The 62,866-nt window shown below is 41.2% G+C and overlaps 1 protein-coding gene across 1 annotated transcript; it reads right to left on the bottom strand.

Annotated features, from left to right (window-relative positions):
- Positions 1–29,178: 29,178 nt before the first annotated feature.
- Positions 29,179–39,664, bottom strand: fgfbp3 (fibroblast growth factor binding protein 3). Its single transcript, XM_033612707.2, has 3 exons — positions 39,552–39,664; positions 32,772–33,051; positions 29,179–30,420 (listed from the first exon to the last, which is right to left on the bottom strand). The coding sequence occupies exons 2-3, from the start codon at positions 33,044–33,046 to the stop codon at positions 29,961–29,963; spliced, it is 735 nt and encodes a 244-aa protein (XP_033468598.1). The 5' UTR covers positions 33,047–33,051; positions 39,552–39,664; the 3' UTR covers positions 29,179–29,960.
- Positions 39,665–62,866: the final 23,202 nt, after the last annotated feature.

Genomic DNA, 62,866 nt, shown 5'->3' with positions numbered 1-62,866 from the left:
ATGTCAAAAAGCAGTAAAATTCTGGTCACTATTTCACCGAGGTAACATCTTGAATTTCGTCTGACAAACAGTACAAATGAAAAAATAAATTCAAAATCTTTGTATCTGAGAAGCTGGAGCCAGATCATTTTTTGGTATTTTGCCTTTATAAATATAAAACTTGTCGTTAGTTAATTTCCAGATTAATTTAGTAATCACGTCTAATTGTTTTGCCATTATTCTAACCCATTTTATTTTGCCAGACATCACAGGGAGCCTGAGTCACAGTGGGCAAAAGGCAGATAAACAGCCGTCATAAACTGCCGTGAGACTGTCATCACAGATGTCACTGATATTCATAACAAAAACAAATCTAAAATAAACAATGATATGTTAAATAAAAGCCAGTAAGATACCATAAATGTTTAACTCTGTTTTTTGCATTCTGTTGGAGCTTTTCACATTTCATTTAATCTCTATTTTTCTCTTGCAATTCAAATCCAGTGACCTTTGTTGGCAGACCTGTGCTGCTTGTGTACATATTGCCAAACCAAAAATACGACTGTGAAACAGGGGGCGATAAACTGTTAAAAGCAGGATGAGCAATAAGATCAGCAAGTAATTATTTACACTGCTCTTTACGCTTTTGCATCAGCTAGCTGTGCACGTAGCCAGCAACATTAGAGGTCATCAGAGTTTTGAAATACTTTTAATTAACTTGATGAGTTTTCATTTGTGCTATACTGCATATTTTGACTAATTTCAGAGGGGATTTTTTTTTTGTTACATAATATTTGTTTTTAATATTTAATATTCTAATATTTCTTCCACTTTTTAAAGCTAGGTATAGTTACTCCGCAGAGTTAGAGGTATTCTTATAATAATAATAACAATATTAATAATAATGCATTTTATTTATAGGCGCCTTTCAGGACACTCAAGGACACCTTACAAGAGTAGACAAAAAAAAAAACAGTAGCAATGTATCCATAGGTCATAAAATCAAATAATTCAGTAATATACAATAGAAGTTAATAAAATGACTAGACAAAATTATAATTATAAACACTACGTATAAACTAATCATAATAATATCATCATCAATATGTGTATCTCTATTAAATCAGACTGAATATGTCAGCTTGAAAAGGTATGTTTTCAGACGGGATTTGAAAGCAGAAAGGTATTCAATATTGCGAATGTCGTGGGGGTGAGAGTCCCAAAGGCGGGGGTAGAGCGGCTGAAGGCTCTGGAAGCCATGGTAGTCAAGTGGGCAGATGGTGATGTGAGCTGGAATGCAGGAGAGGATCGAAGAGTACGGGAGGACGTGTAGATATGAAGGAGTTCAGACAGGTACGAAGATGTAATATTGATTTTACCATTTAAACCAGGGATACTTAACTTGCTTTGCCCGAGGGCAAAATTACTCGGACCTCTGTCTGGGGTCATGGGATCCTCCTTTGGCACTTTTTTTTGCTCTATTTTGATGCTTGTTTGTGCACTTTGGCACTTTATTTACAATCAGAGCACGATAAAAATTCAGTGTGAATCAATTTCGTTACATGGTGAATTAGAAAAGGATCGGTAGGCCACCTGGCACCCTGCCGTCAGTTGAGTATCAGTGAGCTAGCCTATCTGCTAAATCAAAAAAGTGTTTTCATAATATGTAATACTAAAAACACCATCAGGTATACAGGCTCAACTTTGCATTACTATTGTCTTGTTACTCTACATTTACAGATTATACTTCAACTTAAGTAATATTTTTAATGCTGTATTATTTGAAATGGTGTTTATTTACATTATGGTATTGCTACACTTCACTCCCTCACAGAAGCTTCATGTTTCAGTTCTTGCTCTTACGAGTAAACGTTCTTCTTCTCAGTCTGTTTGGAAACATCAACGTTACAACACAAACCTGACAGAGCTGAAGACGACAGGAAGGTTGTGACACTTTTGGTAACGCAGAGAGCCACACAGAGAGGCCGACCTTGTAGCACTGTTGGCTCCTGTGTGATTCTGCGGCTGCCAATTGGCATGGTTACTACGCACGTAGCAACCAGTTGATGGCCTGCAGACAAAAGGGGATCAGGAGAGGGGCTGTCAGGGGGAGGTGATTGGCTGACAGCTGTCACAAGACTTGGGTTTATCTTAGCAGCTTAGAGGAAATAACTCCGTTTCCCACAAACACTTGAGTCCTGCAGAGTAGTGTGTAATATCAAGCATACCTGTATGACAGCCAGCATAAAAATACTCCCTGCCATGTGTTATTTAATTTGACCGCAATATATTCAGGTCATTACGATGAGAGAAATAGTATCGAGTTAATGGTCAAGGTTGCACACATCAGTTAAGTTGTTGACAGGGTCAAAAAGGTCATATTTAAAATGCTTTGCAGTCTGCTAAGTTTTAAATAGCAGCTGCAAACTTCAAACTGCAAACTTAGATCTAACAGGAAAATGCAAGTTCACACAAAAGCAGAGGTGGTATTTGATAAAGATGAAGCAGTGGAGAAACTTGGGCTTTATTCTCCCTTTTTGAGTCTTTAAAGTTTCAAAAGTTTTAAGTTGAGTGATCTTTGGATGCAGTCAGAGCTGTGCTGCAAAGTATTTTGTGCATATTCAATTGTGTCTTCAGTATTCACACTGTAATGAATGAACTCTGTAGACAAACTGCAGCTGAGAGACATGCTGATTACAGTCGACCAGGTGTGGAAAAAGACACTATTAATATATATATTTTCTACTCACTGTGAGGTCAGTTGGTCAGAGATGCCTTGGTGCATTTCAACACTGTGGTGCATTCTCACATCACACTTCACAGATAGAGAAAGAGAGCTCAGGCAGTGCGGGCAGATCAAAGAGGTCAGACTGCAACATGCAACATCAGTGAGAGGAGGTGTTTATTGTTGGATTTAGATGATGGATTTATTACAGGAGGAAGTAACAAGCTCTTTAGAGGAAAAAGAAAATTTCACATTTTAATAGCAGCCACCATACAACCCAAACACACTGATGTGCACCAGTGTCTAATTAACCAAACACCAAACACCTGTGGAGAGTGGAATCCTCAGCCAGAAATTAATCAGTTCTGGTGGCAGCTGACACAAATGCTAAACATGTAGCTTACTGCACTGTGAGTGGCTTAGTATTATTATATAACCATGTTTGAGGGAGGAGTGGATTGAAAAGAGAAAATTGAGAAATGTTTTAAAACATGATTGTTGACCCCAAAGATCAATAGATAGGGTCCTTGTCTAGACGCACGTCGACCATTAGCAGCCGCCAAACCACCAAACCAACGCAGCAGCCATGGATACTGGACTGAACTTTTACGTTTACATGCACAATATAATCAATTTTTCTTGCCCTTGTTCTGAAAAAGAAAATAATCCTATTGAGCTGTTTACATGTCCAATGAAACTGAATATTTTGCTAATACTCCTGTTTGTATGCAGCCATGCATACTCTGATTAACGGGAAAATATAGAAAAGTAGACCTGATTGTGCCATTTTGCGTAAAAATGGGATCCTAAGTTCTCTACCTGTAGCACACTTGTTAGACCATGCACACACAGCCTCTTTTTTCATTCCTTCAACCACCTTCTTTTTTTTTGGAATATTTTATTTTACTTTTTCAATTATTAAACAAACATATAGACACACTTTAACAATAAGAAACCCAAACTACAGCAAACAAACGAACAGACAAACAAGAAAAAAAAAACCATTACCAACTTGATAGAAATAAGTTATAACAATAACAAAATCTAAAACAGGGAAACAGGGCACAAAAATAGCAATTCATCAGTTTAATGCTGAAAGTTCATGTAGGTGGTTGTTTAACAAGCCCGTCTCACCCACAAACCAAGAGGTAGAAAAGTAAATTAAAAAAAAAAAAAAAAAAGGGAGACAAGTTAGATTTGACCACAATAACATGATTTTTTACAGCGCTAATGTGGTGGGAACAGAGCTATTCAGACAAATTGGTCCATCAATCAATCAATCCATCATGTTTTATAGAAAAGCTTACTCTTGTTCCTTAGTGAGTAGGTTATCTTCTCCAGAGGTATGCATCAAACCAGCTGACAATGGGAGATCTGACTTCTATTTTGTTGCAACACATTTCTTGGCAATGGCCAACAAAGTTTCAGCAAGTTTGATGGAATGACTGCATTTCAAATCAGACTTTAAAAAGTCGCCCAGTAGGCACACCTCCAGTCCATAGATACAGTCAGCAATGATGGGAACACCCACAAACGTCACATTTGGTTACAGCCGAGGGGGAAAACAAACCAGTCTCTGCCGTTAGCCACAATGCTGAAGAGTTGCTGTGTGCCCTTTTGCACCGCAAATAAACAAAAAAATCACCAATTAAAGTTTTACATTTTACCAAATAATAAAACGGAACCACAAAGGAGGACAAAATGGCTTCAAGCTATCAGAAGAGAGCTTTTAGCTTTGCACAGAAACACGACGCAGGCAATAGAAATGTCCTTCAGAGGGCTAATGTTACATTTTATTTTATGCTTGGAGTACATTTCAGAGCCAGCACTTTGTTTTTACATATACCGTACTCAGTAAAGACTCTATCTATTGGAAAAGTGACTCCATTGATTATGGATATAGCTTCACAAATCCCGAGCCAGAAACCTTGTAGTTTACTACAGTCCCAGGCAGTGATGTCATGAGAACCGATACTCGCGATTCCAAACCCGGCAATACTCATTTTTTTTAAAAACCGGAAGAACCGATACCAGCGTAATAATCGGTGCTATGACTCTTCCAGACTTTAGGCCAGGAAATAGATCTGCTAGGAATATATGCAGTTTTAAACACCACTTTGTCTGTTTATTAATTGCTTTTAACTGAATTGCTTCTGAACCGTCCGTGCTGTGTTTTGGTCCATGCTGGACGGAGCCTTGCCCGACATCTCCCTCTGTCCCCCAGCCCCTCCCCTGGGAGAGTCTGGTGGTTTCCCATGATCCAGCCTTCAAGACGTGCAACACTCCATTAAATGTCATTCAGTTTTAAAATCAGAAGCATAATAAGCAGATATGTTCCATGTTATTTTGTTTAATTTCAACAACGCAGAGAACAGCTTGAACAAGCTGCGTGTGAGCTAACGATCAGGGATTTCACTCTCAGCTGTACGTGACTGCGCATGCGCGTCTACTTCCGAAACACAGCGGTTGGGGTGCGTTTGATTTACTGTACTGCGACGTTTGATTTTTCCACAACTGGACCACGGACGTCAAAAAATGCCGTTTGCTCCGCGACAGGACAAACAATAAATGAAACCAAAGAAATTCCACACATTCTTGTGGTTGGCTCAATTTAAATAGTAAATACTTAAATAGTTTATTGAGTTTATTGCGGATGTTGATCAGTATTTTTCACAATGAAAAACATGTAAAGAGGAAAAGAGAAAAAGAAAAAATATATGTAATATCAATCTGTTGAAAGAAATGTTATTTTATATGCAAATATTTTAATAACATATTTCTTGTTTAAGTACATGGGATCTTAGGATTTTTTTTTTTATTTTTTTTTTTTACCGTGGTATCGACTTTGGTATTGAGAATCCTGCAATTTTACTGGTATCAACATCGACTACTGAATTTTTGGTATTTTGACATCCCTAGTCCCAGAAGGAGTGAAGAAAAGTGCCTTCCATTGAGCCACATCTAAAACAAAGGAGTGAGAATTTAGAATTAAACCCATGTAGCTTAGAGGTGTAAGATTCAACCGCCATCTTGAAAAAGTCAGTGTTGTAATATTTGAGTGTATTCAAAATCCTCTTGATATCTGTGATAACATTTAAATATGTGCATCTCCTTCCAACCAGAAATGTGGGCTTTTCCTTTGGGCAGGGAGCTCTATCTCACAGCCTTGCAGACTGTTGGCAAGTTGGTTTGTGTACAACATACCAAGCTAACTGTAAACAGGGAAGATCCTGTGTGTTGCAGACTGATTCAAAAACCCCAGTTAAGATGTATACTCTGAATGTGCTGTGCACATGTCCAAAGAATGCTCCGAAAAAATGCATGATTGGGAAAATACAAGTACAGTACCACAGTTTTAACAATTCACAACCAGTACAGGTCAGGGTCACTCACTGGGACCAGTTTTAGAACTACAGAGTAGGCCTATTAAATATCTGACAAAATATGCAAATATATAAGAAAGAAGTGCTTTTAAGGAGCAGAAGCAAACACCAGTGCCTAACAGAGTAACAATAGGAGCATGCTGTTGACATGACCTGTATCAAAGTCTTGTAAAGTCTTGTTCAAGTTGATGAAGCGATAAGCATCAGAGTTCAAAGACTGACATTAATGCAAGTGGAATTTCAACACCTTGAGAGAGAGAAGGCTTGTGTGAAGATTGTCATGAGATGTGATTTGAGTTTATGAGTCTGTTTTGATTGAAGCACTTGAATGCCAGACGAGGTTGATATCCACACAATTTGGTTCCAATCAGATAACAAGTCACATCAGGTACAAACACACAAATATCAGTATGGACAGGCTACATATGAGTCATGATTGGTTATTAATAGTATCATTTATTGAAAGTGCCTGATGTGCTGCTGTGCGCTGGAGAGCCACATCCTGATCAACACGCTGAGGCCGTGCGAACAGGCATGTTTTTAATGGTACACAACAAATGTTAATTGTCTGAATGAATGCTCGGCACATGCACACAGCAGCAGCAGGCTTCATGCACAAAGATACGTGACCAGAACGAGATCTAATGAGAGCTGGTGTGATACAGTTTTAATGCATTTTATATTGATCTGCTGATCTACTCACAAAAAAATAATTAAATTGAATTTTACAAACAGAGCAAAACAAATTAAATACAAGAAGGCAAAGTTTATTTGAAACTGAAATTGTTGAGCATTATTCACCTTTGGACGTCCAGACTCATTATCAATTTCATATTTTTATTGCTTGAATGAGGTCACATAAGTAAATATTAACATTCAGACTGAACGTCTCTTATTGTCTTATTGTTTGCCTTGAGTGTTGCAGGACAGTCTGCACAAAACCTGCCGCATGAAAAATATTCTCTCTGATATTTTACGAGCTTCATAAATGTGTCTTCGGCCCCTCAGATTCAGATGACAGGCGTCTGCACAGAGAATCTGGGTTACAAGCCGACCTAAAGTAACCCTGGACACAGCACCATGACCTTTCAAAATAAACGTAATATGTTGGTACAACATCATGAATTGACATTTTTTTTCCCTTCAACTACAAACGGATGTGGTTACGTTTAGCCAACCCATGCACGTGGTCAGCTTTAGGCAACAAAAGCACCTGGTTAGGTTTAGAAAAAAATGACAGGGTTTGGCTTTACATACAAATGAGAAGCAAACACCGGCCTGCAATCGGCAATTCTAGGACTTATCCACGACAAGCTGACTATCATGCCAACGTAAAAGGATGTCTTTTCTCGTCGCTGTCTGATGTGGAAATCACTACCCAAGCTCTGGTATTTGACGACTTCGTACTGAGACCGAGTTGCCTGTGCAGTTGCCATGAATGTTGAAATTAGCAATAGAAATCAAAATCGTTTTTTGTACCAGGCTGTAACCATATTTATTTCTGCTGTAAAGTTGGGCATTTTAACATGGTGGTCTGCGAGGATTGACTCACCTCTAGAGCCAGCCTCAAGTGGCCATTTGGTGAACTGCAGTTTTTGGCCCTTCTACGTTGGCTTCATTTTTCAGCCCTGGACATTGCAGCTCAATTGAAACATTGCATTTCTGATAAACTTGCTGTTTACAGTGTGCAGGACTTACCACTTTCTTCCACTTCTGCTCACCAGTAACATGTTCTTTATGAAATAATTCAAAATATTACAGAGTAAAGAGTTAATTCGGGGAACATGGAAAAGTGTTTGAACCCTTATAAGATTTTTTTTTACTTTTTTTGTTTTCCGAAAAAAGTTTAAATATAGTGACCCAGAGTCAGAGTGCAGGATATTGAGTATCAAATTGCTTTTTAAAGTCAATATTGACTATATATGATTTTTCACAAAGTCTCATTAACACCCCTCTTTGCACTTCTGTGCACTCGTGTTTTTATCATTATCTTTATTTTGTATTTATTTTTAAAGAAAAGGAGTAAAAAATAGAAGCTGCGTCTCTAAAATTTTATTCTAAAATTTTATTCTGCATGAAGTTGAATGTCTTGGTGTACATGCGAAGTTCGAGCTCAATTGCAAATAAAGATTTCACATTCTGCACACTGTATGACTCACCTGTAGTGTTATTCAGAGAATCTCTGTGAATATCAAACTTAATTTTGTCAAACGAATCATCAAGGTGTAATCCGTCTCACCCAATCAAACAACAAAGAGAGAAGCATCAGAAGAATGTCACTCACGTGTCACTCCTGAAAAGGTCTATCAGCCAGAAAAACTGAAAACACCTGTGTAGGTGTTCAGAGTGGCTGAGTCACTGAGGAGAAACGACACACACCTGTGTCTCTCTGCACCTCACACACAGCGTTGTGCCATTTCCCAAGAGACAAGTGACATGAGGAGAGAATTGGAGCCATGTAGCACTCATATGATAGGGTGACATGACCCCACAACTTACAGAGACAGCAGCTGTTTCACTGTGGCAGGCTGGATTAGTAATTAAAGGCATCTGGAAATGTGGCTTGTATGAAAATAGAAAGAAGATCTCTGCCAGAGCTTCTGTGAGAGGCCGTTTACACGTACACGGTGATTTTGATAAACGGAGACATCTTCCTTTGTTTGTGCCCTTCGTTTACACGCAAACGGAGATTTCTCCTCTGAAAACGAGTCTTTCTAAAAACTCCGGCCAGAGTGGAGATTTTGGAAAACTCCGGTTGCGCGTTTGCATGTAAACTGAGATAAACGGAGATAAACGGAGTTATAGGCAGCCGACGTCACAGTATGCGCCGGAACTTGCGCCTGTGTAAAAAGTGCGACCTATGTTGCTATGGTGACAATGGATACATGGAAGGCTTGAGCTTCTCGTTACACTGCCACCTACAGGTTTGACATGCTCTTGTGTATATATACACGGGTAAGTGTAAACGAAGATCTTTTTGAAAACGGAGACGGTGAAATGTCCGTTTATGAAAATAGCCGGCAACGTGTAAACGGCCTCTGAGACTCCAATCGCAGCCAAAAACTGCAGAGAGGTTAAAGGTGTGAGCAGACTGTTTATAGTCAGCAATAAAGATGCATCACAGTGGGTGTCTTAAAAATAAAAACGATATATTAGCATGTGCTGTGCATGTCAGCTCTATCTCTGAATTACAGCATCTTGTTGTGTCTTCTTCTGCAATAATTTAATTATTTTAATTTAAATATATAATATAATAATTGTAATTTAATGGTTCACTTTCCATAAGACTGTAAGGCCAAACCTTGCTTTTTTTCCAACCACATGTGTGTGCTGCCAAAGCAGAACCATGCGCTATTGTATAAGGAAGAAAAACATTGATTTGTTGTGTTGTGGCGACATGGTGCCTTTATTTTGAAAGAAACTGTATGCAAATGGTAAATTTCCTGTGAAAACGGAAGTGTATTTTGAAAGAAGACAATGCATGTAACAGGCAGAACTTGACACAGCGTCCCAGAATGTCAACACACCCAGGGTACTTTGCACATCGTACATAGAAAGATATAGAAAGTCCACCAACCGACCAAACATCAATATGAGAGGAGGTTGGAGTGAGAATCTGTTGTATTTAAAACACTTATGCTTACAAGTGAAGCATGGGAGAGTGCATGCTCGAACTTATGCACATCTGCATGCCCGAGCACACTTGTTATGCAAGAGTGTTTTGAATAGTAAGATTGTAGTGATAATGCATGTGTTAGACTGGATGAATGAGACTTGGATTATGCTACACAAGTCGCATGAGAGTTTGTGAACAAATATTTTTCTTCACAAATTCAAGGTAACATAAGAGTAATTGATCCACAAATGATCATTTGGCGGGTGAAATCTTTCTGTGAGGAAGAAGATGTATTTGCTTCAGGTCTCATTCACCACATTTTTTCCTCAGACTAAGAGTTAAAGGGGAAGTTCCGTTTTTTACAACCTGGACCTTATTTCTGGCATTAAATACGGTTGTTTACTCACCCAGATAAGTTTGGTGTCATTTGGAGTCCTTCGGAAGATATTTAGATCCGCGAGAGCCGCGTACATCCATATAGTGGGAATGATCGGGGCACCGACAATGAGGCTCTAAATAACACATTGTCTGTTGCGAAACTCGTTCATTTCACCAATATGTTTTTATGAATCGCTAGAGTTGCTTGTCATCATCATCCGGGTCATTTATACTGACCTACTAACCTCTGACCACCGAAACATTCACCTTTCTGTTTCTCATTTTTTGTCACTGAGCACTATGTAATAATAAATTCATGTTTTGCATAAGAAGTGCCTCTGCTTTTTGTGCATTGTGCGGGCCGTTCCATACAAGCGATGAGAAGAAACTAAAGAAATGTAAATTCTCATAGTTATTTACTTATCAAGCAAACAAATTCAAGGAAAATAAACAATTTATGCATGTGTGTAGGCTACTTACTCAATCGAAAGTTGCCTGTTCGGTCCTGCAGGCTTTGGCTGGGTCTTCCAGTTTACTTTACAACAGCACGGTTGATCATAGAAGTGAAATCCTCTGTAGTTGTGAGACAGTCATTTCTGGAGACATCCAGACGTGTATCTCCTGGCCTCAAATTCCACTCAGAGCAACAAAGGCATACCTCCTCTGTTGGCATAGTGGAATATTGTCCACAAGAACACCACCAGTTAGCATCTATTCTCAGACGTGCAGCGGTTTGTTGTTCTCTGGCCAGCTGTTCCTCTCTCTGCCTCTGCATCCTCCTTTCAAAGAGCTCCTCATCCGTATACTCTGGCTCAAAACGGTAAGGACGTCCATCATATTCAAAGTCGTCGTCCACAACCTCAAAATCTGACAAATATTCAGCCATGTTCCAAAAAACTAACAGTAGCAAATTCCAGCTGTAAACAAAGCCGTGTTGTGCGTGTGCGGCGGCGCGCACAGCGCACCTGGATGACATCATCCAGGTCAGAGGTTAGTAGGTCAGTATAAATGACCCGGATGATGATGACAAGCAACTCTAGCGATTCATAAAAACATATTGGTGAAATGAACGAGTTTCGCAACAGACAATGTGTTATTTAGAGCCTCATTGTCGGTGCCCCGATCATTCCCACTATATGGATGTACGCGGCTCTTGCGGATCTAAATATCTTCCGATGGACTCCAAATGACACCAAACTTATCTGGGTGAGTAAACAACCGTATTTAATGCCAGAAATAAGGTCCAAGTTGTAAAAAACGGAACTTCCCCTTTAACTGAGCAACTGAACTCACCTGACTTTTTCTGCAGGGCTGTTATCTTTGCAGCCCAGTAACCCTCACAATCACGTTTCTATGTACACTTCTGCAGTGCATGCTTTACCTCAAGTGCCCTTGGAGTTTAGTCATATAGCAGCCACAATGCAACAGCAAAAGCTGTTGCTTTATCTAAACCTAACCAAAATCTTTAACCATAACTTTAACCATACCGTAGTTGGCATACGTACACGCTGCAGCAGTTCATGTCATTTGCACAAGTTTAAAAACATAATGTATTCTGGGGTTTGCTGACTGATTCTCTTCTGGTGTCAGGATCAGCTGTGCAGCCTGAAGCTTTATGCATGGCTTGTGTGAATATCAGGAATGTCCGATCCCTGAGGCACACCAGTGAGCACTAGTGACAGGAGGTGTTTGAGTTTTCGCAAAGCTGTTCTTTTAGCAGCTATACCTCTAAAAAGGTCAGCTGACCTGTGGTGAGGAGTTGAGGACAAACCAGTTTATGTCTCTGCTGAGATTAAGGAGGAATGTCCTCTATCTGGAGCAGTTACACATATCGCTTATTCCAGTGTCCAAGAGTTCAGTTGGGGAGAGGTTTTTTTTTTTTTTTAATTAGCTTGTTTACTTATCTGTGTTACTAAAGTCAGTAAAGTTAAAAGTCAAAAAAGTCTCTATCAGTCACGCAGTATGAGCATGCTGAGGTGTGTATGCCTCTTTAACCCTGCAGTATGGCACACCCAAGCATTGTGGGGAAATGAGGTCAGCCCTGCCAACACACACACACACACACACACACACGCACGCACATACACGCAGCATGTGGACTGTGATAGGAATGCAATATTATCTAACTCCCATTACATCCAGGCTCACCTTATGTTGGAACATTTTGAAACACACTCGTGTCTTTACTTGAACCATATCATCAAACAGACACAGAGGTGGCGTGTCACCTCAGGCTTAGCTGGTCTTGAAATAGCCAGGCGCCCATGGCCTATGTGTTGACTGATGCTCCGGCCTGTGTAAATATCCTGACAGCAGCAGGAAATGGTTCAGGCCAGCGGTCATTTCAGTCCAACACAGGAGGGCATCACAAGGTCAACGAGACTGTAATAATAAATATGTTTTCTTTAGTCTTCGTTCATCTGAAAATAACAATCATGTTTTTGTTGCCTTAGGATGAGCTGTTTATATCTACTGTAGATAGGGAGCAGGTCCTCATCTACAGAGACAGAATGAAACACTATCTCTAGATAGAGCAATTCACATTTTCGCAGCGAGCCAAACAGCATCAGACAAACACAGATTTTTAATGTGAAACTGCTTTGTTCTGGATTTTTATCACTTTAAACCACTGCAGTTGTTTGTTTTGGAGAGGAAGAGACACCTGTGGATAATTCAGCCCCTGGTGAAAACCTCCTAAGCAATGAACACTGAGGGAATTCTAACCAGGACAAGTTTGAGCTGGTTGCAGTCTGCACTCCTCAACACTAGATGCCACTAAATCCCCCTAAATCTTACACAATTCTTCTTTAAGGACGCACTCACACTGGCGCTATTTGGTCCGCTTTAAACAAACCCTGGTCTGCTTCCATGGATAGTTCGGTTAGTTTGGAGTGGAGTGAATGGTCATTCAAACTATGGTGTGGACCAAACAAGTGAACCCTGGTCCGCTTGAAACCTGGGGGTCTCAGTTCAACCCTGGTGCGGTTCCCTTACAGTGGGAAATGCAAACGGACTATCCAGTAAACCAAAGAGAGGAAGTGAACCAAAGAGAGGAAGTGACGTAGAGCATAGTGCATTTTGGTGTTTGGTGTTTTTGTGGTGACCAAGCCGATGGATTAATGTTTTCGGTCCTGGCCAATTGATGAGCCGGGTTTTCTTCTTACTCGTGCTTTTTTTCTTCCTGGTCAGTGGTCGTTTCAGGCAATACCGCCCCCAAACGAGCAGCTGTTGTAACTGCGTGACGTTGTCCAGGCGGTTTGGTCCGCTTTAAAAAGTGCAGTGTGAAAGTGAACCGAACCAAATGAAGGTGTGAAATTTTTCAGCATTCCTCACCCAGTCAAACCGAGTCCCCTAGAATATCCTGGTGTGAATGTGCATATTCGAATGCGCATATGAAATACAATATTGAATTTCAGACACATTACTGTGTAAATCTGTGATGGAAATGACAATATTTTCCACAGTATGGATTTGCCTAATAAAGCTCTAGTTATGAAAATGTCACAAAAATTGCATGTTGGATGGTGTGCAGGAGTTTGTGTCAAAATAGTGCCCTTCTCCATACGCACATAAGTTTTTTTTTTCTTATCTCTATAGCCTAGTCCAATTCTTTGATGAAATAACTAATAATAAATAAACACACTGAACAAAAATATAAACACAACACTTTTGTTTTTGCTCCCATTTTTCATGAGCTGAACTCAAAGATCTAAAACATTTTCTATACACACAAAAGACCATTTCTCACAAATATTGTTCACAAATCTGTCTAAATCTGTGTTAGTGAGCACTTCTCCTTTGCCAAGATAATCCATCCCACCTCACAGGTGTGGCATATCAAGATGCTGATTAGACAGCATGATTATTGCACAGGTGTGCCTTAGGCTGGCCACAATAAAAGGCCATTCTGAAATGTTCAGTTTTATCACACAGCACAATGCCACAGATGTCGCAAGTTTTGAGGGAGTGTACAATTGGCATGCTGACTGCAGGAATGTCCACCAGAGCTGTTGCTCCGTGAATTGAATGTTCATTTCTCTACCATAAGCCGTCTCCAAAGGCGTTTCAGACAATTTGGCAGTACATCCAGTACGGCCTCACAACCGCAGACCACGTGTAACCACACCAGCCCAGGACCTCCACATACAGCATGTTCACCTCCAAGATCGTCTGAGACCAGCCACCTGGACAGCTGCTGCAACAATCGGTTTGCATAACCAATGAATTTCTGCACAAACTGTCAGAAACCGTCTCAGGGCAGCTCATGTGCATGCTCGTTGTCCTCATCGGGGTCTCGACCTGACTGCAGTTCGTCGTCGTAACCGACTTGAGTGGGCAAATGCTCACATTCGATGGCGTCTGGCACGTTGGAGAGGTATAGAATAGAGGTATAGAAAATGTTTTAGATCTTTGAGTTCTGCTCATGAAAAATGGGAGCAAAAACAAAAGTGTTGCGTTTATATTTTTGTTCAGTGTAAATAAATAAATAAAATATATAATCGTTATTGGATGGATTGCAATTGATGTCATGAATCCTATTAACTTTGCTGATGCTCATTGTGATTTAATATCAACATTTACACCTGTCCAGCACTTCAGTTCATGGCAGAATACCTTTGAGCTCATAGCATGCTAATACTGCATGCATGTTAGCATGCTAACATTATTAACATGCTAATGGTGAGCATCAACATCCTAACAATGCTCATCATTGGCAACTTTTGAATTTGAACATGCTGCTAAGTGAATGCTAACAAACACATCACATACAAAATTGTCACACAACGGATGTATTAGCACTCAAACTGTAGCACTCAAACTGAATTCATTCAGCTAAACTTGTAAGTACAGCTGAGGAATTTGAGGAAATTGAGATTTCCTGAGATGCTCACTACAGAGGATGAACTCTTCTGATTTAGTCAGGCTACAATATGACCTTGTCTGAGGTCACCTGGATAAACTGTCCCACTAACAGTAAATCTAAGAACAGCAAAGAAGTTTGACATTGTTGTCAGGTGTGTAATGGAAAATGAATCCTTAGGCTATGGATCCATTAGCATATAAAGACTTTTAGTTTTACCTTTGTTTACCTTGTTTGTCAGTTCGAGTCTATTTACTTTTCCTCCACAGCATTTCAGAGGGAAACGTAGTGCAACTTCCTCCTCTAAATTCTTTAAAGGTGTACCAACCTCTTATTTTGCAGCTCATAAAATATGATGCAATGCTAGCAAGCATTATGTAAAGTAGTTGGACAAGTTGCAGCATGAATTTGCTAATTAAGGCTGGGATCACAAAGGATGTAATTTCCTTTTGTCTCATGTTCCTCTTGAAAGCGAGGGATGTAAAATTATTCTCCAAACAAGGTACAATCTGTTCTCAACAAACAAACACGTCCCTACAGGAAGACACCTACGTACTCTGTTTGTTTGTTTGTTTTTGGAGTGCAAACACACTCAAACTGTGAAGTAAATGGCTTCATCCAAAATATAAAATTATGTCAACAGCACATTCTCGCAGGCCAATTTTCAAGACTGCCCTAATGTTCACTTTCTGTTTTCTGTTCCTATTTTCTCATGTGTTATCTCCAGCTTTGTTTGCTCCATTAGGAAGTTTTGTAATGTAAGCCAGATCACTTTGTTTTCCTTAGCCTTGAGGGAGAGCCACATGAAGCCACAGTGATGGTCGACTGGACGTGGGATGAAGCGAGTGATTTGTGTGTCTTGAGGTAAATGAGTAGCCAGACTTGTTGAACTTATTTTTCACACAGGTGATAATGAGAATGAGACCAGGATAAATGACCTGCTTCATGTGTCAGACTTTGGGTGAAGAAATCAGGTTATGATGTAAGAAGCGGCAGCTGTGTGAAATTCCCACTTTCCAGTTTTTGGAACTGCGTGTTGCTATCAGGTGGACAGTCACAGTTTAACAAGACAAACCAGTCAGTCAGAATGAGATAAAGCAGCTGATGAAATGAGGGGAAAACTAACCAAACTCACTTTTTCTCAAAACTGTAATTGTAGATTACGAGCAAGAGATAAAACTTGTCTCGTGTGAATATTGTTTTTTTAAGGTGTTGCTCCTCTTAAAGCGTGTTAATTTGTTCAGTCTGTTGCTGCTTTGATGATGAGGGATGATGTTTGTCATCTGTGACTGGACATTTTAAGTGGATCTCTGTTTCGATCCCTCACTCGTCATCCACCTAATAATTTCCATTCAAATCTTTATATTGCAAACACCTCACTGTGTCTTCATTAGTTCCTTCTGTCTTGAACTCACTCATACATAGTGTTTTGTGGTGATCCAAAGGTGACCTCTGGTGGTAAAATCTTCACAGGTCATGTGTCTGTTCCTCTGAAAAAAGTTATAACATCTCATGACTGTCACTTCATGCTTGTTAATGACATTCAAGTTTTTGGAGTACACAAGGGTCTACATAATGAACACTCAGTGGGTCAGGTTTTATTTGTTGTTTAGGAAAGCTCTAATATTTGATCAAGCATTCAAATACTGTGTATTTATTGTGTATGTAAAGCATTTCTCCCCCTAGACTTAAGGTTTTCTTCATTTATACATGTCAAACTGTGCTGGAGTAAGTGTTTTAAGACTGTGTTACATGCCTATATTGTGTCACACCAGAGTAAGAACTTTCTTTCAGTAATTTGTGGTAAATATCAAAGCTTTTTTTTCTAGATTTACTGAACTTGACTCTGACTGACATTTTGCATTTATAAGTATTATCCAGCAGAGAGGAGCAGAGAGCTATTGAACTCAGGGTTCAGACTACTGCAGCTGCAGGGTTGGACGAACATGAGCAAACATGAAGGACACGAGTGCTTGGCAGGGTTTGGTCTTTCCAATCAAACATGAAAGCAGCTGATTTTATTGACATATTGAAGAGAGAAAACAGGCACAGATGTTTGTCTGTCATCACACTGGACTTTAAAACTTATGAGTCTCCTGATGCTGTATGTATATGCTTGTGTGTGTCTTATCTCTGTGTGTCTTATATTTCTCGGCTGTGCTCAGTTCTCTCTTGCATAGGTCATCTTAGTGAGATCACCTGATTAAATACTTTATATTACATACATCATGCCTGGATTGGTGCAACAGTCTCTTTTCTTGCTTGAATCAAAAATCTATCTATAGTAATCTATGGACAACAGACTGTACAGAATTCAGCTGCCAGAGCCACAGTCACATCAGTCCAGTTTTAACCTCTTTACACTGGCTCACAGTATGTTTTAGAATAGGTTTTAAGATGTTACTGATTACTTTTAAGGCTCTTCATGGTCTCTTTCACAGCTATATCTCTGACCTCTCAGAACTGTATACACCAGGAGCACTTTGAGGTCCTCGGGCAGAGGTCTTTTTCTATTTTAAGTCCCTTCTTAAAACATACTTTTATCAGAGATCCTTTCCTGACTTGAGTTTTTAGTTCATTTAGACTATCTTTTATTTCCTCAGTTTTCATTTACCAAAATGTTTCTATCAGTTCTTTTAAAAGTTTTCATGTCTTGTCTGTTTTAATTATTGGCTTGTAAAGCACTTTTTAACTCTGTTTTGAAATATAAATAAAGACTATTATTATTATAAGGTTTACTAATTATTAAACTCTGACACTAGGGACAGTTCTGCAAGTCAGCTGTGGTTTCTTTTAACTATCCTCATATTCTGTTTTCTAACCTAAACCAACTAGTTTTTGTCCTTAAACGTAACCAAACCTCAATCATAACTGTGGCAAATAAATAAATGACCATATAAGTAAGACCTATATCTGTCAGGTGTAACAGTTTTGAAAGCCGGTTCCAACAACAACATTGTCCTGTCAATAGGAGCATCAGATCAGAAAACACCATAATGGAGCTTTTTAAAGTCGAAGGACTGTTTACAAATGGCAGCACACAGACTATAGTGATGTAGATCGTGTAAAGAGTAAGAATTTCTATGAAAGCTGAAAGAGTCCTGATTGTTCAGCTAGTAAAGAAGGATGTTAAGCAACAGAGAGGTTGTGGGCTCGATTCCTGTCTGCAACTTTAAGTACACAGTGCATCCAAGAGGTGAGAAACTGTCGTCGTGCCACTCCTGAAACATCATTTCAATAGCTAGACAAAAAAAATGGTTTCTCTATGTTTCTTGAGAATCTGTTTTTCAGACAGACATCTTGACTTCATAATGATGTCGATCATGTAAAGAGTAAGAACCTCGGGTTTGTTTGGCAGTGTGCATGGAAGTGAGTGCCAACAATGACCGAAGTTGAGAGGAAAAATGAAGATGGTAGAGAAAAGCTGAGGAATAAAAGCTGAGCTGAGCCGATGCAGAGAGCTGCCAGACCCTCACTGTGCCTGAGTCCTTATAGGCAGGCGGCCAGCGTCCAACATGGGGGGTCTTAGTGTCCAAATCTATGGAGGATCTGACCCATGCTGCACCCTGCTGTGTGTGTGTGTGTGTGTGTGTGTGTGTTGTACAAGGACAATCAGGCCACCGTGGAGATGTGAAGTGGGAGAGGTGATTGCGATGTGGGTATTGGAGTCCCGAGTGTGAAAAGCCTGCAATAATAGGCAATCCACCTGATTACTTTTTCCCAATTTTGCTCTGATACGATCTTCAGATTTTCTACGTCTAATACACTGGTGTCTACCCTGGGGTGGTCCAGCAGAGAGTGTCAACTACACCATAAACACTCATGTGGAAAGAGGAGAGTGAACCAAATACCAAGTTTGTGAGATAATTCAGAGAGAAAAATTCAGGGCAACAGTGTCCTGCTGCAGAGCTCCAGGCCTGGACCCACCTGTGGCGCTGGGACCCATGGTGAAATATCACGTGTTTTATCGCACTTATCGCTAATAAATTAAAGTAGCCTGCTTAGCATATATTTGTTATATTGTATTATGTCCAGGCCACCATGTAAGTAACATGCACCACAAGATAATGTATGTTACAAGGCTTGTTATTAGATGACTGATCACATTTGGTTTCACATTTAGGCTACATACGTATTTTTTGTTTTAATTATTTTTAATAGATAAGTGTGTCATATGTTTAGATCACGCTGCAAACTCCTAGCCTGGAAATCCAGACCCAAATCTAGAAAAATTTAGGGTCTGGCTATGAGTAATGTAAATGTCCCATCTCGAGGGGCGGCACCAAGCATGCATTTGAAAATATCACTGCACGCAATTGGATAACACTACGACCAATCAGAACAATACACGGGGTGATGTATCCAGAGCGCTACCAGCGGAGCTAACCGGTAGATTAGACTTTTGCCGTATCCGGTCGGCAAAACAGCAAAAACATCCTTCTTGCAAAGGAAAGATTCGAGCGCCGTCTTCTGTTCCTCTTTTAGAGAAAAAGCCAAGTCTAACTCATTCATTGTAGCGGCCAAAGCCGTTTCAAACAACTGGTGTTCATCCGTAGCCATCTTGCAATGTTTACTGACTGATTCCGGTCACCACAGCGCTGTCGCCATCTGTTTAGCTCACCTCTGGCCCACCTATATCAGATACACCGATGTGATTGGTGCAGCTCGGCTCCAACGGCATGGGTAATGAGCGTCACTACTGACTGCCAGAGTGACTCGCTGAGCAAATTCAAATTGTGCTCTAGCGAGAACTCTGGATTTCCAGGGTAGCAAACTCCAGGGCTGAAAAATGAAGCCAACACTGAAGTGCCAAAAACTGCAGTTCTTCTAATGGCCACTTGAGGCTGGCAAGTCAATCCCAAAGACCCCTATGTTAAAATGCCCAACTTTACAGCATACATAAACATGTTTACAGCCTGGTACAAAAAATATTTTCATCTCTATAGTTAATATCAACATTCATGACAACTGTAAGGCAGTGAATTTTTTTATAACTTGGCCATGTGCATTTTATTTAGGTTCAAATTACTGTGGCTGCTTCTCAGTCAGATCCACTCCTCATGCCTCCACAGCTTCAGCCTCTCACCCAAATATGGTCACTTCTGGCTCCAAAAACCCAAGAAAGCAACAGCCAAGATGCAGGACTGGAGTCTTCAAAATGTGAGTGTACAAACCAATGGGTGACGTTCCACTGCATTATAGGCTACAGAGTGTAAAGGGTTAACTTAGATGCCACATGACCTCCACTAATAACACCACGGTAAATAATACACCGTTAATAATTTGATATAACTGTAACTTAGTTAGATAATGTAACATAAGGCGGCAAATAACTTACATAGGCTACTAATGCAACCCAATCACCAAAAAAAGGTTGACATTGTACGTTAATGCAAACCAGGGATACATTATATTTGCATATTACAGTGTAGTGGATACATTGAAACTCAACATTTAAACTTTACATTCAACAATGAATGGTTTGGGGGTCACAAAACCCTGCTGGAAAAGCAATGAAAAACAGCTGCTTTTCATGACACTATTCCAGCAGGAACAGCAATGATGTCTCTGTAAAAAAACAACCACTTTTCATGTCACTATATCTGCAGCAAAAACAGAGACAGGTCGCTATAAATCCACATTTTGTGCATAAAACGCCGCTAGAAACACAGCAGTGACTCACTAAATCACAACCAGTATTGTTTGTTGGTTTCAAACAGTGGTCTGCAGGCGTCTCACAAAGGTGACTTGCCATCCACTGTTCCCTCCACCTCCAGATGACAGTCAGCTCATACACTACATTACTTTCTAAATGTTGATGTGATACATACAATAGTTATAAATGTAACATAGTCATGGTTTGCAGAAACGTACAATGTCAATATTTTCTTCTGGCGACTAGACTGACTTACATGAGTTTGCTAACATAAGCTAATGTTTCTCTATACAATAGAAGCATAGCTAGCTAATGTTACCTAACATTTGCAACAAGATATCCTTCAAAAAAATGCATGCACAACAGTTCATATGTTATTCTACAAATTATCACCCACAGAAGGATGTTTCATCCTTAACATACAGTAACGTAAAAAGTTCAGGGAAAGAAACATGGTGAGGATGTACCTCAAAATGACTCAAAGTTCACACTGTTCCGAACACACAACTCCAAGGGAAAGTCCCGTGGGAAAGTCTGTGTTTGTGCAATCTGGAAAGCCATTGGTAAAAAAACTTTATTTTTTTCTTCCTTTATCTCCTTTATCTTCCTTTATCGACTAACGGAAGTGCAGGGGCCTCGGCGATCACTCACGCCCTTCACTTCCGGTGGTGCCCCCAGGGAATCGGGAGCATATCTATGTTTCCAGGGTTCTATGTTCCCCGACTTTACCCTGCAAAAAAGGTTCTATGTTCCCCGCTTACACAAAAAAGGTTCTATGTTTCCACTTGTTGACCACTCAACCAAGTAGGAAACATAGAACCCTTTTTGTGTAAGCGGGGAACATAGGGGAACATAGAAGCTTTTTTGCAGGGTTAAGTGGGGAACGTAGAACCCGGAAAACATAGGGATGACCCCACTGTAACAACTGTAACCTTGAAAGAAACCTCCCATCGTCACAGAGGAAGGCCAGTACGGAATGTGGGTCTTAAAATACTCCTCTACTCCAACAGCAGGACTGTTTTATAATGTAAATACACTTCAGAGAAATTGTTAAATGCTTCAGGGTCTCTTACAATACTTAGTGCACATTGGCAAGATTGACCATATTTGCCCTCCCAAGAAAAATGATCAGTCATCTCAGTGAAAGCTCAGAAACATGTTTCAGCCCAGTTGCCTGAAGAAGATATTGGCATTGCATGTTTCTGTAAACTACAAATGTTTCATATCATACCAACATTTCTAAAATGATGTAGTTGTTATTGCATGTATATCCGCTGACTTTGTGATCAGGAGATGGCTGCCAAGCTGCAGACCTCCATTCGAGAGACCAACAAGCACCGAGACCAACAAGCGACAAAACAACCACCGACTTTCACCCAGGAGGCCGGTGTTCGTTTCCTGTATGATTGTAAAGCCAAACCCTGTTCTTTTTCCCTAAACCCAACTGTAAGTGTGTTGGCAAACCACATGTTTGTTTTTGAAGGGAAAAAAAATGTATTTATGGTTGTACTGATGATGTGTACCAACTGTACACACATTAACAGGGCAAGTGTTAGCATCACACAGCTAACGTTAACGGTTATTAACAAGTAGAGCTGTTGCAGTATCGGTGTGAGTTTGTTGGAACTGTTTAACAGCTGCTGCTGCTGTGTTAGCTTGTGCTAACCAGGCAGGTGTTGAACTGGCCATTCGCAGGCCTGGGAGGAGAGCAGCTCTGGAGCCATCCTTCATCATTGCCTGTACTGGGAACCAACAACAAAAAGTTTGCTTGTCTGTGGGGGAGTCAGCAAGGACATCAGCTGAGTAGGCGGTCCGTCAATATGGCCCAGGACAGTTAGCGTTCACACTGCTGAAAGAATGTGGCCATATGCAGTCCAGACCACCTCCGAATGTGGTTTAATCGATCAGATTTCAAGATGCATGGAGGAGGCATTGGGTGTATTTACAATTGTACTTAGAGCTGTACACTTGAGATCAGATCACCCAGGACACGTTAGTACCAGGTGCAAACATGGCCAAAGACCTCCAGTGGTGGAGGAAATACTGTAAACTTTTTTCTAGGGCCACAAAGTCTACAGAGGGAGAATGTCAGGATGGTTTTGATGGACTCTGCCACACCAGTTGTGTTATTTTTGGGACAGTTTATATTGATTTCTTTGATTTGTGCAGGACCATGTGCAATATTGAAAGGTTTACCATTGGATGGTTTTTGGAAATCTTTTTCTTTATGCTCATAGTGGCTTATGGAGGGTGATTACAATCAGCAATTTCATCATTAAATTTTATGAAATTGCTGATTATTTGTGTCGAAGGGTTTGATGCAGTGGTAAATATTTAGGCTTTGTATCTGTGTTAACTTGTATGCACTTGTCGGGGCAAAAGGACTTTGCAGCTTTAAAAATAGAACATCTAACTGCAGTGAACTGAGTCCCAAGGACAGAAAAAGAGGGAAGAACCAGGAATTTGGAGAGCCTGGACACCTCTTAGTCGTTACCATGCCAACAACCCGAGAGGTGGAGTGTGTGTGTGTGTGTGTGTGTGTGTGTGTGTGTGTGTGTTGTAGTAGGATCTATGACAATTTGGCAGGATGTATAGTGTCGCCTACAATTTGTTAAAAGGGGTTGTATGACCTGCTGGCACACACATACACAAACACACACACACGAATCTAAAGAACTTCAGTGTGAACCTGGAGAGCTTTTTGTTCTGCATGGTTAGAGCTTGATTTTACATTTATTTTAATTTTATTTATTTCTAATTTTCATTTGTTCATCATTCATAATTCAGTCATGTGGTCATCCTGAGGTGCGTTCACACCAAACATGAAGAAATGAAGGTGCAGCTCACTATACACAACCTAAAATTTGCTCCTATTCATTGTGTGATCAAAGCAAGTGATTCACTGGTCAAAGCACGCTGATGAGAGGGTGTGACAGTTTGAAAAAGTCAAACAGTGTTCACATCAAGACAGCCAATTAGGCTGTGGATACAAGTTTATGGGAACTGGTTGCATACAGCGGGGCTGTACCTTAAAAAGAATGAAATGATGTACTGACACAACGCAAATGATGCAAACACCCAAAATTTGCGTCATTGGCTTATTTGCCTTTGTTGAAGTCTCTAAACTTGTGCATGAAATTTGCAGGACGCTGTTTTGCACAAGCCTGTCAGCATTAAGATTCTCCTGATGCTGTTCAGCCAAAGTGTGGCCATCATCCAGACGCACTTCCTGGAGATGGTGGTGAAGTTCACCGAGGCGTGTGTCTCTGGTTGATGTTGTCAACCCAGAATCAACAGCATTTGGTTTTCCAATGTAGCTTTGACTTCCACAACAGGTACAAAGCACCAAGTGTTTATTTTGGCCATGCTTGATGATGGAAACATGGTGGAATAGACATGATGGAGGTAAGCCCCTCTTTAGATATGAATATGGCATAATAACATGATGACTTGATGAAGTTACAATCTAAAATGGTATGGTGCTAATATGTCACACTGCCCTGCAAGGGAGACTTTTAGACTTGCTCTAGAAAGATTTTCATCTTGTTGAGTACTGGGGCGGCACGGTGGTGCAGTGGTTAGCATTGTCACCTCATGGCAAGAGGTTTGAATCCAGTGTGGGTTTTCAAATCCCAGGGTATGGGAGCCCCTCTGTGTGGGGTTTACATGTTTTCCCTGTGTCAGTGTGAGTTTTCTCTGGGTACTCCAGCTTCCTCCCACAGTCCAAAGACATGCAGGTTAATTGGTGACTCTAAATTGTCCGTAGGTGTGAATGTGAGTGTGAATGGTTGTCTGTCTCTATGTGTCAGCCCTGTGATAGTCTGGTGACCTGTCCAGGGTGTACCCCGCCTCTAACCCAGTGTCAGTGTCTGTGTGTGTGTGTGTGTGTGTGTGTGTGTGTGTGTGTGCCTGTCATGTGTGTCTGGATGCGCACTGCGAGGCGGAGGGCGGGGGGGCGCCAGTAACCATAGCAACGTGCAGCAGTTTTGAGGGGTCACAGAGCCGGTGTCAAGTCGAAAGTGCTGTGTCGTTTGACCATAAAGTGACGCTATGAAACGAGCTATAGATTCGTTTTTCACAAGAAAAAATAATCCAGAAACTCCTGTCGGTCCTGTGCCAGTTTTCCAAACTTCCGACGACGATAGTTCAGAGGATGAGTCAGCAGGTGATGTCGCAGCACCGAAAAAGCCAAAGCCCTATAATTTCCGACAAGAATGGCTCACTGAATTTACGTGGTTGAGATACTGTAAAGAAAAGAAAGTGATGTCCTGCATGTACTGCTCTCAGTGCGGTCCGAAATTTGCGGGGAAAACTAAATTTGCCGACTCCACCACACACTTCAAACATGAAACGCTGGTTAAGCACAACAACTGCATCAGGCAAAAATTATGCAGGGACAGATGCAATGATGGAGCAAAAGCACCGCTGCACACATCATTTAAGAGGCAGGCAAGTAAAAATAGGTCTGCAGAAGAGGCTGAAATGACAATGAAATTCATTCAATTCAAATGAAATATTTGTTTACTTGTTTTGTTGTGGTCGTGCTGTATTGACAGTAAGTTACTGACCACATACTTAATGTTTACATTTGTTAATTTATTATTTGGTTCCCCTGTTGAAGGAAGCCCTTTAATTTACCGTAATGGTGTTTTCTTAAGCACTAGCCTACTGCACTTTATTAGTGTTTCATTTGAAATAAAGCAGTACATTGCTATTACTGTAAATTGTCTGTGTTTATTGCTAAATTATCAGTAACGCAGTTAATATAGACAAAATTATGAATATGTTGTGTCGATATAGAAAGTGCTCCTAAATTTTGTGCTGGTGCTCATAAAATTTTCAGTAAGGAGCACTGGTGCGCCTAGTGGAAAAAGTTAGTCTGGAGCCCTGCAGTCTGACAGCATAACGTCCTTCATCTCAAAACCCACCTATTCACACCACCCTGGGTTTTAAAAGTCTTACTGATTTTATCAAAGCAATTAAAACAGTCAGAATCAAATCAAAACAGTAGAAAGAATTTAGACTAAGACCATTTGCTTATTAAATGCTACTAGAAGAGCAACAGTGATTCCAGTTGTTACAGCACAGTTTACAGGTGAGCAGACGGTCAGTATACATGGCAAAGTGACAGAGTTGGCATTAAACTTTTAAAAAGATCACCCTTTTCCAGAGGGATACACAGATGAATCATAAATCACAGGAAGTATGAAGTGTCTCAGTGAGGTGTAGCTTCACTGTGAGCCTCCAGGACAGCTTCAGCTCGTTGGCATATATCCTCTGAGTCTGTAAAGCTCGACTGGAAGACTGGAGCACCTTTCTTCTAAAAAATATTCCCTCATTAGGTGTTCAACTGGGCTGAGAGCTGGGGACTGCAAAGGCCAGGGCATACATTACCTGCATACTAATCAAACCATTCAGTGAGTCCTGCGTGGAGGAATCTGCGCTCCTTATGTTCCTCCACTCATTTATTCTGGTTCTGTCTTTAGCTTGTCACCCATGTTAAATATGTCATGTTGATGTGTAGCACCACGCTCAATGAGAAGGGTCTAGCAGCAGAGCTCCATGCTCGGGCCCACTTCCTCCATTGGACCCTTTCCGGTGCAGAGCATGGAAAAGAAAGTTTGAGTTTGAGTTTGAACGATCCTGCGCTTTAGCCAGACACAATGGAGGGGGCATGGCCGAGACGTGCATGTGTCCCCAGGAAATGTGTACCTACAGAAGCAGCAAGCTCCGTGTCCATAGCGACCGCTCCACCCAAAACACTGTCTCGTCAACGTGAAAAATTTTTTTTCCAGCAGATGTCTTAGTTACAACATGATTGAGCTAACTGGAGTAGTTTCATGTCGTATCCGACAACGGGAGGTTTTTAGCAGATGACGTCCTGATGTTAGCTTTGCTAACTGTCCCTGTCAGCTGCAGCCACTGATGCTTTCTAGACATCGTGATTTCCCATAACTGAATAAATACCACACGTAGCAACACAACACTGCTTTGCTAGCTCAATCATGTTGTAACTAAGATATCCGCTGGAAAAAATATTTTATTCACGGACCGTTTATTGAGTCATTACCTTATTTTTATACAGTTATTACAGACACCGCTAACGGCTAACTTTAACAGCTAACGGTTAGCCCAGCTAATCTACGATAATCATGTTAACGTGCACACGGAAATAGTAACGTCTGTTCAGTCATTGTGTTGTGTGTTTATAGACTTAACAAACATCAGATTAGTCTACACGGTGATATAGTGACGTGAAAAATGTGATATATAGCTAAACTCTGCTGGGTTTCTACCTGAAGTATTTGTAAACAACACAGCGATTCCCTGGGGTCATCCCTATGTTTCCCGGGTTCTATGTTCCCCACTTAACCCTGCAAAAAAGGTTCTATGTTCCCCGCTTACACAAAAAGGGTTCTATGTTTCCTGCTTGGTTGAGCGGTCAACATAGAACCCGGGAAACACAGAACCTTTTTTGTGTAAGCGGGGAACATAGAACCTTTTTTGCAGGGTTAAGTGGGGAACATAGAACCCGGGAAACATAGATACGCTCCCGTTACAGTACATGAACTCCCCATCAATCTGTTTGTAAGGAGCCTCTCTTCACCTTGGAGATTGTTTATCTATTTCTGACAACTCAAGCTCTTTCTCTCTATTTCACAAAACACATCAGTTTACAGCAGTATAAATGCAGCCACAGATCAGTGGAAGACCCAGATTAGGAAAAGTGCAATGCAGTAATCACAAGGAAATGGAACTCTTTCACTCACTTCTCATTTCCTTTCCTTTCCCCTGTCTCCGCTGTCTTTGTTCTTTACCACCGTGCTGCAATACTCAATAAAGTGGAAAATAATCAGAAAGATGAGGAAGGTTGAATCAATGTGAGACACACAGAGGGAGACAGGGAAAGGGAAAAAAACAAGAAGCAGGGACACATTAGGTCACACTGAACAACTGCTACTTATCCATAATTTATAACTTTATGAGACAGGAGGATTAAATATCTGAAATGTGGGTATGTCTAAAAGGTTTCACAAGACAATCTCCTGACAGGTACACAGGTTTGGTTGATTGAAGACTCTAAAAAAAAAGACTAGATACAGATTAACTGGAATTTGGATGTGCTTGTTCAGTTAGTACCCTGATAAAATGGGATTAGAAAGATTATTACCATGCTGTTTCTGAGCTGTTCAATACTCTCGCCCTTTTTCCTCAATTCAGAATCCTACAACAGAAACCTACCTTAATACAGTGGAAACCTTTGATCACATCTATCTTGGTCAAATTGATCACTACAAGAGGATTATTATTATTCATCCATACCAATTTAACTGTAATTTTTATAAATATTATATGAATATAAAATAATGAAACGGAGAGCTTTGCTACCAATATCAGCCCACTTGACAAGGGTGGCTTCAACCACAGGTGCTTTCCCAGTGTGCATTAGTTTTCCATTTCCATCAGCGGCCACAAGGTTACAAGGTAGCCTAGAGAGCACCAGTTTTTGCTGCTGCATCTTGTTGGCTCATATTTGGCACTCTGTCTTAAGCCTTTAGGAGATTACATTTTTCATTGAGAGAAAATAAATTTCTTTCTCCCATCATGATTTCAGTGTGCACAGGATGGAAGCAGATGGATAACTGGGAGGCATAGTATCTGTCTGCTGACCACTCAAAGCGCTTTAACATACAGTACCTGCCACATTCACCTGTTCACACACATATTCACACACTGGTGGCCGAGGCTGCCATACAAGGTGCCATGTGCTACTCAGTAACCATTCAGTCGCACTCACACACTGATGGAACAGTGACTAGAAGCGGGAACTGCCCATTGGTCCGACAGCCCATTGGTTCGACATCCCATTGTTCCGAAGTCCGTTCCGAAATCCTCATGATGCCCTGTGGTTAAGGTCTGGTTAGGTTTAGGCACAAAAACCACTTGGTTAGGGTCAGGAAAAGATCATGGTGTGGGTTAAAATGAAAAAGAAAGTGACAAACACATAAGCCGTGAGCCTGCTCCGCCTCAAGCCTTTCCCAGCTGACCCAGAGCCGGTCGCGGCGCACCATACGCCCGCTGCGAGCCGTTCAGCACCGCGGACAGTCGGACTAATGGGATGTCGAACCAATGGGCTGTCGGACCAATGACATGGACCCCTGGGGTCCATGTCCACCCAACTGGGGGTTCAGTATCTTGCCCAAGGATACTTCGACATGCAGAGTGGAAGAACCATGAAAAGCAGTTGGGGTTTTTTTTCCCCAAGACATTGCTGCGTTTTCGGCTGGGATAGTGGCACAAAAAGAGGTTGTTTATGACTGTTGTGTTTCCAGCAGGGATTGTGCCACCAGAGTTGGGTATTTAAAGCCAAAGCATGATCTTTTCTGAACCATATCAAGTGATTTTGTGCCTAAACTAACCAGACATTGACCACAGCATGCTGTCACTGTGGTTATAATCTCTGTAAATTTCATGATATTACTATCATTTCTATCCTCCAATGGCCAAGATATCACCCCATTATACCCATGGGTAGTTGTGTGCATCTCCAAGGTTAACTTAGTAGAAAAAAAACACTTGTTTGTTTTTTACATTTTATTTTTATTTTAGAATTCAAGACAGTGTTAACATTTCTTTGAAAAAAATATAAAAAATGCTGCACAGGACTAACTGCCACGAATCACATCCAACTGTAACCAGGTTGCTTTTACAAAACAGTTACACAAAGTTTATAGAAAATATTAGTTACACATCACAAAATAAACTATCCAACTAGTTATCACTACTATAATCACCATTACCATCAGTGATGATCACTGACTGATTGCTCACCAAAACACTATTTTTATTTGTTAGACAGTTCCAACGTTACACAGTTTATCGTCACTTTAGCATCTGTTTCATCTGATTGAACATTTCTAGAGAGCAAAACTACGACAACCTTTATATGACATAACACAACCCAAAGCTAAATATGCTCCATTATCACAAACTGAACTCACAAATAATCAGATAATCTGTTCCCTCCACTGAGGATTTACATGAGCAGATGGTCTGTGTGACTTTGAGGGACATTTATAATGAAGTGTGGCTCTCATGCACTATTGATAGGTCTGATTCAATTTTTAAAAAGTTCAGATTGCCAAGTTTAAATTGTCACTTCACTATTGCAATCTCGACACCATGTGGCCCCATTTGTAAAACAGCTCATATTAACAAAGTGTTTTGTTTTATGACCAAATCTTGACTCCGCTTTTACTTTGTACTTCAAAAAACATCTTTATAACGGTTGTTTTCAGATTGTGAACTCACGCCATCGTGTAACAAAAATGAGCTTTACATTTTTTTTACACAATTTCCAATCAACCCTCAAAAAACTTGACAAAGAATGAGCAGACGGCGTGCCATCCCTCGCTGCAGTAACTCTGCACTGGCTCCATGTCGTTCACCAACCCTTCATCATCAAACCCAGTCCTCTCCTCCTCCTCCTCCTCCTCCTTCTTCTTCTTCTCTTCTTCCTCCTCCTCCTCCTTCTTCTTCTTCCTCTCTGACTTCCCCCCATCTGAGTTCTTACTGGCTGGTGCTACTCTCTTCTTCCCTCCTTCCTTTCCTCCCTTCTTTTCCTCCTCTCCACTGCGTTGGGCGAGCTTCATGTGGGCCTCGGCCGGAGCCTTCTTGCAGGTTTTGGCCTTCAGGACTTTCTCTCCATCACAGGCATTCTGCCTCTTCTTCAGCTTCCCCACCAGCTGCTTCCAGTACTGGCTGGACTTCACCCCATAGGCCTGGCAAAGGTCTGGTTTACCGGCGTAACGGCACCAATACCTGGAGAAAAAGCAGAAACAAAATCAAGGAGAATAGAGATTTGACAGCGAGAAGTCAAGAAAAAGTCAAAATACATTCAAGGACTGAAACTTCTCTTCCAATTTATTCCCCTTTCTCTGTCTGTTTGTGACTTTTGTCATTAATTCACAACTAAGCAGTTCCTGATAATGAAGAATTTGACATGTCTTAATGAAGGAAACTAATGAGTCTTTTTTTTAAATGACTTTCAGACAAATCACCCAGGACTTTGTGTCAGATGTTTCCCAACTTTAATAGCACACCTGTGTCTTGGCAAAAGTAATCACCTTTTTGCATATTGAAAAAGGTTATCAATAATCTGAGCTCAGTAATTCCCATTTAAAAAGTTTTTTAGGGCAGCATGTCTATGAGGGAGACAGTTTTATGTCTCATCTGGTGTGTGCTGTGGGCATTAAATGCTACAACTCTTTCTGGATCCCAACACATCTGTTCTGTAATGTAATTAGGAAAAACATCCTCTAATCTTAAAAGGCCATATTGAGAGTAGGGTAGTTGTTCTGTAATTAACAGTTCTGCCATGGCTCATATTCAAACTTATAAGACATAGTTACTTTGTTGGTTTTAGAGCCGGTACACATGTGGCATTTTTTGCGCCTCAAATCCATTATTGTCACTGAAGACACTCAGAGGGCTTGCTCAAAAGTGACAGCAATGACGTCACAGTAAGTAAGCATTGCCAAGCTCCTGTTTTTCGAGGCTGTGCCCTGTAAACCCAGTCTCACTCCAAAGTTGTCAAATGCCGGCGCTTGGGCAGTGACTTCTGGCGTCAGACACCAATGAAAAAAGTGTCCTTTCACATTGGCATGATACGCAGCCAGTTGCCGTTATTGTTTAATGGTGCCTAGCAACGTCAGGGGGAAACGTGGCCAGACAACAACATAAGCTGAGGGGGCGAAAGTTTGAGTTGTGGTGCATGGGTCCAACAACCACTGACTTTCAGCTGGGAGGCCAATGTTTGCTTCCTGTGTGATTGTAAAGCCAACCTGTTTTTTTGTTTTGTGTTGGGATTTTTAAACCCAACCACATGTTTTTGTTACCTAACCCAATCACATGTGTGTGTTGGCTAAATGTAACCATGTGCATTTGTTGTTGAAGGAAAAAAAACATCAACTCACTGTCTTTTACCGACGTAGTGTATTTTGAAAAACAGACAGTGTGGGGTACAGGCAGAAGTTAACATGGCGTCCGAGAACATCAGCAACCAAAGCCCTGAGTACCTGACACTTCATATCTTGACATGAAAAGACCATGACCAAATGTCGATATGTGACGAGATGGGAGTGAGAATGTGTTGGCCCTGAAAAAGGAGAAGTTTAACTTTTGGAACACAGCAATGCAAACTACATGCCACTTGACGAGGAAAATACAGTCACCAACAGATATCTTTCCTTTATTCTGTTAATATTAGTCCATGGTAAATATGAAGGAGAGGCTGATCAGTTCATTGCATTGTTTATTGCCATTTTCCATCCATCCACCAGGTGCCCTCTGACTTTACCTTCTTTCCCCATCACCTGACTGCTTCACCCGTCTTCTCACCTGATGCCACTCCTCTAATCAGCTGTGCAGTTCACCTGCTCAGCTGTCCCTACTCTCCTCATTAGTCGTCCAGATATTTAACCAGCCCAGTTTCACTCACCCCCTGTCAGTTTGTAGTTGCTTTATTGGTGTCCTGCTTTTTGCTTTTGTGTTCAAGCATCTGTTATCTGTATATCTGTATGGGTTAGCATCTACCTACCTGTGCCTGCCTGTCTCTCACCAATAAAATTACTGAAGTCATCATGCGGCCTCCTCAGTCTGCTTTTGGGTCCTATCCCCGTTGTCTGGTATAACCAGCTGTGACAAAGTGTTACTGTAACCTACCCACAAGTGGGATGTGAGCCCTGGTCTCTGTTTGAGTTTTTCTGAAGAGGACACAACTAGAATCATTCATCAACATTACACACTGTGTGCTTTTATCCCTTCTAGTGGTGCCAGACTTGAAGAGACTGTCTTACTTGGTCCAGTCCATAAATATGTATCATAAATCTTTCCCATCAGGGGTTTGTCCAGAATTAAACTACTCAGCAGAGGAGTGATTTAAATAATAAGCTCCAGTTTTGAGTGTCCTTCTCGATAAGTGAACCCCTGACTTATTTAAATGACTGAAAATGACTTGAAATGAAATTGACACTTTGGTCAGGTTTAGGTGACATGAATTTATGGGCACTAATGGTGAATTACATTAATGTGTGTAACATCCACTAGTGAGATGTTGCACTCTTCGACCTTCAGTGAATCAGGTGAGGTATTACTGTTAGTGCTTCCCTTACCTCTGCTGGTCTCCCAGTGTTTCAGTGGTGCAGTTCACCAGTAGGCTCACCATGCCCTCACCAGACGTCTGCCAAATGCAGCGATGGCCCTCCTTGGTGGTCAGCTCCCCAGAGCCAGGCACCGAGCGATTTCTAGCCCTCTTGGCAGGTGGGGAGGATGTTGGTGGCTGGCGGGGTTTTTCAGGTTTCCCTTCACCAGACTGCCGCTTGGCCTCGGTGAGGATGGGGAGGCAGAGGAGGAGGAGGAAGAGGAAACTGCGTGTCAGGACACTCATGGTGGCTGGGAAGAGACATTTGGACACAGAAATAAGAAAGTCAGTTTATTTCCTGAACCCCTTGTTCAGTGGTTTGGCCTCATCTTGATCTTAGCTTTCATTTTGTGGCGGAGAAAATCCTGTTGAACACGAACTGCCTAGCTGGTGAAGAAAGTGGAAAATCAAGCAGCTAAAGATTCAGATGTTTTTCCCTGAAGCCGGTAGAGACCAAAAACAGAGATAAAAGAGGGTGAATGTTGGACTTGCATTCATCAGGTGGACACAGACACAACTTCTATGGGAGGAACTTGTTGCTCTGTACCTGCTGGATGTGTAAAGCTAAAAATGTGTTTCTGTGAGTTCCTTTGATGACTCATTTATGCTCAATGTTAGATATGTGTACTGACATGGATAGAGCCTTTTGTTTTTACTCTGTTCATGTTGTTTGTATTTGTCCATGTTTTCTGAAAGCTTAATGACACAGACAGAATGGAGCAGTACCAGCAGGAACTGTGGGGGGCAGTGTATTGTAGTTCAAGCTGGACACAATACAGACATTTTTAAAATAGTAAAATGGCACAAATCAGTAATATTTTGAGATTAATTCTCTGTTCACATGTTGCAATGTATTTAATGGCCTCACAGACCACCTCCGTCTACAACGCTGCCTCCGTTAAAGGTACATTATCATGATCTTTTCCATAGTCGCCATGTTTGTTGTTGTCAGAACCTTTTGAGTCTGCCTTCTAGTGCCATCTAGTAAATGTATCTGACAACATAAAGAATGCATGGAGATATGTGGGCAGTGATGGTTACAACATTTGAAATGAACAGATCTATATTTGTACATAAAGGGAGTAAACATGAGCCCTTTTAGAATTTTTTTTTTTGGTCAAATATGGCTAATTGCATCATAAAGACAGCTGAATCCATTCTTGGGGTGTCATGACTTTCTGTACCAAATTTCATGGTAATCCATTCAATAGTCGTCAAGACATTTAACTCAAAACCACAAATATCAACCTCATGTTGGTGCAAGCGGAAAAGTCGTGGGGTCACCAAAGTTATCACCTTTATTCCTCTGAGGAATCAGGCCAAGCTCTCAAAACAATGGATCCTACATTTTCAACAAGTCCTCCAAACCATATGACCACATAAATCATTTGTTCCCACCCTCTACTATGACCTACAGGAACATTTCCTAGTGTCCCTACCGGTTGCAGGAGATCAGCACATCTTCATACCCAAACGACAGAATGTGTTGTACATGACCTTTAATGGTTTTGTTATGTAACTGTCACAGATGCACCTAAACTACTTGATTAGGTTCAGAGAAAAAGATCCCAGTTTGGGTTAAAAAAGGTACATTTGTAAAGTAACTTAACTAACGTGCGCCAGTCAACTATGTTACTTAAAACAACAGCTATGACTATGGGTTACACACAGGATGCAGAACAGCAGTCTTCTGGGTCAAAGTCCTGTGTTTGTTTGACCTATCCATCCACCCCGACCTCCTTTCAGTATGTTCTCATACCAACTCATCAAACATCGCCGCTTTGTCAGTGGACTTTCACGTCTGCATATGATGCGCTAGGTGTCCTCTTGCATCTGCTGCTGACATTCTGAAACGCCATGTCCGCTTATGCATGTTACATCTGTTGTCCCTTCAAAATACTCTTCTATTTTCACAAGAAATGAAAAGTTTCTGCTTGTTAGATGCATGCAGTCTTTTTCAAAGTAAATTTAAAACTTTGGTAAAACATCTCATATTTGTGTTTATTTTATTGTGCAGCAAAATAACCCGTGTGAGGTTTAGATAGAAGCGTCATGACTTGGCTCAATACTTAGACAGGAAGCGAACAGCGGGCTCCCAGGTGAAAGTCCTGGGTTTGTTGGACCCATCCACCTCCCCTCCAACCTGTCCTATAGGGACCTTCCAGATCCTTATTTAATGTTGTTACCAGCTGCACTTCAAACAGATGCTGTCCAGCAGCATTATAAACTGACAGCAGTGTATCATACTGCACCGAAAAGGTGCCTTTTTGCTTCAGTGTCTGACGCTGAAATCACTGACAAAGCAACAGATGGACAGGTTGAGAATGAGAACAGGCTGCCCTTCTAAACAGACTTAGCCGCTCTTTATACTACGTCACCCGACTTCCGCCTTTTGCTTTCGTCACACAGCCTCCAGAGGTCACTGCCTTACAATAGCGTCAACATGGGTCTGCTGCTTGTATGGTTCACATTTCCAACAATGCAACTCCATTGAGTTTTTGTTAGACCCTCCATGCAACAGAACACATTATACAACTGTTTCACCAGCTAGAAATACTTAATTCTTAAAAAGATATCTTTGATAAGAGCCACAATGAAAATATATTGACACTTGCAACTAGCAGTTTCAGTGCTAGAACATGTGATTGGAAGAAACTTCAAGTCAAACTGAATGGGTTCAACATTGCCAATCTTTAACAAGAGAGAAGCCTTCCTCATCAGTATCCCAGAGGGCCAGAATGTCAAAGAGTGACACGATACGAGTGTTAAATGTTAAAAAAATGGACAATAGACAGAGAGTGGGGGTGTGAGTCTGTCAGCAGCTTATTGAAAATCAGCCAAGCATCAACAACACTCTCCCAGGAAGAGTCCAGACCGGATATGCAGCTATCAAACAACAAGTGAGGGGAGGAGAGGATAACTGATGAACTCAGAGTTAATAACAGGTTTTGTCAAAAGATATGAATAATAAGAAAATACAGCTAAAGAAGGACAATGTTGTTGTCTTAAAGCGGGAAGTCAAATATGCATCAACATAAGATTTAGTGCTTAACGTTAATGCTCTGCAGTGTCAAAACTGACGAACTGATAGTAACATCAGCTCATATCAGAGAGAAGAGGAATTATTAAGCGCCTATTTATTAGAATTCTAATGTGAAAATTAAGCCAATAAATGAATAAGCTGATCCAAGTGGATCTAAATGTTCAGACTGTCCTTTGTCTCTTTTGTTTTGCCTGCAGTCTGTCTCCCAGGTTAGCTGTTGTGTGTTTAATGAACTGTGTTTGCAATCAGCACTCTAAACAATTAGAGTCTGGATTAATGAGAGTAAAAGCATTCATATCTTGTGTAGCGCTGTGCCCCTGGGTCAGCGTATAAACACTGAACAGGTTGCTTCCCTCTACCTCCATACCGTTAACTATGTGATACAGTGGGGGCAAAAAAACAGGATGCGCGTTGCCATAATTAATCCCATTAATAATGTTTGTGCGTTTGTGTTGTAATGAGGTGGAAAATTAACTCAAAAGGACATTATGCTCCAAAGCTCCGTGATGTTTTTGTTTCAGTTGAAGCCAAAGTGCTCCGTGAACAAACGAATGGATTTTACAATCAGGCACATTAGTATCATTACTATTCTGTTATCAACACTATCTTTCACATCGGGAACCAAAAAAACAAACACAAAGAGATCGTAGTGCTCATTGTCCTGACCCCTCTGGGCTTTTGTTAAGCCCGCAGTGGATAGACCAAGGCAGCTACTGCTATATGAGTTTGAGTTCCCATTGTGCTCAGACACTGCATGATAAAAATTACATGGTGAAATATTGTGAATTACACCTTTATTTTGTTCTATGTTTGTAATGCTTTTGCAAAGACACAATTCAAAGCCAGTCTGTTAAACTTGGCCAGCTCGGGCTGCATCCACAGTGAAATGTTATGCTTTCATAGCATTAGATAAGCTTCACCTCTGCCTTTACTGAAACGTTTCAGATGCAGCTTCATTTACTCGGTACAAGTAAGTAAACAAAATCATTCAACAGTGTAACCACACTAGTTACAACCTACTACATCCATGGTATCGGCAAGGGGGCTGTACACGTGCCGCAGTTTTTGCACCCTCAGATTAATTGTTTTTAATGTAGACATGCAGCAGGTGAGTTCAAACGCCAGTGCGACAATGTCTGAGTTACACAGAGTTCACCTTTTGGAACGCAGCAGTGTGCATTGCATGTCATGTGACGAGGAACAACCAATCAAGGCTGACACATATATTTCCCTTCATCTGTAAATATCAGTCTGTGATAAATATGGAGAAGAAGTCGATCGTTTTAGTGCAGGGCTGGCAGAGCTTTACGTCTGTCCAGCAGTCAATAGGCCTACACACAAACAGCTCCTGGAAGAAGATCAGCTCTGCACTCAGGATTTCAGGTAAATAGGCTATGATACGGTGCTTGTTAGGGTGCTTAGCAACCTCAGACGCAAACTGCTGCCAAGCTGTTGAAAACTGGCACAGAAAAGGCACAAGAGTAGTAGCCATTGCTTGACCCTGCATTTTCCAGGCGATTAAAGACACTGAATGTGTGTGAGTGGTAATACTGCTTAACTAACTACTGCATAGCCTAACATTCTCAACATGATGAGGTTAACCATGCACAGGCGCCAAAGGTATGCTCCAAAAACAAATAGTACTACACCCCTGACTGAAGGGTGAACATTCTGTAAAACTGTCTACACTGACCGGACATCAGCAGCCCAGCAGTAGCCTCACTTCTCTTTCAGTGTCTACACATGATGTGTTCAGGTACAGCACTACATGTAGGTCATCCATATTTTGGGAGCACTCTGAGCACAATAGACAATCACTGTAGATGTGCCATAAAATGTTAGAAAATAGACCTGATGACTAAAAAGATACCATAAGGTTTTCTCAGGAGTTGGTAGAGACCAAACCTTAGGTAAAAGGAGAGGGAGGACAGGTGGACAGAAATAAAAACACCTCCCCAGAACGATAATCATGTTGGACTCTCTCTGCCGGATGTGTAAAATAAGCAGCTACTACAGATGTATTGATTAGAGGAGCATCATGGCAACTTGCCAACAAACCACCATTTGTAATCAAAAAATATCTGCCATGAAACTGCGCCAGCTTAGGGCAACAAAAAACGTAAATCTTGGGTGCATCGGTACAACAGACAAGACAGAGGAGAACAGAAAAAATACCCGCACACCAATTAAACTGCGCTGGTGGGCCACAAAAAAGATTCACAGGCTGAGATTGATGGCAAAAATGTATTAAAAACATCCATGCAATATATAATTCTCAATAGACAGGTCATTGTGGTTTGGGAGTCAGGCTGATCTCATCTAATTACTGACTCCAGCTGACTGATTCATCACACCTGGTAGGAATCTGTCTGTGTCTCTATGTGTCTGTGAAGCACACGTCAGCAACACTGATGATAGTCAAGGACTGAAACATTTGCTGCTGTTTTTTTATCACTTTTTATGATTATTATTTGCACTTTGAGCACTCTTCTTTTTGTGCACAGATGGTTTGAATAAATTGACATTTTTTGCCATCCCAAACCCTGACCGACACAGTGCCATTTCCAGCTGGCTGGGCACGGTTTCCACTCCATTTCAATACGGCACACAAAAAGACACATTCCACTTGAACTGGTTTAAACTAACGGTGTCTGTGGCAACATAAACAAAACAAACTAATATTCACATTTCACACATTTAGTTGTGACTTAATCCGATTTGAAAAAGGTCTGTGTAAAGTTTATACTGTCTGTTACAAGAAATTAACACATGCAAGCCAATCAGAACTGAGAATTCTCAGAAGCCATATTACAGAAGATGCCATTTTGAATGGTGGTAACTGAGGCATGTACTGTTGGAAATTGTGTGCATCTACATTGTGCTTTGTCCTTCCACAACGGTTCATTGTGTGTCTTACTATACAAGTCAAAGAGCAGTCAGTGTTTAAGTTACAACCTAAATTCAACTGTCTGCATAATTCATATTTACACAGATATTTTACTGAACCTTGTTAGGTGACAATTTTTTGTATATTTGCGTGTTTTTCTTAGTTTATAAAATTAAATTTTGCATCAAAGCCTGAACTGATCTGATGTCCAATAGCAAAAGACCTCAGAGGTCTGAGCTGAATGTCAAGACTAAAAGTGCTGGTGCGATGCAATCAATATTAACACTGAGTTTGGCTAAATTAATTAAAAAGACTGAAAAATTTACCCAATTTCTCAAAGGGACTCATCTTGAAACAACATAAAAAAATGACTTCAAGCTAAAAACTTTAAAAATCTTTATATATGCAGCATTATATATAAAAGTGTCCCTATTTTCCTCTCAAATTTGGTATGTTATTTTTTCTAACTTTCACAGGTTCATGTTCATCTTGACATTAGAAAAAAGTCTCAACAAAAACAGTTCTATTTTGCAGTATAAGTCAGCTCTCCACTGCAGCAGAGTTTCTAGGAGATGAAAAACAAAGACACACAGCACCAAAACAAAAATAATCCCCTTTCCAAGCACACCCCCCACCACACACACACACACACACCTCCAAATACACCCCTCATCAATAAGTCATGACACAAAGCAAATCCTTCTTCGTCACCTCTCACACTCTAATATTTGGTTTGACAGTTTTAGAAAGAAGCACAAATGCAGAGTAGTTAAGTGTTCAGGGTTTGTTGTTTAGTGTGAGCAGAGGCCCGGTGTTCTTACCATGTGACGCTCCACGGCTCTGAGTCGCTGTGGGAATGAGGGGACCACGAACACTTGGATAAAAGAGGGGAGAAGACGGGGATAAAGGAGGTGGAGGAGGAGGAGGAGGAAGGAGGGGGTTTGGGGAATAAGGAGGACTATACCAAGAACTGCCCACCAAAAAACCTCAGGGACGCCTCCCACATTTACCCCTTCTGACAAAACCGTGTGTGTGTGTGTGTGTGTGTGTGTGTGTGTGTGTGTGTGTGGGATCAGGACAATGGACACACTTGCCAAGGTTTCTCACTCTGTGGGACAGTGACGACACCTCAAGGGTTGCTTCAGTGTCATTCAGTTCACGCACATTTTACTGTTACTGTATAAATATGTCAACTGCAGCATCTTGGGTTTTTTTACATTATTTATTTAGTAGATTTTCAAATTAAGACTTTATTGGGAAATAATGAACACTGTCTGGTTCGTTAGAGTCCAAGCACTCCCAGTGGCATGAGGTTAAACACATTCATCACTGTATGAAATAGTCCAGTGTTGAGTTTGCCAATAGAAAGCACTCAGCTGTAAATAAGCAGCCAGACAAAACAGACATTAAAAATTTAAAACCACAAGAACCACATCAGCAGCTCAATGTGGCTCCAAGACACAATCAAAGGGAAGGGAAAGCAGAAGGTGATTTCAACATCCATGATGCCAAAAAAATGCTTTTGACGCAGCAGGCAACACAATATCACAACATTTTGTGAATTAGGCATTGACAGTTTTAACTCTCCTTCAAAGGTCGACCCCATCTATGTTCTTCTCCTGTTTTTTCCGATGTAATTGTCCACTCAGCAGATTGTAAAAAGCAGTGATGTACATTGGAGTGCTACTTATAGTAATAACTAGAAAAGTGCACTTATTGGAGAACAGATCCGGTGGCGTTGTCCCTCCTGGCTCCTTTACAGTCAAGATGGTGTTGAAAATAACATAAATAGGGATAAATATATCTTATGCCTAATTTGAGTCGATCGTAATATATGAGGTATGGAATTATTCTGCAGATGCTCTGGTTCAAGATCAGGCCAGACTTTTCAGTGAATGTCAGTTTTTGAGCCATGATGAAATGCCAAAAAATGTGTCCTGCAACAGATGGTAAGGCTTGTTGTTTTTAGCCAAGCAGTTACAAAATGTTATCCCCTACTTGCCTGTTAAAGGTCTCGTCAATGACAGTATTAACAGGCAATAAAACAGTTTGCTCAACATTTGTGAATCACTGCAACCACGAGAGATCCTTGAGCCTACTCTCATAAATGTGCACACAACATATTAGGATTATTGGTCCATTAGTTTGTGTGATTAGCTGCAGACAGATAGATCGACACAACCAGTTAAAACACATTCTCATGCCGACCTTGTCACATATCGACGTTTGGTCATGGAATTTTCATGTCGTAATTTGACATACAAGGTACGCTGAGTGTGTTGGTTTTTGACATTCTGGTATGCCGTGTCAAGTTCGGCCTGTTACATGCACTGCCTGTTTTCAAAATACACTTTCATTTTCACAGTTTGCATACCGTCTCTTTCAAAATAAACGCACTACGTCAGTATAACACCGCAAATTGATGTTTGTTTCCTTCAACAACAAACGCACGTGGTTACATTCAGCCAACACACGATTGGGTTTAGGAAAAAAGAACAGGGTTTGGCTTTACAGTCTTTCAGAAAGCAAGCACTGGACTCCCGTGTGAAAGTTGTTGGTTGTTGGACCCATCCACCACCCCTCCCGCCTGCTTTCATCGGACTTTCACCTTCTTAACTTATGTCCATGTCCCACCGCATTTCCCCCTGATGCCACCTGGCGCCGTTAAACAATAACAGCGACCGGCCACGTATCGTGCCGACATGAAAGCACGAAAGCATCAGTGTTTGATCACTTTGGAGCGAGACCTGGTTGCCAGACCATGTCTGGTGGAGATAAGAAATATTTTGAAGAGGAGTTGTATAAGATACTTATCCATAGTCAGTTTATTACACACAGTAGATGGTGGTCAGCAGGTCCCCAGTTTGGAGAAGCAGACTACTGACACAAAAGCTAAGCAATGTTCTTGCGTTGACTGGAGGAGCAGCAAGAAGTATTTTAGCCACCAGTTTAAGTATATACTATATTTAGCATATTTTCACTGCTTTACGTTGCCATCAGACAGACCTTTCACAACAAGAAACTGACACTGTTATATCACTCTCTTCAAAGCCAGACTCCTTTGACAGAAACAGTAATTTTACATCACAAAAACACGGGAGTTACTGGTTCTACCACTGTCTTGATCAGTTAGCTTATTCCTGCTATTGAGTACGGATCTGGATCTGAACTAACATAATGTCCCCAGCAGTACATCGCTTAGTTTCCATGCTGGTGAGGAGATAGATAGGACAATTCTCAAAGAAGGCTTGGCTCAGGCAAGGCAGGCTCCTGGGTTAATATGTAGCAACGTCGTCATGCAGAAAACACTAATATATACAGTACAGGCCAAAAGTTTGGACACACCTTCTCATTCAATGCGTTTTCTTTATTTTCATGACTATTTACATTGTAGATTCTCACTGAAGGCATCAGAACTATGAATGAACACATGTGGAGTTATGTACTTAACAAAAAAAGGTGAAATAACTGAAAACATGTTTTATATTCTAGTTTCTTCAAAATAGCCACCCTTTGCTCTGATTACTGCTTTGCACACTCTTGGCATTCTCTCCATGAGCTTCAAGAGGTAGTCACCTGAAATGGTTTCCACTTCACAGGTGTGCCTTATCAGGGTTAATTAGTGGAATTTCTTGCTTTATCAATGGGGTTGGGACCATCAGTTGTGTTGTGCAGAAGTCAGGTTAATACACAGCCGACAGCCCTATTGGACAACTGTTAAAATTCATATTATGGCAAGAACCAATCAGCTAACTAAAGAAAAACGAGTGGCCATCATTACTTTAAGAAATGAAGGTCAGTCAGTCCGGAAAATTGCAAAAACTTTAAATGTGTCCCCAAGTGGAGTCGCAAAAACCATCAAGCGCTACAACCAAACTGGCACACATGAGGACCGACCCAGGAAAGGAAGACCAAGAGTCACCTCTGCTTCTGAGGATAAGTTCATCCGAGTCACCAGCCTCAGAAATCGCAAGTTAACAGCAGCTCAGATCAGAGACCAGATGAATGCCACACAGAGTTCTAGCAGCAGACCCATCTCTAGAACAACTGTTAAGAGGAGACTGCGCCAATCAGGCCTTCATGGTCAAATAGCTGCTAGGAAACCACTGCTAAGGAGAGGCAACAAGCAGAAGAGATTTGTTTGGGCCAAGAAACACAAGGAATGGACATTAGACCAGTGGAAATCTATGCTTTGGTCTGATGAGTCCAAATTTGAGATCTTTGGTTCCAACCGCCGTGTCTTTGTGAGACGCAGAAAAGGTGAACGGATGGATTCCACATGCCTGGTTCCCACTGTGAAGCATGGAGGAGGAGGTGTGATGGTGTGGGGGTGTTTTGCTGGTGACACTGTTGGGGATTTATTCAAAATTGAAGGCACACTGAACCAGCATGGCTACCACAGCATCCTGCAGCGACATGCCATCCCATCCGGTTTGCGTTTAGTTGGACGATCATTTATTTTTCAACAGGACAATGACCCCAAACACACCTCCAGGCTGTGTAAGGGCTATTTGACCAAGAAGGAGAGTGATGGAGTGCTGCGGCAGATGACCTGGCCTCCACAGTCACCGGACCTGAACCCAATCGAGATGGTTTGGGGTGAGCTGGACCGCAGAGTGAAGGCAAATGGGCCAACAAGTGCTAAACACCTCTGGGAACTCCTTCAAGACTGTTGGAAAACCATTTCAGGTGACTACCTCTTGAAGCTCATGGAGAGAATGCCAAGAGTGTGCAAAGCAGTAATCAGAGCAAAGGGTGGCTATTTTGAAGAAACTAGAATATAAAACATGTTTTCAGTTATTTCACCTTTTTTTGTTAAGTACATAACTCCACATGTGTTCATTCATAGTTTTGATGCCTTCAGTGAGAATCTACAATGTAAATAGTCATGAAAATAAAGAAAATGCATTGAATGAGAAGGTGTGTCCAAACTTTTGGCCTGTACTGTACATACCAAAATGTGAATGTTCGGATTTAAATGCAAAACGAAAACTACTAGGAAGATGCAGAACGATTTATGCACAGATAAATAAATAAATAATGGACCTGGTGTTTAACCATTGTGCTACAAACTGGTTAAATGTGAGGTGAACTTTATTCAATTAATCTTAATGTTAACCTTAAATGCCTTCACATTCTTGGGTTGTAGTAAATAAGACTCTTGAAGTGACATGGAAAAAATAGCTCATTACTTTTCTACTTTCCAAGTGCAGTTCCTGAACTTTTTTGCTCTAATACAAACTGTCTCTTTGCATGGCCCAAAGATAATTTAATCCAGAAAAAGCTGAACTACAGTCTTTGACCTTTTTTGTCCCTTTGGTTTTCTATGGTCTACAGCCTCACAGAGCAGCCTGGTGACATGTATCAGCATGTTTTTATGCAGTTAACCTCACGAGAATTACACAGAGTAAACATAAATAAGCTGCTTATTATGTGCCAGACTCTCTTAAAATAATTGAAAATAAAGAAAGAAAGAAATAAATGATCTCCATGTTTGCATAATAAACTAGTTATATTATGCTGAAAGTTGAGTTTCTTGATTTAACCCAGTGAATGATGTTAGGCTGTAAATCGTTTTGCTTTTAAGGGTAAGAACAGTGAGTAATGACTTTTAAAACTGTTTTTTAAAGACTAGACAACAATTTTAGCATTTTTATGCAGTCATAACTTTAACATGCAGGGCTACCATAATGGAAGCCTGTAAGAAAAGACTGCTACAAGTTCAGGTTAAAGCTGGGTTAAAATGTTGTCACACATTTCCACAAGGTTGTTGTTAAATGCCCATCATTTCAGCGTGAAGTAGCTCCTAACTACATGTTGAAATGGCTGGATGACAACAGTAAATATGAAGAAGCACTTGAGAATCCCAGAGAAAACCAAAACTGAGTGTTCCTCCTGAATGTGAATGAGACATGAGCTCCTGCAGAGACGGTGGCCTTCACAGCACAAGTACACAGAATAAGAGATAAACAAATACAGTATAAACAAAAATCTCATGAGTTTCTCATTTGCATGTTTCCCCAAATAATAATCCATAATGCATGGCCTGTTGCATGAAAGCACACTGAAACTCAAAGTCACTTTTTCTCCTTTTTCATCAGCCCAAGTCTCTTTCTCTCTCCCCCTCCATCACTGCATTTATAAGAGTAAGTAACTCGGCCCTCAGCGAGATGAATGAGGAGAATCTTCTCTCTCCTCCAGGACAAAGACCCGTGCAGGAATCTGGGTCACAGCTTAACCCCCTGCCGACACCCTGTCATCGCAGCCCAGCTCCTTCTCATTCAGCTCAGGGGTTGGTGGAGATCCGAGGACGGCTCCTTCCCCGCGCGCACTGCCAAAAATCTGCTTGGCGAGAGAGGGATGTTCTGAAAAACAAGCCAACAACAGAAAATGTGCCGTTCCGCCCAGTCTGGGCCAATCAGGAACAAATATGTCACCTTGTTTTCAGCTCTAAGTGCACCTCGCTCTTGAGCCGAGCAGCGTCAATCTGAAAGGCAGAACATAGCGAGGAGAGGCATCGTTTACTCAAGTTTCGTCAAAAGCAGATCAGTAGTGTCAGGGTTTGTGTGTGACTCATGGAGGAGTGAATAAATAATGTGTAGAACTGATGTGTTTTTCATCCCCTATCCATTTGATACATATTTGTGTGTTTGTTTTTATACCAGAGAAAGTTTTCTGCTTCTCCAACAACTTTTTATTTCATGTTTACATGTCTATACCACACAGAAATAGAACCCATATCCTCTATTGAGTAAAATTGAGAGTATTGCAGTGGAAAAATTCTTAATTGCAAATAAAATCATTCATTCAACTTTCTACTTAAAGCTGCACTCATTATTTTTAGGCCACCAGGGGGCAGAAGAACTACACATGTCCTGACACATTTTCCCCTTGTCACATGGTTCTTACTAACGTGTCAGTAAACAGGTAATTACTTCCACATCCAGCAGACACAGAGCAACATTACCGTTCAGTGAAGCTGTGTTTGTGTCCACCTGATGAATCTGAACCCCATAGTCGCTCCTAATTTTCACTCTGATTTGGACTCCACCAACTCCACCAAATGTCTGTCTCTTTAGCTGCTAGATCTATCACTTTCTTTCAGTACCCGGCTGTTCTCGTGCACAGTTTGTACCTTTTCCTATGAAAAGAAACGCACCATAATTCTTCTGTTCTAATGGTGCAAAAAATTGTTTTGGTGCCTGCTTTGAGTGACAGGCTGTCTGGGAGGTGTCACCAAAGTCTTTGTGTCAGATCCACCTCTCGCTCCTCCACAGCTCCAACCTCTCATTCAAATGTGGTTACTGTTGGCTCCAAAAATCCAAGATGGGAATGACCAAAATGCCAAATTTGAGGCTTTAAAATGAGTCCACCAAACCAATGGGTGGCATAATTTTTATACAGCCTATGGTGTCAACAGATATTACGTTTTGTGGTATACATTTTTATTATGATGAAGATTAAAATATGCTTTACAATACAAGACAGAAAAAGTGGAAGCAAAAAGTCAAAACCACCTAAGGGGGAGAAACCACCCGTCTGATTGAATGTGAGTGAGAGTGTGTGTGTGTGTGTGTGTGTGTATGTGTGTGTGTTTTATGTTTGTGTTCCTCTGCTAAACTGTTAAATGATTTATGCGACTAATCATTTGTGCACACCAGGAAACGTGTGTATGAGAGAGTGTGAATTACTATTTCATGTTTGTTTCATGACACATTGGAGAGCAAATACACAGCTGGGACTCTGTTGCCTCCTCCTGGTGGTTTGTAGAAACAAACACAGTCAGAAGAGCTGATTAGAAAAAGAAACACAATGATGTGTGAAACCTAAACAGCATGAAGAACAGATATGCCAAAACGTTACATCTGTTGCTCTAAAGAAAAAATTACATTACATATTCATCTGCAGATTTATTATTTCTGCACACACATTTGTTCTTGCTACAAAACTTGTAGTTCTTCACTCTCTGTTTGGAAATTCAGCCTTTGATATCTGAATTATCTTACCTATTTATTAGCAGCGGGCAGCAACAGCGCAAGAATGACAGGTGTTTTCCAGTTATACCAATACTATGCTGACATTCTTATGCACACACTAAGATTGATTCATGTTGCAGGGTTTGTTTCTGTTTCCTGGAGGCTCAGTTTCAATGCCTGATTCTCTCAACACCTGCTGCCACTTTCTACCTTTTCTCTTTTTACAATGCTGTTTGTTAACTGGAGAGTAAAATGTCTCCCACAAGACTGAAAACCTGACAGGGTGTCTGCAAGGTCACTACATTGTGTGTGTGTGTGTGTGTGTGTGTGTGTGTGTGTGTGTGTGTGTGTGTGTGTGTGTGTGAGAGAGAGAGAGAGAGAGAGACAGACAGACAGACAGACAGACAGACAGAGAGAGAGATGAGCTAATAATGACTACGAGCCCTTGACAGCAAACATTGACGTCCACTTTCTGGTCTTCAACGGTCGTTGAGATGCGGCCGCAATCAGCGCTCCATCGCTGCTGTCGCCTCCTCTGTTGTGATTACTGCAGTGATTATGACACCAAACCACTATCTAGAGTGTGTGTGTGTATGAGTGTGTGTGTGTGTGTGTGTGTGTGTGTTTTAGAGAGACAAAAGGGTGGTAGATAGAAGGTGAAATGGAAAGAGGATGGGATGGGACTGAGAGAGGGCTGTCTGTCATTGAAAAGGCATTTAAAGTGGAGGGAGCTGGTCTCTGTTGACATGTTTAAACTGCTAATGGCGTGGAGGGTGTTACATGTTTAAGCTGGAACACAGGATATATAAAATTGCAACTGTTTTTCCTTGGCAATTAACACTTTACAGTGTGCGATGCCAGTTAATACAGGAAGTGCTGTTTTTGTGCACCTTATTGTAGAGTGTTGCCAAGGCTTCTTACACAAAGTGCTAAGATGTCATGAAGTGGAAAGGCACACCTCCCTCGCCCCACAAGCACCTGCACACAGACTGAGTGTATTTGCCACACTGAAGGTTTAGCTCTGCTGGATGTTGTTTGGATGGGCTGTCTATTTTTGCTCCACCTGTTTTCTCCTGTTTACCTAAGTGTGGGAGGTTAGAGGTTGTATTTTTGTTTCTTTTCTTTTCTGAAAGGTTAGATTTGGTCACTTGTTTGAGGTGTTTTGGTTTATTTGTTGGCCGCGGCCCACCCTGAATTAGAACCAGGATCCCAGTGTGTTCAGCCGGGGTTGTAAATAAGCCAAGTTGTTTGCACATCCATTGATCCGTCTCTGTGGCAGCTGGGGGCTCGGGGAAGATGTTGTGTCTCGGTCACTCTTAGATGGGGCATAACACAGAAAGATAACAAAAATATTGAAAGTTTAATACTACAGATGTGAATGTTTCATCATTAAAATGATGAAAATGTAACCTGGGTGGTGTTTTTTGTACTTCAAAATGTATTATCCAACTCAAATGTGGTGTTTCTGAACCCAGTTTAATGTTGAGTTGACACATGATGCAAGAGCTTTTTATTAACAGAGTCTCAGCAGAAAGAAATCCTTCTTGCTTTGCACCCTTGGGACCACAAAGGCCCTCAAGGTGCAAGCTAGCGTCACCATGTTCAGCAGCTTGCAGTTTTCTTCTTCCTTGTCTTTGTTGGCACATTGCAACAAAGACAGGTCGAGCTACAGTTACGGCTCAACTAGGCCATTTAATTGGACTACTGTCCTTGCCCCAGTATACAAGCATGGGAGTGTAGCCAGGTAAAGGTGCTGTGGACGAGTGACTAATGACTGTCTCTTATAACAGGATGCCTGTGAACACATGGACTTCCAATGTGGAGCAATAGGGTCGCAACGCCATATTATCCAGAGGATGCTGTCAGATATTCTGCAAGACAGTTCATTGTTTGTAATCCTTGAGCTGCTTCCCTGGAAAATTTTAAGAACATTTTCATGTGTGCCTCTTACATTTTTTTTATGCGATATTGCATTGTTTTTAGTACTTTAAAACTGTACTTTAGTATTTTAACTCGTGTTTTTTTTCGGGTCTTATCAACACTAGTGTTTTTTAGTGACTGTAACTACTTTAATTTGTATAATAAATATTTTTTTTAACTTAACCTGGACTTGGTTATTTCAGTGTTGTTCTCCATCTGATTTTAAAATCTACTTGGCATACCCTACCCTTCCTTACAGGAGGGGCAGTGGTCGAATTGTTATTTTTTAACAAGGGGGATGCAATATAGCTTTGATTTTTTTGCATGCACACATAATCAAATATGACAGCACAGATGTGCAAAATTAATCAAGATAAAGAAAATGCAGTAATATTGCTATTGCAATACAGACAAAAAATGTTTAGAGTATAAATAAGAGTAGTTCTAAAATAGCTGTGAAAATTAATCTTAGAGTCACTCTTATCCTATAGACATTTCCTTAGCCAGGTATAATTTCTCCTTACTCCTTGGGCTGATAATTGGTGATGCTGTCAGGTCCCTGTCCTGATACCTGCCTGGTTTCTCCCTTTCCCTCTTCTATCTATTGCATTAATATAGATAATAAATGTGCAAAGCAAAATTCATAAATAGAATTAGGAATAGTAGTGGTGACATAGCTGTGGAAATTAATCGCACAGTCACTTTTGTACTCTAGATATTTTCTCTCAGCCAGTTATAATCTCTCCTCACCTGTGAAGACCCTGCATGATCATCCTTGCTGGCCTCTGTTCCACTGTCTCCTCCCTGACCCTGCTCTTTATATTGTAGCAATAAAGATTAAAAAAATATGTGCAAAGCATTAGTGAGCACAAGTTCTTATTAAGGAGGAGTGGGTTTTTTCCTAGCATGAAACTACCTAGCAAGGTAGTTAACATAGGTAACAATAACATTAGTGTTCTTGTTAACTAGCTTAACTTGATACATTGGCATCTATTAATTAGTCATCAATTAGCTAACATTATCTACATGCAACAGCATTACTCAACTTACACGGTTTGTTTGGAAGAAACTGTAGCTACAAGGTTTTTTGCTTCTTGCTAGCTGGTTTGCTGAACATAGTTAACACAGCGGCACTGTCCATCCACTGTCTCATCTGTGCGATTGATTCAGATCACAACATGACAGCATGTGTATGCGCCCGACGCAGGCTACTCATGGTGCGTTTAAAGACGGCTCGGAAAAACACGTTACCACATGTTAAAAACGAATTGAACGGTTGTAACGGCTGCAAAAAGTGCGGGGGACAGAGGGCACAGATACGGGAAGTGTGGGGGACATGTTCCCTGTGTCCCTCTCTTAAATTACGTCCGTGCCTGCACACACAGATTCTAGATTAACAAGGGGGATGCTTTTTGGTCAATTTTCTAACAAAGGGGATGGCATCCCCCCTCATCCCCCCTCAATTCGACCACTGAGGAGGGGAATAGATTTATTGATCGCTATGATACTCCGCTCTGATAGGTAGCGATATGCGCTCTTTCAGCTTGTTAGTATTGGACCCCTTTCTGGTTGATCTACTACTGGTGCGTTCGTTTTGTACTCGGAGGTTGGAAGTCAGAAGTGGCAGTGACATCACCTCTGAACAGTTTTTGCATTCTAGTTGACAACAGTGGACAAGTTGGAAAAAACATGAACATTCCAGTTCTACCGTTGGGCTAGCCGAAGCCACAATATCAGTTGATAACAACGCTCTATGTGGTATTTTGCACATACAGACAGCGCAGCAACATGCCCACGGATAAAAAGTGAGCAGTACTATGGGTATGGCTGACCTAATGTAAAACAAATAAGATAAAATTGCTATAAACAGTGCTTTATCAGAGTGTTTACTCACTGTATGTGACCGGCAGCCATCTTGAATTTGTATGTCGGGGTTGATGCGGTTGCTCCAAGTTTCCGAGTTGGAAATCCGATCTCAGGGTGCGTTCGAGTTTAAACTTCTGACTGGGAACTGGGAATTTCCGACCTCCGAGTACAAAATAGGTCACAGACCAAGCAATTGCGCGTCGGCCAGCTGTTCTGCCGCTTTTTTTGAACAGGTCGCCATTCTGTGTTTTCCTCCCATCTACAGTACAGGCCAAAAGTTTGGACACACCTTCTCATTCAATGCGTTTTCTTTATTTTCATGACTATTTACATTGTAGATTCTCACTGAAGGCATCAAAACTATGAATGAACACATGTGGAGTTATGTACTTAACAAAAAAAGGTGAAATAACTGAAAACATGTTTTATATTCTAGTTTCTTCAAAATAGCCACCCTTTGCTCTGATTACTGCTTTGCACACTCTTGGCATTCTCTCCATGAGCTTCAAGAGGTAGTCACCTGAAATGGTTTTCCAACAGTCTTGAAGGAGTTCCCAGAGGTGTTTAGCACTTGTTGGCCCCTTTGCCTTCACTCTGCGGTCCAGCTCACCCCAAACCATCTCGATTGGGTTCAGGTCCGGTGACTGTGGAGGCCAGGTCATCTGCCGCAGCACTCCATCACTCTCCTTCTTGGTCAAATAGCTCTTACGCAGCCTGGAGGTGTGTTTGGGGTCATTGTCCTGTTGAAAAATAAATGATCGTCCAACTAAACGCAAACCGGATGGGATGGCATGTCGCTGCAGGATGCTGTGGTAGCCATGCTGGTTCAGTGTGCCTTCAATTTTGAATAAATCCCCAACAGTGTCACCAGCAAAACACCCCCACACCATCACACCTCCTCCTCCATGCTTCACAGTGGGAACCAGGCATGTGGAATCCATCCGTTCACCTTTTCTGCGTCTCACAAAGACACAGCGGTTGGAACCAAAGATCTCAAATTTGGACTCATCAGACCAAAGCACAGATTTCCACTGGTCTAATGTCCATTCCTTGTGTTTCTTGGCCCAAACAAATCTCTTCTGCTTGTTGCCTCTCCTTAGCAGTGGTTTCCTAGCAGCTATTTGACCATGAAGGCCTGATTGGCGCAGTCTCCTCTTAACAGTTGTTCTAGAGATGGGTCTGCTGCTAGAACTCTGTGTGGCATTCATCTGGTCTCTGATCTGAGCTGCTGTTAACTTGCGATTTCTGAGGCTGGTGACTCGGATGAACTTATCCTCAGAAGCAGAGGTGACTCTTGGTCTTCCTTTCCTGGGTCGGTCCTCATGTGTGCCAGTTTCGTTGTAGCGCTTGATGGTTTTTGCGACTCCATTTGGGGACACATTTAAAGTTTTTGCAATTTTCCAGACTGACTGACCTTCATTTCTTAAAGTAATGATGGCCACTGGTTTTTCTTTAGTTAGCTGATTGGTTCTTGCCATAATATGAATTTTAACAGTTGTCCAATAGGGCTGTCGGCTGTGTATTAACCTGACTTCTGCACAACACAACTGATGGTCCCAACCCCATTGATAAAGCAAGAAATTCCACTAATTAACCCTGATAAGGCACACCTGTGAAGTGGAAACCATTTCAGGTGACTACCTCTTGAAGCTCATGGAGAGAATGCCAAGAGTGTGCAAAGCAGTAATCAGAGCAAAGGGTGGCTATTTTGAAGAAACTAGAATATAAAACATGTTTTCAGTTATTTCACCTTTTTTTGTTAAGTACATAACTCCACATGTGTTCATTCATAGTTTTGATGCCTTCAGTGAGAATCTACAATGTAAATAGTCATGAAAATAAAGAAAACGCATTGAATGAGAAGGTGTGTCCAAACTTTTGGCCTGTACTGTATGTATTTTAAAATATTCAACTCTTTCAGATGACACAGCATGAACTGTGTCTCCTCGTCCGTCCAAAAATGCACATCTCTGGGTGTATATTTTGCCATGTTGTTACCAGCGCCTTCTTCTGTAAGGCATTTAATGATATTTGACTTCCAAGTCAAAGCCCGGTGTGGAAACTGTGGAGCATGTGCTGAGCACCTTGGTCAGCTTGGGTCCGATTGACTGTATACATGCAGGAGTAATTCCACTAATAGTTGCATTATCTAAGTGTGTTAGTCCGACTTTCAGAAATTCAATTTAGTACGATTTCAGTTGGACTAGCATGTTTACATGTATTTTAAAAGTCTGATTTTAGTCAGGCTAACAAAATAAATCGATTTTCTCTAATGTCATGTTAACAGACTGGGTGAAATAGTGTGACTTCATTGGCAGGACTGTGGCTCATGTCCATGATTGCATGTGCGTCCTGATGCACTGGATACACGAAAGTGGGACCCATTCATAGAAAACCTATAAAAAACAGTAGTTGTATGATTCACTGCTACAAATTCAAAATCTGATTATTAGAGCATTAACTAATTTTTTGAATGCAAATTGTAAAATTCATAAAAAGAGGAAGATTCAATCCGACTAACAGACATAAAGACACATGCACGGACGGACAAATGGTTCATTAATAAGTGAAGCACTGGATGAATGCGCTTTATAAGTTCTCCCTGAGGACCTGATGGGCCGTTTCTATGACGACTGTTTGACTGACCTTCATCACTGCATCACCAGTATCAGATGAATTGGTTCACTGTGTTTCTCTCGTAATTTAATTGCTCAGTTAGCATAGCAATATTAATTCCAAGGTGATTACAGGACGTTCTAATAATCATCTGCTGGCAACAAACGTGCGGCCACTTTCCTGAGGAGAGTTTCTAAAGTGCTTTCAGTCATTTATTTCATTAGACAAGACATTTCCTTTTCAGTAAATCAAGTTCTGATATCTTTCCACACATATTTCTGTTCAGGTTCACCAGTTTCACAACGTGCACTGTGTGAGTAAGATGAATGATTAATGACCATGGATGGACGTGCACACTCACGCAGGTGTTTTCATGTGTAACTAATGAGACTCAGGCTGGAGTTAGATGAGGCTGTGCTGCAAATAAATGAACCAAATGAATCTGTTGTAGCTCCTTGTGTCAGTAGAATGTTGTGGAGGCAAAAGAAAAAGCAGGATATTGTGACTGAAGCCGCTGATACTTGAAAATGAAACGTCAGTAGAGTTTACTCAAAGCCTGTCCTGTCTGTGACAGGTCTGAGCTGGTTTGGGCCAAATTAGCTGAACATTCACTGCCAGATGCAGCGATCAATAACACTGAAGAGGCAATTATATTTTTTAGTGCTGAAGCTGAAGGTGAGGGTGTGTGTGCCTGTGTGTGTGAAAGTGAATGGGAGGAAATCCAAAAAAATAAACCAGCAGATTTGGGTGAGAAGTTTTGATAGCATCAAATTTGCCTTAACAGAGCCCTCACATGTCTCAACTTAAATGTACCCTGTAGTGGCAAAAACTTCAAGATTGGGTTTTTCCTTTAACCCCTATTCTAGTTTCTTTTGTTCTTACCACAGAGAACGTGCAGGTGCAGTTTGTGTGTCACACTCGCAGCCTTCTTTCCAATAATGATTGCAGTGTCTGCTGTCACCCACCTTCTCTCCGCCATGCACCATGCACCTCAACTTAAAGGACAGCACCCTCACCACCTTTGGAAGGTGCGCATATTGCAAACACAAATAGAGAAAAAACAGTAAATTAAGTGATTACAAATAGACTTAAATAAGGCTCCTACACAGCAGCCCCCAATTGTTCTCTATAGAATCAGTTGATTAATTACATTAAAGGAGCTATGAACAAATTAATAATTGACAGTAAATTGTAAAGACAATAAAGCCTCCACAAGAATAGCATTGTAAGTCTTGTATGTTATTTATCATTCAGGGATTTATCCTGGCTTCATATGAGCAATGGAAATCTCCACTAGCTGCTAGGCTAATTTGTACAATGTAAAATATCATACGCTTGTGCTAAAAATGTTAGCGTGTTGTATTTTTGGGGGAAATATGTCCACATAATCTATATACTTTATACTTTATTAATCCCCCTGAGGTGAAATTCAATAAAGACAAGTGTTTGTCTGTGAATGCTGTGAGTTATAGTGAAGCTGATTTGTGTACTTGTGTTTGAAATGGTCTCTATTAAGCCATGTTTAATGTGTGTTTAATGTGAGCTTTGGGTGTGTTTTGAATCAACTTAACTTTACAGCACTTCACAGAAACCTCTGTCGCCAACTAGTGTTTTGGAGGTGTAACTGCAGAGTGACACAGACACCGCACAAGAATAAATGCTTCCAATGGCATAGGCCACGTGCGTAGGCTACAGCATAGGGTCTGTCCCACAAGTATTTCCCCCTCTAGTCTGGAGCTTCACTGAGCGGACCAGACCTCTTGGATCCAGCACGGTCTCCAGCCCTCTGAACAATGGCCATGACTCGCGAGGAGCAGTGTGGACAATGTCTCCAGTGTTCAAGTGACTCCTCACTTTTACCCATTTTTGCCTTTCGTGGAGCAGCAGAAGATATTCTTTTGTCCATCTATGCCAGAAAAGGTCGGCCATGTACCGGACCTGTTTCCAGCAGCGCCTGGTGTTCCTGTTGTTTTAGGAATGATCAATAACAAAAAACATCACAAAACCAAAGAGCAGTTTGCAGAAACTCCCAGTGTCATTTTTCTGAACACAAAATAAATTGATCTCAGTTGTGTGACTGAAATATGAAACCTTGTTGTATGACAGGTAAGTAGACAAATGTTTAATCTAATTTTTAAATATTAAAATTTGTGTAGAAAAGAAAACATTGTCTGTTGGTTGGAAACAGGAAATTTACAGTGACCTCCAGTGTTAAAGACAAACAAACTGATGTTTGTATGTTTGTTGCTGTCAGGAAAAAATAATCCTTTACGAGTGTTGCAACAGTGCTGCCATTTTCCCTGGCGAGGGCAGCTTCCTCCTATTAGTTACCCTCCTCTTCCCCCTGCCTACTGGCCAGCTCGAAATGATGCTTCTCCAAAAACAGAATGAAATCAGCGTGTGGGCAGAATGCAGAAATGGAGGATGCAGATAAACACCAGGTTTGAATGCAAGGTGGTGACCGGATCACTTATTATCTGGATGGAGCCTGTGCAGATTGCATTTTAATAGCGGCTGTTTAAAGGGAAGAAAGGGAGGGAGATGGTTGTGTAGGTGTTGAGAGAAGAAAGAGGTCGTTCTCATTGATTGTGACCTCAGTGTTACATGATTTAGGAGATAATTATGTAAAGTTATAAAATATTAATATTGCAAATTATATAAGAGCTCAAAATAGAAGCAGGGTTGGAGTTAGTTTACTTTATTACCAGTGGAGAGTGGCATACTGGTCTCGTAGTAATGAAGCAGTGTTAGTTTTCTCCGGATGGTGGAAAGTCATGGAGCAGATATATGGAGAAATATTTGTTTTTGGTTTCGTCAGTTATCTGTGCACCAGCAAGAGAATTCATATGTCAAGATATACACTTCTGTTTGCACAGGAAATATACAATTTGTGTACCGTCTCTTTATAAACACTACATCAGTATAACACTGCAAATTGACATGTATTCTTCCTTCAACAACAAATGTAGTTAAGCTTTGCCAACACACAGACACACATGGTTGGGTTTTGCTAAAAAGAACTGGGTTTGGTTTCACAATCTTATGAGAAGTGAACACCTGCCTCCCTGGTGGAAGTCAGTCAGTGGTTGTTGGACCCATCAACCACCCCTTCCACAAACCCTACTCGGAATTCTGCCACCTTAACTTTTGTTGTTGTCCTGCTGCGTTTTCCCCTGACTCCAAAGGCCACCCTTACACAATAACAGCGACTGGCCACGTATCATGCTAACATGACAGGACGGCTTTTTTCGATGGTGTCTGATGCTGGAAGTCATTGACCATGCGCCGGATTTTGATGACTTGGGAGTGAGACCAGGTTCCAGGAGCATTGAGGCTATTGTTAGACGATGACCTCTAGTGGCTGTGTGACAAAAACAATAGGAGGAAGTCAGGTGACGTATTATAAAATGCGTCAAAGTCTGTTTAGAGAGGCAGCCTGTTCTCATACTCAACTCATCTTACTGCTGCTTTGTCAGTGATTTTGGCGTCAGACACAGACACAAAAAGGCACCTTTCACAGTGGTATGATAACCTGCTTCAGTGTATAACACCGCCAAACTGCGTCAGTTTGAAACGTAGCCGGTAACAACGTTATATAAGGAGCTGGAAAGTCACCAAAGGGCAGGCTGGAGGGGAGGTGGATGGGTCCAACAAACCCCAGACTTTCACCTGGGAGACCGCTGTTTGCTTCCCATATAAATATTGAGCCACTTCATCAGTACAACACCGGGCATTAGTATTTTTTTCCGTCAACAACAAATGCACGGTTACATTTTGCCTACACATGCACATGGTTTGGTTTAGGAAAAAAGAACAGGGTTTGGCTTTACAATCACACAGGTAGTGAACACTGATCTCGTGGGTGAAAGTCGATGGTTGCTGGACCCACTCCGTTAAACAAGAACGGCAACCGGCTGTTCATATCATGCCAGCGTGAAAGGACGGCTTTTTTTGACAGTGTCTGATGCCGCAAGCCATTGCCCAAGCTCTGGATTTCGAGGACTTCGGACTGGGTTGACTTTTAGTTGCCAGAGGGACTCTATAGCGCCTCCCTGAGCTCAAGCACTCACACTAACTAAAGGGAGGATGGGAGCTATCTGCCAAGACACTCCTCACTTTCGTCTTCATCCTTTCTGTAAAGAGCTGGATCAAGGGCTTTTGTGGTTTGCCAACTATTTTACTTGTCATAGTTACAATCCTAGAGAGTTTATTCTTAGATGTACAGTTTAGATGGCCGTACCAGGCAGGAAGGTGAAAAGTTAAAACACTCTCTTCTATAGTTTTGTACACTGATTCTAAAACCTTCTGACTAACACCAAGGCCACTGAGTTTCCTAAGATCTCTTGTAAATATACTCAGTATTTCCAGAGAAGCTCAAAAGGGAGTCCAGGATCGCACCAAGGTATGTAAACTTTCTACAGTTCCAACATATTGGCCATTGAGTGAAACTGGCTCTGTCTTCACGTCTTGTTTTGTGCAAATAATGAATTGTTCAATCTCGGCCACATTAATTTCTAACTTGCTGATGCGACACCATTTGAAGGGCCTTGGCATGGGCCAGGTAGGCAGCTTCACCTGATGGGTCTGTATACTGTAGTAGACCAACTAAGGTGATGTCATCAGCATGTTTAAACAGTCTAAAATAATTCTCATTGATCATAAATCCATCAGTAAACAGAAAGAATAGCACAGGGGAGAGAACACATCCTTGTGGGCAGCCTGTGCTCACAGTGAGCTCATCTGATGTGCGCCCCCTGACAGACTCAGAGAGGCGCTTAGAGAACTGATGTTGTGTTAATGTCAAGATCAATTAGCCTTTTCGGGGGTACGTGTGTCTTCATTGAGTTAAAAGCTGAACAAATAAAACCCTGGCGTAGTCTTTACGATGCATAAGATGTTTTGTAACTGTTGCTCTTATATGCAAACTGGAGTGGATCGTAGTGGCCACAGTGTTGTGCAGGTGGCTGGCCAGAACACGTTCCATGGTTTTACACAGAATGAAAGTTATTGTGAGTCCATATTTAAGCAGTTAAACTTGCTGATGCTGCCCTGAGCACACCTCAATGGGCTCAGGTTTCTCGCGTAATATAAATTTTACATGCTCCTATGAAGATTTCTTTTTCTCCGCAACTGTATCTGGCTTTGCACTGTTAAAGTTACAGGTTACATCAGATTTTGCATGAAATGTTTCAGATGTGTTTGAATGGCCTCATAAAATACACAAACAGGGTTCACTGGAAGAGCATGACACACAACTGAGAGGACTATAAGGAAAAGTGTGCAAGAAATATATGTGTGTGTGTGTGATGAGAAAATGACAACATAATTGTTCATGAATCAGACAAAGCACCAACAGAAACCTTTCCATCCTGTCCTCTTTGTAATAATTGCATGTGCTGGAGCTTAAGTGTGGTGCACGTATGCTTGTTATCCATGCATGCCTGTGTGTGTGTGTGTGTGTATGTGTGTGTGTGTGTGTGTGTGTGTAGTAATTGCCTGGTGTGTAGGGATGTGAGTGCAGTAATAAATTTGGTATAAATACCACTGAGCTTCTGGAACAACGGCAGGCGCACTGCAGTTACAGTCATGGCATTTCATTTTCTGACGCGTCCACAGACGGACAGAGAGACATTCTGAAGACGCAGTGACCTTTATGTCATATAGAAACTCTTTGTCGCTTTCTGTCTCTGCAGAGAGAGGTGTGAAAGTAGTTTCATGCAGGGGGAACTGCCTCACACATCTATACATTAGAATAATTGTCATTTCAATGTATATTGTCTTTGTCAAGTTTATATTTATCTTAATATTTTCACAGTGGATGCTTTGTGTTATTGGATTTTGCCCTGATTTTAAAGGATAGGTTAGGTTTGTAAGTCATGACGTGTTTTTAATTTTCGGGATCCTTCCTGTGGGTGTGAGGTGACTTCGGGCAGCCGAGCATATCCTGATGCAGCGCTGATATGAAAACACTCAACCGTGTTTGTGTTTACTGTGATGGATCTCATGCTCCGAGGTTGTTTTCTGTCTGTACATAAATGTATGAGGAAAACAAAGCAGTTTATCTCCAGACTGTGGGCAAGAGAAACCCAAAAAGAAAATTCGGCTTTTTCAAGTAAATGAATCTGATAGAGGCAAATTACTCATCAAGATCCTTACACAACTTGTTTACCCTATTATCACCACAGTCCGACTATAATGACGTGACAGCGCTCTTGTGTGATTTGTTCTTGGTCATTAGATTTCAGTCCATCACTTCCTGTGGGACTGAAACCCACACTGACAGCAGGATGTCAGACAAATTGGGGAACTCAACAGAATCTTAATCAGGGCTGATGCGCTGCTTCTTTCTGCTGCAGGCAAAATCCAGAGCAGGAGTGTCTTTGTTTCTTGTCTTTGTCTGATTCAACTTCAACCATCTGGTTCTGATTTTCAGCTCTCATTTTCTGTCTCATGTCACACGTCGTCTCGTGTCTTTGCAGACACCTGTTCCCTGTCAGCTTCCTGCCCGCCCTCACCCGACCTGTCACCTGCTCACACACCAGCTCCCTGTAAGACCATTATTATCAGTGTATATACCTCCCAGCCTGCCCTTTGCCATACTGTGGATTATGTCTTGTAACTGTAGATTTCCAGTTTTTTCCCTGCTTCTGTCTGCCTGCTTTTACAATCTCTCACTGCTGATTGAGTAGAAGTGTTCTACCTGCAGTGTGCCTTTGAACTGCCCTACATAACCCCTATAATAAAAGAGTTGTTAAGAGATAATTATATATCATGAGTGTATTACATACAGCAGATGGTGGTCGGCATGCTCCCAGTTTGGAGAAGCAGAATGGCTCCAAAATGGAAGCTAAGCGATGTACTGTTGTGGACCAGTGCGGCAACAAAACATATTTTAGCCACCTAAAAATAAGTCCCACCTTAAAAAAAAAAAACAGTTTAGTATACGCTATCGGTAGAATATTTTCACTACTTTACCTCGCCATCAGACAGGGATATCTGACAGCAAACTGAAGCAGCTATTTTGTTCTCTTCAAGGCCAGACTCCATTGAGAAAAACAGTGATTTAACATTGCTGATCAAAGGGGCTGCTGGTCCATTGCTGCCTTCATTAGTTGGTTTGTTTCATCCTGGGACTTTGGCATTTAAAAAGGAGGGATAGGAATCACCAAATTTACAGAATAACCCAAATTAGAAAGTGAGGAAGTGAAGTCACTGGCGGCTTCTGTGTTGGTACTCCTACTTGGTACGCCAACAGACATCTAATGAAGCACAGCATAAGTTCAATCAGGAAGACTTTCTTAATGCTTTATCCAACATTCCCACCATTACCTCCAATCGGCTGACTATAAATGTTCCCTCTCCAGGTTAGCCAATCAAACTTTGCCACAGTCTCCTTCAGCCTTTCATGTTGCTGCTGCCAAACTTTAAATCTGTTCTCCTCTCTGCTCCTGTTAGCCGTAATTTTAAGCAGAGTCGTCGCACCCTCCTCCACCCCATTCACCTCCAGTCACCTTATCTAGAGCCCAGGATGAGCTCATCAAAAGCCCATTCCTCTTCACACCCAGATCCCCAGCTTTCTCTTCATCTCATCACCACCACCAGCATCTAGACTCCACAGGGGGGTTCCCTAATCTGCTACGCCTTTACCAACCTCCTGGAATGGGTGATATCACGATGGGGTCTAATCGCCAAAGACGTTTCACATTTTTCACACTTATGTGCACATGTAAATATTCTTTTCTCTCAGAGCAAGTCTCTCCTGATTTAAGTGTAAGTAATACACTGACTATGGATAAGCAACCCATACAACCCCTTTTCAAAAAATCTGAACTATCCCTTTAAGGTCTGGTTATCTAGATGCCTTAATTTTTCTCATCTATCTCCATAAACTCGACCATGTTGAGGTTAATATGGAGTCAGAGGTACGTTATGTTTTTGTTCTTACTCTGGTTACGAGGGTTCTTTGTGCAATGGTTTAACAAACGTTAAGCAATTCCTTCAGTATAAGACAAATATATGGAGATAAACTTAAATCCTTAAGTAAACATTTTAAGCAAATCGTAAGGAGAAGACTCGAGGATGTTATTGTTAAGGAAACCTTATCTCTGTCTTTAAGGAAAATCTTAACTTAAGGTGTTTTGAAGTTTAAGGACCTACTGAAGTAATGCAAAGTTACCAACACAGGTGAAATATATAGCTCCACTTCCTCTGAGCCCGAGCCTGAACCTCCAACACTCTCAGCCACATGAATACAGAAACACTGTGATGATGCAGTCTGAACAGCTGAACCTGTAGAAGACACCTGCGGGGTTCAGGGTGCCGTCCCCTCGGTGGCCCCTGGGTGCCTCTGCTCTGTTTCAACTCCACTACTGACTGAAGATGAAAGGAGTCAACAGAGGGATGCTGGAAAAACAAAACAAACTGAACCAAGCCGAGAAAATACAAGCACAGAAAGAGGAAAGCCCAGAATCCCCCTGTGCCATTTTTCATCTCTGATTTTGTTTTAATTTGATCAGCAAGCATTTTTGAGAGTTCCTCATGACCTGACCATTGGTCTTCTGAAAGGTTTCTTAATAGCTATGCAACAATTGGAAGCTCATTCTCTTGTTGCACTCTGTAATTTACTCAGGATAGCATCATTATAATAAAGCACAGGTGGTTCAGTTTTACAGGAGAGGGAGTTTTTGAGCAGAAGAGATGTTGACATGTCCTCACTGTTCTGGTCACAGACTGCACTGCTGTATGTGGAAAAATAAGCTTTTCCCCCTTTTAATATATATATTTTTTCTTTTCTTCTGACCCTAAAAGATGTGATAACCCTTCCCTTTGACACAAACTGGACTTGCACACGCTTCAGATACTAAATACTGAAATCACCATCAAGCTGTGTTATTACACCAAATATGGAAATATTTCATGTTTTATTTTATATAGCGTATTTATATGGCCATCTGTTATGATCCTGGATTTTTGTTTATATTCTGTTATCCTTTGGAGTTTTTTGTTTGTGTTCCTTGGTTCATGTTATTCGTTCATGTTTTATCTGCTTCCTGTTTTATTTTGTAGATTCTCTCCTCATGTGTCGTGTCTGGTTTCACTTCCTGTCTTTGTGTTTTCCCGCCTGTTTTCTATCACACCTGTCTTCCTACAGCCTCGTTAGTCCTTCCCTGTTCCCAGAGTCTTCCCTTCATACCTGTTCTGCGTTAGTCCATGTCCACACGGAGACGAGATTAGGTGTATCTGCAAAGGTTTTTTTTTATCATATAGATCTTTCGTAAACACGGAACCAGCGTTTTAGGAGCCCAGATACACCAACTTTTGAATCCGGGTCCCAGAGTGAAAAAATCTTAAGGCGCCACCTTTGCGTTTCCATATTTACAACACAGTACGCCTCTTTTCTGAAGCGATGACGCCATAACCCCACCTCTCCCTTAACCCACATGCGCTAGGCGTAAAGGCGCCACAACAACAATGGCTGACTACACCGTGGTTGGGTTTGTGCTAGTTTTGTAACCCAGTCTTCAGTCCATACTGAGTGGGCTCTGGCATTTGTATTTTCCGGCATCTTCCTCTTCGTGTTTGTTTACATTGCACAAGTTTTATGCGCATGCTCCATTTCTTATTCTTTGTTTTTGGTGTAGCGTAGCAGCGCCACTTACAGGCCTTGCATATTTACTACAGTGTTTTCAGTGGCTTCATGTTTACGTACACATATCTTGAGACGATTCCATGTTTATGGAAAACTTTTAAAAAACGAA

The sequence above is a fragment of the Epinephelus lanceolatus genome, chromosome 17, assembly GCF_041903045.1.
Source record: "Epinephelus lanceolatus isolate andai-2023 chromosome 17, ASM4190304v1, whole genome shotgun sequence".
Classification (NCBI taxonomy): Eukaryota; Metazoa; Chordata; class Actinopteri; order Perciformes; family Serranidae; genus Epinephelus; species Epinephelus lanceolatus.
Note: the sequence above shows the minus strand (reverse complement) of the source record. Positions and strands in the feature narration are given on the sequence as shown.

Coding starts and splice junctions, on each gene's coding strand:
- fgfbp3 (XM_033612707.2), bottom strand. CDS start 33,046: ATGAGTGTCCTGACACGCAGTTTCCTCTTCCTCCTCCTCCTCTGCCTC. Junction 30,421..32,771: donor ACACTGGGAGACCAGCAGAG/GTAAGGGAAGCA, acceptor CTTTTTCTCCAG/GTATTGGTGCCGTTACGCCG.